The sequence below is a fragment of the Ammospiza caudacuta genome, chromosome 3 (assembly GCF_027887145.1).
Source record: "Ammospiza caudacuta isolate bAmmCau1 chromosome 3, bAmmCau1.pri, whole genome shotgun sequence".
Lineage (NCBI taxonomy): Eukaryota > Metazoa > Chordata > Aves > Passeriformes > Passerellidae > Ammospiza > Ammospiza caudacuta.
The window spans coordinates 62,704,597-62,765,544 of NC_080595.1; the positions used below are offsets into that span (position 1 = coordinate 62,704,597).

At 39.2% G+C, this 60,948-nt stretch overlaps 1 protein-coding gene across 1 annotated transcript; it reads right to left on the reverse strand.

Annotated features, from left to right (window-relative positions):
* Nucleotides 1–7,497: 7,497 nt before the first annotated feature.
* Nucleotides 7,498–60,131, reverse strand: ENPP1 (ectonucleotide pyrophosphatase/phosphodiesterase 1). The gene is made up of 25 exons (XM_058802429.1): nt 59,946–60,131; nt 44,456–44,528; nt 42,855–42,971; nt 39,856–39,981; nt 39,627–39,687; nt 34,630–34,727; nt 30,997–31,076; nt 29,573–29,692; nt 28,323–28,432; nt 27,111–27,176; nt 26,732–26,804; nt 24,964–25,072; nt 23,704–23,835; nt 22,035–22,066; nt 20,664–20,791; nt 19,830–19,899; nt 17,772–17,859; nt 16,762–16,937; nt 16,220–16,271; nt 13,682–13,836; nt 12,231–12,366; nt 11,344–11,424; nt 10,773–10,905; nt 9,995–10,151; nt 7,498–9,169 (listed from the first exon to the last, which is right to left on the reverse strand). Exons 1-25 carry the CDS (start codon nt 60,129–60,131, stop codon nt 9,002–9,004), a joined length of 2,727 nt encoding a protein of 908 aa, XP_058658412.1. The 3' UTR covers nt 7,498–9,001.
* Nucleotides 60,132–60,948: the final 817 nt, after the last annotated feature.

Consider the following 60,948-nt stretch of genomic DNA (forward strand, 5'->3'; position numbering starts at 1 on the left):
TGACAGCTACGCAGTTCTGCCCAAGCACCAAGCTGTACTTAGATATCGTTGCAGCATTGTTATCTATATTGAAAATACAGAAAATTAAACCCCCAAAGTGCATGCCACCCACCCTGAAGGAACAAATCACTACAATATGTCACAATAGATCACAATAGCTTTCACTAGCAGGTACCTGGAAAAAGACACAGAAAAAGGGGTTTATTTATTAAAGATAATATTAAAGGAGAGTATGTTTTAATTGTCTTGCTTTTTATCTTGCATGCTTCTTAAAAATAAATCAACACTCCAAGGTTCAAGTTTTAGAATGAGCAGAACTTACTTCTCCTCCTTAGGCAGATACAGATTCATATGTAGGCTTTGGGTATCTGTCAGAGAACCATAAAATTATCTTATGTAATTACATCTCCTTTTTTCCAGATGACTAATTATGTTACAACAAGCTTTTGAGTTACATTGTTGAAAGGGAAAATTTCCCTCCTGACTTTTTCAACATGCATAGACAATGAATCACATCCATTTCGTGCAGATTTGGTCTGCTAAATAGGTCTTTGACTCTGATGCTCTGGATCTAACCCAAACCTACTGTAAAAAAACTCTGTGAAAAAACACCCTACTTGAGACCCATTAATATGAAATGGATTTGGACTTACAAATGGGCCAGAGGGCTGCTGTGCCTTTTTCTCTGGATTGGGTCTGCTGCAGCTGTCAACTGCCCAACAGAATGGTGGAGCAGGGTCTGATACACGGACAGCTACACTACTGAAACTCAGAAAAGTGGTAAGAAATGCGTGTGTTTTAAGGCCCATAGTCTTCCTTCAGAAGTTAATATGTTTTCTACAACTCATTAGAATAACAACTTTAGCCAATAGTAACAGTAATGGACTGGCCATTCTTAGTCACTCAGAACCAGAGATTCACCTGAGATTTAGTTTCCTTACTCTGCTCCTTAACAGCACTCTGCACCTCATCTGCATGAGCAAAGAACTGAGGCTTTCCTCAGATCATCTTCCCCAGGTGAAAAACTTTTAACAAAACTTTTTAACTTTTTCAATGCTTTTTTCAACTAACCTGACTGTAAATGTTCAGTGAATGTCAGGCCCGGCACAGAAGATAGAAACCTTGAGGTATCAGTACCACTCAGTCAGGCAGATGTCAGAAAAATCTCTTCAGTCTCCTAGAGTCACCCCCCTCCTTAGAAAGGAGGCAGTCTTGTGGATAGCCCAATTTTGTGCTCACCATCAGCCTGCTCCTAACTGACCCATTTCTTCAGCTTCTAAATCCCCACCAAGAGTTACATCCCGTAACTACCTGTGCACAAGTGCTGCTCTCATGTTCCTGCTTTGAGAACCCAGGTTGGGCAAACATTTGCTTACACAGTTTGCTTTACACAGAAATCTTTCTGCTTCTTTTCTTATATAAAAGGTAGTGGCTCAGCCAAACAGGTCTAAGAACATATTCACATTCATTTCTCCTCTGAGCACTACATTCCCCATATATGTATTTTGCATTGTGATTCAGTCTTAACACTGATGTTCTAGTTGTTTTCAGGATGATTTTGAAATTTTTATTATACACACACTCCAACAAAATCATTATCTCCATGAAGTGTCACATCTTATACCATCAAAATATTCTATCTATTATGTGTCTGAGGAGAAGGCTAAAATCAATGCATGTCGTGTTTCTAAGGTAAGGCCTTAGGAAAGTGTTTGCCATCAACCAACTCAAAATTTCTCTTATTAACAGTGGAAATGGTTTCTTTGTCACATGTTTATCTAAGTCCTTTGGGCCAAAACAGCCTTTTGGTTATTGCTCTTTCTCTTTAAGGAAGCTGTGGGCTTGTTCTTTTTGATAGACCTATTCCCTCCAACACCCAAACATTGCCCTTTTTGGATGCCCTTTTAGCAATGGAGCACTTGCACTCTTGCTGAAATAAGTACAGCTCTGTAAATTTTGTGGATTTTGATCCTAAATTCCACATAGCTTCTTCTTGCATGTAGGGGTTCTTCTTGTAATACTTCAGTTTCAACATCATCATGTTTTTCATAACAAAATTCTTCATTTTTTGAAGGTTTATTTTGGTATGGATGATCCATTGGCAAATTATCATTGTGAAAGAGTCATTGTGGATGTTGTGGGAATTTCCATACTTTCTGTATTTAAGGAAGCTACATGTCAAGGAAGTACATAAAACCTACTGCTGAATTTGAAAAGCCATCAATATGTTCTGAGCTTGCAGCATGTGGGGGCTGGGAGTCTGAGGTCATGCTTTAGTCTTCTTGGGTTGTTTTTGTTTGGCTTATTTTCGGTTACTTGGGGGTTTTTGAAAGCTGTGGACAACCTGGTTTATAACAGGTAATCTCCAAGATGAAATCCATTTCTGCAAGACTTCACAAGAATAATTGAAATTAAGAAATTAAATGGTTGATACAGAGTCACAATACACTTCTGCTCTGTTGAAGCCAGCAGAGGGAGATGGCAACACATAATTTAAGTGATTTTAGCTCACTTGTACAAGGAAGTTCCACTGGCATGTTCCATAAACAGAATATACAGTAATTTATATGAAAATAAAAACTTCCTCCGTGATGGGAAATGATAGCATAATCTTCTTTGCAGAATTTTGATTATTTGCACCTTAGTAATTCAAGCTTCCCCATGCTCTCATCTCTAAAAATTCTACTAGTTGTGTTAGCTAATTACAAGAATGGAAAGTACCTCATAAAGAGCCTATTATTTTCAGGTGGTTTGCCTGGATTTCTATTGTCCTGGGGCCATGTTTCCTTGGAAAATTACAGTGTGTGTTAAATTAACAGATCATTTCCCAGTTATTCCAGATCAGGCCAGAAGAGGGCCAGATATCACCAGCAAATGATCTGTGCTCACTATTCATTCAAAGTATAATGTCTCTATACCTCCATAAACAATTTATTTTGAACACCAGAATCAATTCCTTACATTGTTTCCTTCTCCATGTAAAGGGAGTAAATACAGTTTTAGACCTAGTTACAGGACTGTGACAAAGAGCATAATTAATTTTAATAGTAGACTTTGCCATCTTCTGCAGCCAGCAGAAGACTTAGAAGTCAAGTCACAAGACTTAAAAATTAATTAATCGCCCTCAAGCAGCAAGCTTTCTGCCACAGAGAAATTCAAAGCTCTGGCATAGATGCAGGATGGCAAAGGTGAGGCCTCCAGCAGAGACATTTGAAGAGACATAAAGAAATTCCCTGTCAAGTTTCAGATTGAGGCTGGTGCTAAAGCATGGCTTTGCCAGAGTGCCACAAATGCAGAGAGTCATAACAACTAGATGGGAAGTTAACAAATGTGATACACATCTGCAAGAAGGGTTGGAAGGAGATCTGGGGAACTACATACTTATCAGCCTGACCTTGGTTCCAGGGAAGGTCATGGAGCAAATCATCTTGAATGCAATCACATGATATGTACAAGAAAAGCAAGGGATCATCCCAATCAGCATGGGCTTAAAAAGGCAGATCCTGCTTGACCAATCTCCTTTTATGAAAGGTGTGGATGTTGTGTACCTAGACTTTAGTAAGGTTTTGATGCCATTTCCCACAGCATTCTCACAGAAAACCTGGCTGCTCATGGCTTGGGTGAGTGGGTGCACAGTTTGCTGGGTAAAAAAGTGTGTGGATGGCTGAGTCCAGAGAGTGGTGGTGAATGGATTTACGTCCAGCTGGTGGCTAGTCATGAGTGGTGTCCCCCAAGACTCAGTACTGGGACCATTCTGTTTAACATCTTCACTGATAACTTGCATGAGGGGATCAAGTGCACCCTGTCAGTTCACAGATGACACAAAGTAAGGTGGGAATGTCAATCTGCTGTAGGGGCAGGAAGGCTCTGCAGAGGGATCTGAATGGGCTGGATTGGTGGGCCAAGGCCAATAACAATACAGTGAAGTGCTGAATCTGGCACCTGGGTCACAGCAACCCCATGTAACCCTTCAGGTTTAGGTCAGGGTGCCTGGGAAGATGCCTGATGGAAAGGACCTGGCCGTGCTGGTCAAGAGCAGCTGAACATGAGCCAGCTGTGCCCAGGTTGCCAAGAAGGCTGATGGCATCCTGGCCTCTATCAGCCATAGTGTGGCCAGAAGGATGAGGGCAGGGATCATCTCCCCTGTGCTCAGAACTGGTAAGGCCATGACTCAAATCCTCTGTTCAGTTCTGGGCCACTCACTACAAGAAAGACACTGAGATGCAAGAGCGAGTTTAGAGAAGGGCAACTAAGCTGGTGAAGGGTCTGGAACACAAGTCCTGTGAGGAGTGGCTGAGTGAGCTGGGGTTGTTTAACCTGGAGAAAAGGAGGCTCAAGGGTGACCTTATCACTCTCTACAACTACCTGAAAGGAGGGTGTGGCCAAGTGAGAGTCAACCTTTCCCCCCAGGTCACAAGTGAAAGGATGAGAGGAAAACAGCATGAAGTTGCACCAGGGGAGTTTTTGGGTATTAGAAAAATACCCAAAATATCCTCACCAAAAGGTTTGTGAAGCACTAGAGTAGGCTGCTCAGGGAAGTGGTTACTGTCCTTAGAAGGACTTAGGAGATGTGTGGATGTGGCACTTAGTGACATGGTTTCACGGTGGACTTAGCAGTGCTGGGTTAATGGCTGGACTTGATGATCTTAGAGGTCTTATCCAACCAGAATGATTCTGATTCTATGACTGTCAGCCTATGTGCCTTATGGATATGACCAAAAGGCAATTCTGCTGTCTTCTGATCAGTAGATCAGTCTGGAGTTTTGGAGTGACTCAAAACTCTTTCATCTCACTGTATTTGTTTTATTTGAGTAAATTAAAAATAGAGAGAACTAAACATGCAATAAATGGCAGCATAAGTTGGACACGTTGTGGCTAAGGAGGAATACAATAATTTGCAATCTAAAATCTGTTTCCAGGCTTCCATAATTATTCCAAGTTTGTCCATGGTCTCCATAGCAGCCTTTCCTGAGGCTCAAGCCTGGTGTGGTGAGTCACAGTGGTTCAGCAAAGGATTCAACTCCTTTCCAGGGAGTCTGAGTCACAGGATGCCAAACCTGGACTGGTTTCCTGTAATACAGAGGTTCCTGAGCTATGGCAGACACACCATGTATGGTACACAAGCCACCTCAGCATGGTGCTCCAACACCTCCCAGACATCGCTGCAAGGCATGTGAGGGTAAGTAGGAGATGTTGCTGCTGCTGGCAAACAAACACAAATATTTGGAAACTTGTGCTTTAATAAGTTGCTGGACTCTTACTGACTCTGCCCCTGAACTCCTCAGAAGAGCAAAAACAGTTTACCACAGCCCAGCAGTAAAAGTGCTGAATATAGAGCTCACCATGAGCCCTGGGCTGGTTTCCCAAGCTCATTAGTGGTGCTGCTGTGGGCACAGAGTGTTACAGCAGCTGCCCTGTGACCCTGCAGCACTAGAAGTTCCTCACGGTGCTCTTATTCCTGAGGGTCCACTCTGAAATGGTACATTGGGCAACTCCTTCTGGCACAGGTACCTCCTCAGCAACAAGCCTGAGCTTTGCAGCAGACTTTGAAAAAAGGGAGGTCAGAAATTAGATCTTCGCCTCTTAGATTAGCATCCTAACCACAGAGTCACAGATTGAGGCTTCCTTTTATATTTCCTTCTGACTTCTGATCCCCATGAATCTCATTTTCCTGGAAAAGTGGGTGCCCTCCCATGCAGCAGATGGGTAGCTCTTTCCAACTTGCTGAGTATGGTTTATAACCTTGTATTTAAAGGGATAATTTTGTACTTTGAATCTGCTCAGACTAAGGAAAGGCAGGAGCCCAGGCCACCCACTCACCGGATGACACAGGGCAGCCTCTGGCAGGTGCTTTCAGCAGACAGCTGTTATGCACTAGGCTGGACAAAGTGGTTCAGTGTATTTGGGATGCCTTGAGAAGAGATTACAAGAACAGTTCTGTCTGAAATACAGACAGTTAGATATTAGTTTATTTTCTTTAAACATAGGAGATCCTGAGGTAAAAAAAGCAAGAAACTCCAACATATTAGTCAAGCAAATTACCTCTCAGTTACTGACAGTAGCAACCAGTGATATAAGTCTGTACCACTTAAAAATCTCTCAAGGCCCAACTCTACTTGTCTCGTGACACATTTCACTTCTTGGCACATCCAGACCCATGAGCTGAAGTCTGCTCTTTCTCTGCCTTTTTCACTTGAAAGATGGCCACACTACACAGCAAAGAAGCAGTTACATTGAGTAATAATGACACCTATGTCACATGTCACCTTTCAGCTTTACCTACTGAAAATGCTTAGCGGAACGCAGTCATGGTTTAGGAATGGAATTCCCCAGTTTAGTGTTCCCCCTGAAACACTCCAAACCACATGCCAATCGCTCATTCCCCAATCCCCTCTCCCCTCATCCCTGCAGCAGGATGGAGAGGAGAATTAGATTGCAGGTTGAGATAAGAACAATTTACTGATGAGGTAAACAACGAGATAAGTAAACAAACAGCAACAACAACAATATTAGTAACAGACTGCAGAAGACAGGCAAATTATTCCACAGATGAGTGCTCCCCAGCCAGCAGGAAGGAACCCAACTTCCCTCCCAGCCCCCTGTGTATGGTGCGAGGTGCTATGGAATAACCTCACAGTCCTGGTCATGCCTCTCCTGACTACTGCAAAAATCAACCCTGTCCTGGATGGAACCAGGACAAGCTCTGACACCATACACCAGCTGAAACAGAAAACATTTTACATCCAGCCAAATGAAGCTGTCAAGCTTTTCTGAACAGAGTTTGCTGGTGACTGTAGGATGCTCCTTGGGTCCCATCAGGCTTCAAAAGGACAGTCTAGTATCTGTCATCCTGGGGTAGTACTAGCCCCAGGACACCAGGACTAGCACCAGCATTTATTCATATGCTCTGACACCACCATTACAAATGTCTTTAAAAATCAAAGAAGAAATTAAATAATCAGAAATGTTTACACTTAACATTAAATGAGAGTAACTCTCTTTGTTGTCAATTTGACTTGTCAATTTCTGGCAAAGACACATTCCAAACCCCACTTAGCTCCTGCCTTGTCTTGATGACCATAATAGCTTTCACAACTGCTCTCCATTCCAAAATCAAAGGTCAAACCAGAAGTCACATGCTTGAAGACACACTGGTTCCATTTTTATCCAGGAGCTAGGCTGGCCCTGCCTCTTAATGGAAACTGGCATCACCTTAAGATGTCAACATATCTATTTGTATTCAGGAGACACCACCAGTTGTAAAAAAAAACCCAACAACAACAAAAACACCCCAATACCTTGACCATCTTTCTTCCTACCCTCCTCTCCTAATAATAAATGTAACTAATGTTACAGATGGAGAAATGATCTTAAATTTATGGAGCAAAGAATGAAGCAACTCCCATTCCCCCTGCCCCCCCCCAAAAAAGTGAAATTTTGCTCTACAACTGCACCACTTGGTAGCATTTGGTACAGAAAGGGTCACAAGCAGCATAGTACTTCTGATGGGTTTATTGGTCACAGGCAACATTACAAAGCAGTTACACTGAATAATGCTGTCACAGTCCTATCGTAATGTGAGGTTGCTACAACACATTTAGATTTCACACAGTGAAACTACTTGAGAAAAAATAAAATTCATGCTTGTAACATAAGATCAAGAAAATACACTTGGTTAAAAGAAAAAATGGTCCCAGAACTTCAGCCTACTCAAACTGAAGTTAATGGAAAAGCTTCCTCTGATTTCAGCAGGCTCTGAATCCAGCCTTCAACATGTCCTGGCCAAGCTATAAAGTCAAATGCCTCTCTGCTCAGTTACAGGCTCTTCATTCTTCTGTCATACTTGTGCGTGATGTATTTTCTCCTTTTTAAATGAGAAGACCGTAAATGTGAAATTGGTGATGCTGAATTTTATACATAACAGAGCCAATTTTGGGTTATCCGCTTTAGAGAGTGGGAGAATTACAAAGGTGATAATATGTGTACTGGAAAAGGAGGGAGTTCCTACACGCCTGAGTGCCTGTAGCAGCTGTTTGTGTAGCCTGAAAGCTTCCAAGAAAGGCCACTACGTGCTCTTCAAAATTTGCATCTCTGACAGCATCTGCATTCAAAAATGGGATTTCAAAACCACAGCTGACAAAAACATGTACCAAACAGAGAAACACATCTTTACTTCAATAATGCAAAATTTTTCATCAAATCTAAGTTTAGCTTGAAGTAAGATAATTACTTCTGGGAGCTCAATCATATTCCTGACATACTTTCTTCTCATTTACAGGTGATTTGATGCATCCTACACCCACCTGTTCCAAGGATGCATGTACAACACGTGAACTGTGCATCTAATTCTCCGTCGGTGTTGGAGCCATCAGAGGGCAGCAACATGCCGAGGCTTTCCAGCCCACGGAACTGCTGTAGCCAGGCATCTCTTCCACGTGGGGCAAGGTTTAGTAGTGGTCCTACTGACCCCAGTATAGCTTCTTGCACCACAACGCTGCATTGTTTTATGACACCCAAAGCTCAGAGTGCAATTCACACTTCAAGAAAAACCGGAGTGAGAAGAGTGTTGTTGTTTAGATTTCAATGGTCACCAAGACTGCAGTTCTTTCCCAGAACTGTATTTGCTAATTGTCAGCATTTTGAAAGTAGAATGCTGATCATAAACTATGTTTTATAAAATTCTCCCTCTCCAGAGCATATCAAAGATAACATTTGTGTTCGTGTCTATGACTATGATGACCAAATGATGTTAGCATGATAATGGACATGGCTCCACCACATCCAAGTGGGAATGACAGGCGCTGCCATCCTGTGTCACAAGCATAGTCCATTAGGAGTCCCTGAGATACAAATATGGCACCCACTCTCCTCTCTACTGGCAATTTGGTCAAGAGTTCTCAATAAAAGTTCCAGCTTATCTTTTTAAAAAAAGGTTTCGTTAATTAAAAAAGTCTATTTACAAATTAGTTGTGACATGAATAACAACATTCCATAGGAAAAATCAGACTGTCTCAAAAGTTGGCAAATATGTTTTTAACTGTAAAATGTCAGATATTGGCTGTTTTCTGTCTTGATAGAAGCTGAGTCCAGTAATTAATTCTATATCTCTGATGCGAGCCATATGAAACTTCATTCTCTCTTCAACCCACATGGACTCAGACTTGCCATCCTATTGGGACAGAGAAGGAAAAAAAAGGGGCTGTAAAACTTTTTTTTTCTCCTGAGATAAATTTAATCTACTAAAAAAAGACATTTTGATGTTTTATAAAGGCAGAAATCAATAACTGTTGGCAAGTATCTTACAAACAAAGTGTGCAAGGATTATACATAGTTAGAAGCTTGTCTGAATTTAGTTCTTGCTGTTACCTCCTCAAGTATACAAAACCTGTAGTTGCATCAGTTGGTGATAATGGGGAATGGCAATTTATCTACCACCAGTATGATAAAAATATTCTGAGAGCTGTGTCTGACTCTAATTCCTTGCTGCAGGATTGGTCTACACACTTTCCACACTTTTTTCTGGTGTATAGGGAGTGCAGTTATGTGTGTTCTCACCACAATGCCAAGGTACCTCAAATAGAAGCAACCAGTGGTCTTCAGAGACATCTGTGTCTTCTCCTTCTGGGAATGGATTTGGCCTTAGCACTGACCTTTTGTTGTAGGTGACTCTTCTTAGAAGCTCTTAATCCTTCTCAGCTCTACACTGAATAGTTGCATTACAGAAGTCTCTGTATGTATCACATTCATGCTCTCTGCATACTCTGATCCCACTTTGCAAGCTCTATGCTTTGCTCTTTGAACAGATCTATTTTCCCCTTTGATCATATTCACAGACTTTGACATAATTCTGTTTGCAAAAATATTGTCTTCTCTCTCAAGATTGGCATGTAGACTGTACCATTTTCAAAGGCTTTAACCAGTTAATTACTGATATCCAACAAAACAAGCTCCAGCCTGACTTCAGAATTTTATGAGGGCCAAACAGACTACTTACTGCACAGCTTTCACTGTTGTCTTCTCTGTGAGGTACAATAAAAGACAAGGCATCTAGAGACCCCTCACACTCCAGAGGAGTTTCAGAAGTATTTTTACAGCTGGTCAGCACAATGAAGAAGTGAGTTGGAACTAGAACTTCTGAATTACCACGGTATCTGAAATACAAAAGATCTCTCTATAAATCCACCAAATCATACTTGCACAAAGATCAAATTACAACATTCAGCTATATTCAATTTTATCAATTCACCTACTTTGTCCATGGAAAACTTAGGTCTGGAAGGAAAATTCCAAACCACTATTTTTGAAAATCAAGTTTGGCTTGTAGACTAAATAACAAGTTTGATGAGGTATAACAAATTGATTTGCCATAAAAATGTGTAAAACTCTGGAGGTGATGAAGAGTTCAGCCCAAGTCCAGGAACCTCTCTGCCTGCTAGCTTGAGCCAATTTTGCTAACTCGTGTAACCCACAACTTGTAGTAGAACACTGCCAGCTCAGGAAGTATCAACCATGCCACCAGGGATAAGCCCTTGCCTTGTGCTCTCCTAGGGGCAACTGCATTAGTTTTCAGGATGGTAGACATCATTCCACATGCAACAGCTTCTCTTAAACTCCACCTTCAGTTTTAGGATGACACATTTTGAAGGTGCATTTTTCTCTTCAGGCTTGTTGCTTTTTTCTGAACTTTTGTGTGTCTTTCTGAAGAGGGATAATTACTCACAGACCAGTATTGGAAGAAAGAAATAAAGGATTTGAATGTGAAAAGTTCTCACCTTTTCAACTTTTCTGGGGTATCATAGAGCCCATCAGAGTCATAATCAAACACTGGACCACTGACTACATTGACACCATTCCTGGCTGCAGCATATTCAGGCAGGAGGTGTTGATGGAAGTAGTCCCACAACACTGAAACACAGTAATGGAATCAGGAAATAATCTTCACAATAGAAGCTGCTAATACAACTCTGCAGAGTATTCAGTGGAGTATAGACAGACATGATAAGCTAGGAAAACAAATTTTACAGGTGTTTGTTGTTGTTAAAGGTTGCATACAACTGGGTAGCAGCATCCACTGCACCATGTCCTGACACATCTAACCCATATAATATTTTAAATTAAGAATTGATCAGTACTCCATTAAAAAACAGGATATCCCTTATTTTCCAGGAGAAGTACCACAGTTATCCTTCTTTTTCACCAATATGTTTATTTTCTCTCAGTCAATCATCTCATGGTTCCCTCTGTCCCAGGAACCGGGGGTCATATGCATGGTTTGGAAGCCAGCACAACACCAGCAGTCTTCTATTCAACTATGGACATAAAATAGGCATACAAATAAAATACCTTTAAATGCAGGATACATTGGCACAATGTTGCTGGTGAGCAAGGCATCATAGTGAGGTTTCTTTGCATCTGTCATAAAATCTGAAACAAAAAAAAGGACAATTAATTACATGGATTTGTTACTTTAAACTTGCATTTTCATGCTTTTAGTGATCAGTGTGCATTAACATTGAGATGGAGCTGACCTAACTTCATTTTCCAAAACTGGTGTGGGTGTAAGTGCTGACTTTCAGTACCTGCCAGATTCCACCTAAAATAAATAAATTTAGTAGCAGCAGCAGTTACACTTGTCAGATATACAGTTGGCAAATTTAATGAGATTTAAAAATATCAGGACAGGCTTCTGAATTGTGGCAAGAGAAATAAAGTTCATGAATGTCAGGCCAACTTTCCCTGACTGCAGAATCTAGACTTATCCTAAATATAGGATTCTGCTGAAACTTTGCAAACTATGCTTAATGTGGATGTTTAAATAACCCGCTACTTGGTATTCAATGAGTAGAGTAAATAAAATACTTCCATATCAGGTCAGCAACAGTTCACAAACAATTTATCCATGTATACAGAGTGAATTTGCATTTTACCAGCTTGCTGGACTTCACTCATGTCTACATGTCCCTCCCAGTTTCTTCTGTGAGATGTGACTTTAGAAGCATGGTAAGTGCTTCAAAACTTCTGGGAAGTACTAAGTGACCTTGGACAACCCCACCAACTGCTGAAGCATCTAAAGTGTTTTCCTTTCTCATATGCTGAAGTAAGCTTCAACAATTCAGCAACTACTGCTTTGTATTCTGATTAGGTATCAAGAACACCTACAAAAGACTACACCTGCTACATTGCAAACCATGTACATCAGACATGTTATACAAGGAAGACAAAGTACTCACCTGGAGGAGCAAGAAATCCATAAGTTAGGCGAGGATGATTGTTGTAAAACAAACAGGTCTGGTTATGATTCTGTGAAATACGAACATCTTTATGTAAACAGTTGGAGGCAGCTCCTGTAGAAGAAATCCATTTGTCCTATTGAACAAGAAGAAAGTATCATTGTGAAAGCTTACAATAAGTATCATTGTGAAAGCTTACAACTTACAATAATTCTCTTGGTATGAGGGACTGCAGAATTCTAAATATTTGGCTGCAGCTGCCTTTAAGAGTGTGAAGGACTTAACTAAGATGCAAGAATTGTTCATCTTATGCCAGTGGAAAACAAGTCCTCCCATCACTTCATATACCTTAGAAATAAAGTGAACAGAACTGCAGCATTTTATTCAATTATTACATGTTCTAAAAGATAGAGGTCCTCATTTAAGACAACCTGATTTACTGACAGATAGACAGCCTCACATAATTGACAGACAGATGTGTGGGCCACTTGTTAAAGTAACTGGTTGCTTCATGTCACTACCCTCAAAATATTTAGGATCAAGTAAATCTTCCCAAAGTTCAGCTAAATTTAATTATAAGTCATTATCTAAAATCTATGATTCCCAGATAATCAAATTTAAAAGTATCCTCTACTATCCTAATTCCTTTTAAGCATGATCTGGCTTCTAAATTTTCTGTGAATGGGAAAGGTCAACTTGAAAAATCTTTCATTTACCAGATCAGTCCTCTACTCTGAATAGGTATATCTTAAGCATAGGGTTCAGGACCACAAAGACCAGCTTTATTTTCACTGATCTCTTTTTTTCCCCAATTAGGATTATATTCTGAGAAAAGCATCATATCAGGGCATGAACAGTTCAAGATGGTCATGAGATTACTTTTTTAAAAGGATCCTGCCACATTACAAACTGCTTTAAGACTATGAAACCCAAGTTGAAGCCAGTTTTAAGGACAGCACTGCTGCAGCACTGCTGTAGACTGCTATAGCAGACCTACGCTACCAGTGCATTCTCCTATATAGGGTTCTATACCAATGGCAATGGACTTCTCACTTCCTGATGGATCTGCTCAATCTGGGGTCAAAACTGTTTCACTCTGAGAAATGGAAGAGTCAAAGCCTATCCTTATTGGCATAGCAAACCTCACACAAATTTCTACTTTATATCTTATGTGGTTCAGCTTAGTTCCCTGGGAGATAACATCACAGACCCATTTCAGCTGCAAAAAGACCTCTAAGATAACTGAGTCCAGTCACTGACTGACCATCACCTTGTCAACTAGACTATGGCACTAAGTGCCAAACCCAGTCCCTTCCTGGACACCTCTGCAGACAGTGACTCCACCACCACGGTGACTCTTACCATAAGCAGATACAAGAAGCCTTCAGGAATACTGACACTCTAGATTTTTACTTTTCAAGGCTGCTTCTAATCTTTCTTCTTATACTTACATCTCTGCCAATAGTGTACGTGCTCCAAAGAGCCATCCTGTAGTCCCAGCTGTACCCGCTCACGTAGCGGTAATGGTAAAGGAGGCAGTAATTATGTTTTTTCTGCAGAACCCTGGGCCGTCCGTAGGGTAAATTAAGTTTCTCTGTCTTCCTAACTGCAACAAAAATAGTGCTTATTGCTTTTCAATTAACACTAGTTGTTAAATACCCTCCTCTTTTATACACCTGAGGCTGCCTTAATTTTCAATTGCCAAGCAAACAGAAGTCACAGAAATGGGACAAAAAATTTTCATTATTATATCAAAGGCATAGTTTCTATACTAGACAATAAATTAAGTGATTAAGCCAATAAAATTATTTAAACTTGTACTACAAAACATGTGCAAATGTAGCTTATGTACAAATTAAGCTTGTATTAGAACCAAAACCTTTTGCTGTTAAAAACAAAAGATAAATTCAAGTCACAAGGTTAAACTCTTTGTTGACTTTATGGTTCAATTTAAAAATGTGGAATCTGCTTCTATGTAACATTTAGATGGGAGAGAAAACAATTCTGGTGATTTGAAATTACTATTTCAGCAGAAACCACACCGTTGTATGTAAAAATGCATTTGAAAGACTAGGAAATACAGAGGTCTAAGTAAACAATAGAGTGACATATTGGATTGGATTTTCAGCTGTGCAAGAGCTCACTCCTTTGCCTTTCAAAATTCAAGTATTTTCAATCATTACATGACTAAAATTATAAAGAAGGTGTCAAAGTATATCGTCCATTAAATAGGTCCTCACCATCCACAAACAATTATGCAGTTTTAACGCAAATGCATTACATGGGGAAAGAAATTGAGCAATAATGTGCAGGGTTTTTTCCACAGTACCAAAAAATATGAAGATTATGACAGTTACTTCTCCACCCATGAGGGAAAAACAATTCATATTTTTTTCATTAAAGTAAAAATGCAGTTATAATTTTTTGTCCTTACAGACTGTCAAGTTGCGACAATCATGAGAGAACATGCAAACTGAAGTAACTAATAAATTCTATACAGTCTTAAGGCACTTCTAGGCTGTTTACTAGCATTCCTTCATCTGTGAAATGCTTTAATATCTGATTAGTTCTTAATCAATACAATTCACAAAGACATTATTACTGTTAAAACAGGGCTATACCAGGTCTCACTGATAATTCAAGACAAAATCCTACTGCTTCAAAAATGTAGGTTTAGAGCCTTAAGTTCCTATTTCTACAAAAGAGAACTGAAATATGTTATTGTGTCTGGCCTTGTCAAGTTTCTTCAAAGCCAGGTAAACAAAGTCCTCAGAGATGCCAGCAAAACCCCTGGCACACTTTGGAGAAAACACATTGTACTACTCTAACTGGATTTTATTTTGCTGCTCTCATGAGTGTTACAATACTGAAAGACTTACTTTAAAAGGGTTCTGGGACATGTGGACATGTTTTAAAATTATGACCTGTCATTAGTGGAAAAGATTCAAGAAAGCTCTATCCACTCTTTGTTTCAGGACAAACTACACAAATCAACAGAAGCCTTGAATTAGCTCTGGATAAGCAGCAAATACTGGACCCTGCCAGTAACTGGCATTTATGTCCAGTTCTTAACAATAGTGAGCTATAGTGTGGTTTTGCCAAATATAGCTTATTTGCATAAAACCTCCAAGTTTTATGAACACACAGACACACACACACACAAGGCAAGGTCTCTATCAGCGTATTTCAGGCAGCCTAATGTTCTTGATATCATCTATCAAGGCATTAGCACCTGGGACTAGGTTCCATTTTGACTTACAGTTTTCATTATTTACGTGCTGTTTTACCTGTTTCATGCTCAAAATAGTTTATTTTGTTTTATGACTCATGAGGACATCTACAGCCTTGCAAACTGCAGCTTAAACATGGCACGGCTATGTCCAATGAATGGAAATAAAGCATAAGTAAAAGAAGTAACAACTCAAGACCACATAACAAATAGGTCAAATACTCCTTATGCCTCTTTAAAAGTACGCTGCCATTACAGGTATCATGATTTGCATTGATTTGCTATCAGGTATTTCTCCATACAACACTCTTACTTCCCATTCTGTAATGCTCATTACTTCAGTACTAGAGAAGTCAAATGTAACAGATAACACATATGCCATAAAGACACACGTATAAGGATACACATTTACCTGAGAGCAAATGGTTCAGGAGGACTGTATTCAAAAACATGAGAATCATAGAATGGTATGGGCTGTAAGAGGCCAAAAAGACCATCTAGTTTCAACCACCCTGCCAAAAGCAGGGACATCTTCCACTAGACCACGTTGTTCAAAGCCCCATCCAACCTGGGCTTGAACACTTCCAGGGGTGAGGCATACACAAATTCTCCAGGCAGGACTATAGTTCCAGCAAGTATTTCAAAGAATTTTCACATAATTTACTTGAGAGTTGCTCAGAAGTTTAAAAACATAAAATGTTTGATGACTAACAAGTTTTTATTGTTGTTAGCTCTTTATATTATTATTTGAAATTCTTACCTTCTGTTTCAGTAAGATTTAAACGCTGATGAAAATCCCTTACTGGCAAGCCCTATAATTACAAAGAAAAAGCAGTGAGATTCTACAAAGCACATTATGAGTTGGTACCACCCTTAAATGTAACTTCTGCCTTGCAAGTTATACATACACAGAACACATGTGCTGGAGAGGAACTACAGGGAATTTTCAGTAATAAATCGGCTTTGCCACAAGCAAATCTACAGGCTTGAAAATCACAGTCCAAACACAATATTCACAGAACAGAAATTTCAGCATAATTAAGTGAGCCAAGCAAAAACTGAATGCTTTCCCATCAAGCTTCTGTGGGTTTTTTCCAGGCTCTTCAGAGATTCATATGACTTAACATAAGCAATCTGCAAAAAATTAATACACAAATACAGGATAGAACTCATTAACCCCAAACAAGAGTTGATTTTGAAACCAATAGTAAGGGACTGTAAAACTATCTGGAGAATGCAAAGTTTCACTCTTTAAATACAACAGACTTCTGCCTCCACAACTTTAACCATTTTAGCGCTTACCCCTGTCCTGCAGGAGCAGCCAAGGCTCACTGAAAAGGCTCTTTCTCCCACCACAGAGCATTCAGAAGGATGACTTGTTTCTTTGGGATGGTGAGGGGTGTAAACAGGATGCTTTAATAGATGGTTTAGGCGCCCATGAGTTCCATTGTTTGGGGCTGGCTTGACACCAAGCAAATCTATAAAAGAATTCAAGTGATATTAATAGGAGGAGAAAGATTGTAATACACAGCTGATTATATTACCAGTATGGATGAGTCAAAGCTTCACTGCTTACTGCTCAAAATACCCAATGAGAAAAGCAATGTAACCTCTTTAAAAGGGGCCACACAGATTCTTAGCTGGTGTTCAGTATTCTGTACTGAACACTAGTCTTCTTGTAAGGTTGAGCAGGTTGCTTGAATACAGCAACCAATCTCAAGCATTTGCAGTACTCTTAAGTATTTTCTGGATCAAACTCTTAGGTATACTTTTCTTCTCCCAGAAGCAGTATAGTTTCAAACCAGAGAGAGATGTAGGCAGGAAATAATGGAAAACAGGTGAGGACCTCAAGGGGAATAAATGAACAGAAAGTGGTAGATCTAGTGACAGACTTATGGAGAAACCATGAAATACAGAATGAAGAACGAAGACAGGAATAAGGAGTCACAGTAACATTGTGTTTGAAAGAGGAAGGAAAGGAGGTTTCCCTTCATGATGGTAGAGACATTCTGAAGTAGCCATTTTTAGTAGTGGTGAGTCAAAGCACCAGCTCTGGAAAAGCCAGAGGAATACACAGTGTGACCAGTGAAAAAAAGATAGACAAGGTAGCCAGACCAGTAGATCCTGAACTGCTGTTAGTCATTTAGAGATGGCCCTTTCTCAGAAAAACAAACAGCTGATTTGTGAAAATAGCAGCAGCTCTTAAGGATGAGTTTCTGAGGACACTTAGCAATCTGTTATTAGAAGATTTACAATGCCCAAAAGATATTATACTTTACTGAACAAAACTGACACCCATCCATTGTACTTACCACACATTAAATTATATACTTCAATGTTTTCAAATGGATCAACTTGAGTACCAAACTTGAATCCTGGTCCAAAACCAATAAAGATAGCCTAGGATTTACAGGGAAAAGTATAGTGAAATTCTGTTTAAGACAAATTGAAATGAAAATTATACTCAGAGGGCATTTTCTTCCAATAAATTAATCTTGGAATCTTAATCTTTTTACCAACACAGTATGTATCAAGTCAAAAGCATGTGTTTTTCATTTTTGAAAAAAGTAGATGTATAAGAATAAATTTTTTAAATAGTAGAAGAGTACTAGGAAACCCAATTCTGTCTCATTGTTGCCTTTAGCCATTTATGATGTCCCTTGTTCTTCTCTGCTTTTGAAGAAATTAAAAGTTATCTTCTTAAATGCTTTAAAAGAGTTAATGGAAATGTTGATCCAAAGTAACCATCACATATCACATCCTGTAAACAATTTGGAAGCTTTTAACTTCGGGGGTCTAAAAACATCTGTTGGTAGCAATGCTTTAAGTGGTTTAAGCAATGGTAGGATCGTAGGCTTCCATGCCTGGTTTGCAGCTGTTCCTTCTTGCACCACTTCCCAAGCTGTACTGGACCTGATCCAGGAATGCTGCCAGCTCAAAAACCTTTCCTTTTTTTTTGTCCTGCTGGCTCTTTTCCTTCTGGCTCAATTCCCCAACCTACTTGACACTGCAGCCACACAAATGTTACACCAGCATACTGCAGGGTTTGCAGCATGAACAAAGAGGCAAGGGCAACAAATGCTTAAGCTCAACTGCTGCCGAAAATATTGTTTTAAAACTTGTCCTCAGTTATTCAGCTTATTTTTAATGATGATAAACAGATTGTACACATCTGTGGTATCAAGATACTGAATGAGTGATGGATGTTTTACACTGGATGTTTTACACATCCCTGGATAAGATCTCCAAGCTCTTTGCGAACAATGCAATTGTCTCAGATTTCATAGCTGTGTGGCAAAAACAGAGGCTAAAACTCAACACTTAAGTCCTTTCTTTGAGATCAAAGCATAACATAGGGCATTATTTTGCAACTGTTGATACTAGAATCTGCAGGCTATTAATGTACTCAACCAGCCTAATTTGAACCAGATGAGGCAGGGACACGCTACCTCCTTTCTGTTGGTTTTGGTTACAGAGTATGAAATACTGTTATGCTGCTATAATGGTGGCCACAAAAAGGATAAATTATATCTGGTTTAGGACTTGTTAGGGGTGCTATGAACTGGCAATCCCAAGTGTGGCAAAAAAGTTTAAATAAGTCAGTCTACTGAAAAAAATTTACACAGTCAAACTACAGCAGAGAGAGATGGAGTACATATGGCATCACGCGGCTTACTGATTGCAACCCATTACTAGAAACACTATCAGCAGGTTTTCCATTGTCAAATCAGGGAAGAAATATAAAGGGTAAATTGATGGGTAGGAAAAGTAAATTGATACAAGATTAGGACTTTTTTAAAAACAGTTTCGTGCCAATATTATATAACTCTACAACACATGAAAAAAAAAAAAGGCTTTTAAGAAAGAAAATTATTGAAAACAAGTTTCATGAGAAGACTTACAAAGTCCATGTAATACACAGATTTCTCTTTTAAAAGTGTTTACACATATTCACTGTAATAGTTCCAAGTACCTCACAACAGTATGTGAATTTTAATCTTGAAAACAGCTTTTTGAAATCAAGAATATTGGCTTTCGTTTTATTGATAGCAGAAACTAAGGCAGAGGATAGGTTAAGTGACTTTCCCAAATTAGATGAAACTGAGGATCAGATTTGATGTTTCACTATGATCTCTTATCATTTCCCATTAAAGAGAAGTTCAAGAGAAGTTCTCCTTATTTTTATGGGTTATCCAGCACATGACAATATCAGTCCTATAAATGTTTTATTTCTTGAACTGCAGATAGAATAATATCACAGATCTTAAATCAAAAAAACACACCAACAAACAAACCTCAACACCCAAAAAACACAGCCTTTGGAAAGAGAGGGAACTAAAAATAAGAGCTAACAGAAGTTTAAACCTCACCTGCATATTGGGGAAGCGATTGTCTGAGCCATGGAATCCACCTTTGCAGCTTTTAATCTCAAGTGGTTTTCTATTAAAAATACACAATTTATATAACTCACAAATCACATCAGCATAAAGCACATTCAGTGATGACATATTTACTTCTCTGTTAAAAGATACTTAGAGGATTATCCATAGAGAATGAGAAGTCTTTAGTGTTTGGGAAGAGAATGCCTTTAAAATCAGAATAGTAATTTTCTCTGCAAATATTATCCCTTTGGAGTTTTCATGTGCCTTTCAAAGTCATTTAAATTCAAAGCACATGACATATGAAAAAAAATTTTCATTTCAGGCTAACAGATAAAGCCCTGAAGTATCACAGAGGTGCTCAAAATTAATACCATTACAACAGATACCACTGTTCTGGGACTTGTAAATTCTTTAATCAAAACACCTAAAGTAATGAACTACCAGGGACTCAGTAAGTTCAATGACTGACAAGACTGATTTAACCTAGAAATTATTTACATGTTCTGTCTTCATGGACTCACTTTGGAAATTCCTACAGCATGGTAAGATGTGCTCAAGTATCTGAGAGTGAGGACTTTAGTTTCTAACCTGCCACTACCTCCATACCCAGCAGGCAGAATATCAATAGCTGCCAGTTTAGAATTTAGCCTCCCCAGGCCAGCAAAACCTGCAGCAAAAAGCAGGCATGTTCCTTTGCAATGTCCTTTTGCAACAACAAACAAGAATATCACACTGTAACAGCTATCACTGAACTCTAACCACTTGGAAGAGAAAACAATAAATTATTTGTTGTACATTCAGGTACTGAGAACTGAAACTTACCGAGCAAGCTGCCACTGGGAGTCTAAATAAAAGTGCAGCGGTTCAATGCGGTCATTATAGGAATAATGGAAACGCTTGGGCAGCAGCTGCTTCATGTAAGCTTTGAAAGGCTGATTTGGTTTTATGCACTGAAATGTTTAAATTAAAACATAAGGAAATTTTGGTCAAATGCATATTTTATGTCATGCACAGTTCTTACAAAGCACATCAATTGCAAATGATCTGCAATAACTTCCACTAAGAACAATGTAACTCCATCAGGTTTGGAGTCATAAGATCTGAGACATATGAATGAATACTTAAATCACAAATACTGACTGGATTTGGATTCAATAGTTACTAAAATATATTCAATATTGCATTATTGGACAAAACGTGCTTTTTTGTCTTACAGACTACAGTTGTATAGAACCAAATTGTACTGCAGAGAATTAATAAAGTATTACACTAAGACATAAATATCACGATACTTTCACAAGTGATAAGAGATTGTCCAATGCAAAAAGTCTACAGCTTTGTAATAGAGAAGGTAACAGACATTTAGGATTTTTAGACTGATCACACAGGGACAAATGAACTTTTTATGAACCAAGATCCATTAATGATTTTAAAAAGGAAAAAAACTCAAAATCTCTACTGTAGTATTGGAAATTTTGAATACTGAAGTCATCTATACAAACAGCATTGTTCTCACCAGCAACAGTGTTTGCATAAATGAGAGGCAAACAGATTACAGTGCAGGGATGAGAACAGAAGCCAGGGACGAAGCAAAAAAGCAAATTCATTACACTGCAACTGACATCCTCCCCAAAAAATAAAATTCAATATCCTCTCTCAAAGCTGTTTATCAAAAAGGTGTGAGCAAGAAAATCCTGTGTGTGTCTTGGCAATAGAGCTGAGCTTTACACTGACGTGGCCCTCAGCTAGTATGGTCTAGATACACAAGTTCTCCAGTTGGAAGAAAAACACAATACATGTAATACAATACAGGGAAATTAACACAGAGCTTTAGTTAATGCACAACCCAATAGCTGTATGTCACCTTATTAAAATTTCACCTTCCCCTGTATGGAACTACTTTTGTTATTGTTGCTGTTTACCAAAGGTTGCACACAAAATCACTTAGGTTGGGAAAGACCTCTGACATCATCAAGTACAACTATGATTAAACATCATCCTGTCAACTAGAAAAAATTCTTCCAGATGTCCAACCTAAACCTCCCTGGTGCAGTATAAGATTATGTCCCCTCATCTTGTCAGTGAATCAAAGTACACATAGTATGTAAGTTGCCCAGCAAACAGCTAATGCTATAACATACTTGTAAATGTCAACAGAAATTAAGCTAGAGCAACAGACAAAACAACACTTACCGTGAGGTTTCTGACAATGCCTTCATAATTAACTGGAAGAATCATATGTAAGTATTAGTCACCTAAATTTAAAAAGATCAGATGTAAAATGAAAACATTCCCATCACGTAACACAAATGAAAAGTTTCAATAAATTTCTGGCCGTAAGAAATTATTTTTCCAGAGTGAAAACCATATAGAGCAAGATAATCCCTAAACTGTCAAGCTATTGCTTTTATAAAATTTCAGTTCACCCTCTCTTCCCCTTGATTACTTATTTACAGCTTTAAGTTGAAACTATATTAGTTAAACTTTAGTTAAATTTATTAGTTAGAAGTTAACTATACTTACATTTAAACTATATTAGCCACAGTTAGAAAAATAATCCAAAAAGCAAGTTTTCAGAAAAAAGGCAACTAAAGGCTGTGTTAATCAAGGTGAATTTTTCTTTGCTAATAAGCCTTTAAAGAAAAAGACACAAGTGCAGCTACCAGGACAGCAGTTTTGTTTAGCAGCTATCCTTAGAAAGAAAGCCAAGCACCAGCTGGCTAAGTTTCAGACGCTTAGGCTCAAGCCAAAAGGGACCATTACATCATGTAGTTTGACATTGTGTGTAACACAGGCCCAGCTACATTTCACAGTTACTCTGTCCTGACTCTGATATCCAACACTTGACTCAAGTACCTAAACGATTACCCTGACAATAGAACCATTCATAATTCCTGCACAGATACATGCTGTGCTACAATGACAGCTATGCTCCCTCATTGTAACAGAGCACACATCCAAAGGAGGAGATGCGCCACTTCTCCTCTTCCTAAACTTCTCCAGGGAGAATCTGACACTGCATTTGACTCCCATGTTCTCCAAGTAAAAATTTAAAACAGTTTAGAATAGCATCAAGCTATTCTAAAGTAAACAGGACAAAGTCACTGGGGTTGAGGTCTACAAGTCTTAAAAGGCACAGAGAACAATAATCTCAACATAAAAAAAACCAACCCACCACAAGAAAAATGCTATGAAACATGAAGAAAGCTCCTGCACTCAACATTAAAAAGTACTAAAAATTGCAGGGATTAAATGTTTGCCTAAAATAAGACTGCTTAACAAATCAGAGTTTAAAATTTATAAGTATTCATTGATTTTTTTTTACTCCATTTTATTATTTATGTTTACTTGCAGTTTACCCAATTACTGAGTCAGGCCATTAGGCCAAGTTTTTATAACTAGGATACATAATACTCAAAATAATATATAAATGATAGTCACAATTTAACATTTCTCTGAGACAGAAATATTGCAAATTTATGCAAAACTTAATAAATTAGGAAGTGAGGTGAGACATGAAGGAAGGATTTTTGGGCTGTCTTGTGCACGGGTGATCTTATTCGAAGGAATGCCATTCACAAGGCAGGAGGCATTTGCAGTTGGTAACTCTGAGGCAGCCCATAAAATGTTTTCGTGTATTTGAATGTGAGATTCAAATATGCTTTCAGACTTGGAGAGTCAAATGGTCTTTAAAAACACAAGTGCACACACTACTCAGTATTTCCTCTTCATCATTGTCCAGACTGTAGCTAAGTGGCATTCACACAAATTTGCTAATGGAATATGTGGATCCCAAGTTTGTATTTGAAAAGTACAGAACCATATAACCCAATAACAAAAGTTAAGTTTAGCAACTACATACAAGAGAAATACTCATCTGGAACATTATTAGGTCTAAGGCGAGCTGCAGGACCCGGTACAACTATGAAATCTTGGACATCGTCGAGATAGCTGTTCAGATATGCTGTTTTTCTGCAGCTCCCTACTTCCATCCCTGTAAAAGGAAATACATTTTCTTTTAAAATGAGAATGTCAGTGTAGAGTCACCTTGCTAAGGAGACATGTAACTTTAGCTGTAGATATCAGAAATGTAATTTCTCTGGTGTTTTTATCAGCAATCCCAAAGCATCTGACCCAAGAAGACCCTAATACACATGCACAGAAGATAAAAAAACAAGCACAGATAAAGAGTATCAGCCAATTACTCGGCTGAGAAAGATTCTCCAATTTAATAAATAGACAAACTTTCCTCTCTAAAGGGAAAAGAACTCTTATGAGCCTAAGAACAGGAGTAATGGTCAGACCAAATATTAATTCAGCCCAATATCCTACCTAATAATGTTCAGTACATATCTAAAGAAATAACCAATAGGCACAGAATTATTGACTGGTCTTTCTCCCTGTGCTCTTTATCAATTTTCAGAAAGGGGCTTGTTTATTGCATTTAAACTCCTACTTTAAATAATTCCTGGTAGGTTTACACTCCATTAATGTCATAATTTTTATAAGCCTGTACAGATATTTGCCTTGCATCATTCCCTGTGGCTAAGAGCTTTGGAAGTCAATTTTGTGCTGCATGAAAGAGTGGTTATATTTCATTTGTCAAGAAAAGAAGTAGAAAAAATGCTTAAATATGTAACATAGAAATAATTCCAGATATACAGAAAAGCTAGACAAATAAATCAGTTTCATATTCACACTCTTCTAATAACATGTAAAGGAACTGATAATAAAAAGGAAGATACAGCTTGTCTTTTCAGTTCCTCAGCAATTTGTAAACTGTTGCTGTGCAGTGTAGTTAAAAGACAGAAGAAAATTAAATCTATTTTTTTAAAGTTCACATTTTTTATTCTATTTCTTTCATCATCTGGTAATAGTGACAAAAGTAATTAGAAATAAAATATGAAATTTACTTAATTCCTTCCTATGTTCTCCACTTCTTTACCCCTTGATAAAATAGTCTCTCTTAGACTGATTAGCTGTCATATCATCTTGATAACATATTTTATACATATTACTTGCTTTGTTAACCTTGCCAGAAACATATAGATATAAATTCAGAATATTACTTTATAAAGACAGTTCTTCAAAGTTCTGATATATTTTATAAAATCAAATTTACCATGATCTGATATAAAAATAATGTTGAGGCATTTATGCAAGTTCATTTGCTTCAGACCATCCATCAGCATCCCTACTATTTTGTCCACTCTCTGTAGTGCCATAATGACCTGCAGGACAAAAATAGGAATGTAAAGTAAGTGTTAAAATTACTGTTAAATGTGTCTAAATAAAAAAGAGAGCCTGCAGACTGCATATCACCCGCACTGTTCAGAGTTACCTCTGCCTACAGAAGATTGGCTATATCTACACTACACAGCACTTAGCCCAATCTTTTTCTGCATACTGCACAATGACACAGCTACACATTTTTATGTGCTGTTTCAATTGCAGATGCTTTTAAAAAAAGGAAAACAACCCAAACAAAAGTATCAAACCTCATAGATTATAACCAGTGAAGGTGGTTTTAAAGCATGAAATTGAGGATGCTTGCTGCATTGTGCTTGGGCACAACCAAGGACAGCAGGGAATGACAAAGGATGCAGATACTGATGGGCTGGATAGAACAGAGGAAGCCAAGCCTGCAATACCCTTCCTCAAAATGCCTGTTGGGAATTGCAGCAAACTGTCCTTGAAACTGTGCTCTGAGACTAATATCCAGTCAAACTAATTTAAGGAAACTGAAAAAGTCAAACAATGAACGACCAGTCTAACACTGCTTGTGATCAGGGGTCTGGGGCCCCAGCTCACTTACAGAGGTACAGCACTGGAGCTACTTCTGAATACTTGTGAGGTTAAAAAAAAAAAGTGTTTTCCAATGAAATAATTCTGTCACCTCACTGAACTACCAGTACAAGCTGTCTTGCTTTGTATCAACAAAGAAGAGATGCTCCTGCAGAGACTATATACAAATCCTCAGGCTACTTCTCTCCAGAGCATTCCTGACATACAGAAATTTAGATCCACTTATTAAGCAAATAAAAAGATAACCAATTTAATCATGTTCCCTATACTGGAGTTCCAATTATGTCTGCTAATTCCTTACACCAACAGCAACTACTCACAGCTCAAGAGGAATTGGCAAGAGCTTTTTTACTCTTGTCACCACTGAGGCTAAATACCTACTTATGATGCCTAAAGTCCTGCAAGATGAGAGAATTTTACAAAGGTCCTGAATTTCCAAGAACTTTTTCCTTTGAATTTTTCACTTTGGTATTTTAAAATGTAAAGTTATTCAGTACTTTTTAAGACAGTAACAGTCCCAAACACTTCTTACTTGTATAATAAATCACAGATTGTGATAAGGCCAATGTTCCTTTTACCTTTCTCTTTCTGAGAAGGCATAAATTATAACTGCAGGGAAATAAAGGCAAAATCCACCTAACCTTAGCACAGAGACTGGGAGGAAATGAATGACAATTGTAACATGAATACTTCACTACCACAACTTGGACATTGTTATGCAAACCTCTGTTCTTGCTAAATCGAAATTATACAAATTTTCTGTTCCCATTCCCCTCCCCTGCCAAAAATCAACATGAACCATTAGTAAGTAGGAGCAGATAAAAGAAGATACAAGACATACCCAAACATACATTGGTAATTTAAAAGTTATTGAAATAAAGAAAATGAAAATTAGGCATACTAAATAGGCTATTATATGCTTTATGTCAGTGTTAATCATGGATGGACTGTCTATTAGCAATTTTTTTTCCTAAAAAGCATACTTTACATAATCTCAGTTAACCTAACATGAATTATGGAACTTATAGGGTCAGAGCAAAGTGTCAAGCTTAAAAAAAAAATTAAGAAACTACAAAACTACTTACTCCACTGCTTACTGGTCCAAACTTATGGCCCGAGGAATCTGGTTCTTCTAAATACAGAGTGTAAAAGTGTGGTCTATATCAAACGGTACCAAAAATGTAATATTTTACATACATGTTGAGACAATTTGAAGAGATTATATTTCAACAATGGAGATCACATATTGGAAACAATGCTGTCATTCAGAGGAAAAATACATTAAACTGAGCGATGCAACTTAATTTAAAAAGTCTCCAGTCATAGGAACAGTTTACCCTAAATAATATTTTAACATTGTTAGAATAAAGCAAAAGATATTGTTTAAAACAGAAATAGTGTTTACAAAGTAATTTATTGCAGTACCACTCGAACAGGAACCCACACTCACAAATGTATACCTACCTTTCACCTTCAGGTAGCTGCAGCCAGCGAAGGACAGTCACCACTCTTTCTTCAAAGGGGATTGAGCTGCATCAAAATAATACAATATCAACCAACCATGTGTTTCCAAGAGCTAAATCTTTTAGCCATACATTACCAAAAAATCACTGTGCCTAGGCCGAAAAAAAAATCATTACAGGCTTTTTAGCAGGATACAAATTTATCTATCCTACTTGCCTGACTCTACAGGAGTTTATGGCCTGATCTGAATCTCCCTTAAATATTGGTTAGAATAATGCTTATTCTAGTAGTGCTTATGCTCATTATACAAAGTAAATAATTGGCTTCAAGGTGCAAAGTCACGTGCAGGCTTTTATTTCTATATTATGTTTTGAAAAATTGCTAGTTTAGGAGTAGGGTTGGGTTGAATAAAAGTTTTCATACTATGTTACAAAGTAGATCTCTGCATCAATTACTGAAGTAAACCAACAATAAGCAAGTTGACCTTGAACAACATGAGGCAACCACAAAGTAAGTATTCAGTGTTTAACACAAGTTCAAGTAACAGTGCATCATCAGTTCATAGGGAAGAAAATATAGGCAGAAAATCAAGATCAAAAATTCCATCCTGTAGGAAGGGTGTAAGAGGAGAAAATGATCCTAAGATAGAAATGAGAAGTCTGATTTCTTGGGCAATATTTGAGATTATTAAATAAATGGTGAAAAACATTTTTATTAAGCAGAAAATGTTTAATTGCAGTGAAGAGCAATCACTGATTAAATATGAATGTCTTAATATTTTCAGAATCTGCAATGAAAATAATTTTAAATTGGAACAGCTTACCACAGTCAACAGTAAAACTTTAGTTTCCATAGACAATATCACATCAAAACATGATCCATTCACTCATGAGAAGTTTGGACTGAAATATTCTACATCAGCCACAAAAGGTTTGTATAAATAGAAAGAGTAAAGCACTAGAGCTTCAAAGCTGGTTATGCTTTAAAGCTGATTTTTACACATCTTACCATTGAAACATTTCTTGAGGAATGAAAAGATAATTAAAGAAAGGTTCTACATTATACTGAAACAAAGTTAATTGGATCCTAGCCTTTTTCCCCCAGTGTACAAAATTATTTAGAAAAGTAGGGGAAAAGTATGCCTGCTCTGGCATCTGTCCCGCTGCAATTGTTAAAGTCAAATATTCCTTCAAGAGAAAGGCATTTACATACCCATTGTATATTTCATACAGGTTTGGAAAGGTTCCATTCACTGCCACATCAGACCCAGGCCAGAAGAAGGTCCCTGCTCTCAGCCCTTGGTACATGGCTGTGAGCCAAATCTGCCGGAGAACATTCAGCACGTTAGTGCCCATCATTGAACCAGCTGAGGGCCTGCCAGGCCCACGGCCCCTCACCAACTCCACACCCTTCAGCGAGATCAGAACCCAATCATTCCACAGAGCTCTTCAGTCCATCCTGCCTGGCATCACTATCTGCAGCCCAGATACACCCTGTAGGCTGATTCCTTGTGGCAAACACTCGCATCCCTGCTGCTGCAATGCCACAGGGAGCCAGGACAGAGGTAGGAACCATTGGCAGAAATGCAATGGTGGAACCATGGCTGAACACCAGGAAAGGGAAACGTCTCAGGAAACAGTGACAAAAGAAGGGGTGGGAATATTCCAAGGACCTATGTCCCACACACTCTTGGCATACAGAAACAGCATTTTGGTCAGCTTTTTTGATTTTACTGCTGCTCTCAAGGTTTACAGATTTATGCCTTCTGCATCTTTCCTGCCTAACTCACTCCACTCTCAGTGGCCTGCAAGTTCTACACCTGTGTGTTCTTTCCTCAAGGAAAAAAAGAACAACCAAATAAAACAAAACAAACAAAACTAGCAACAACAACAAAAACCAAACCACAACAACAAAAAAACCCAGTCTTCCCCACACACTAAATATTTACATCTCGTCCCTTGCTATTCTTTAGGCTAGCGCTCACTCAAATTTTTCCATGCCACTTCATCTACATGGTGATCTCATCAGTTTTGCCATAGGTATATGATTGAGCTGAGATGATTTCTTTTAAAACCACATCTTTGGACTTAGAAGAAATTTAAGCAGAGCATAAACCTTTACTAGTGCTTCTTATTGCTCAATCTTATTGGTCTGTTGATTTCCTCACAGAAGTTAACTGCAAGCCCACTCATAAAAACAGATGAAAATCTGGTAGCTATATTAGCTATTTTAAACTAGCATTTTCCTTAGGGAAAATTCCATTTGAGTTCAACAAAAGCTGTTACATTTTGTTTCATTTGTTATTTTTTGGCTCTAGTACTGCAATTCCTAGTGGTGCTGAGTAACGCTTCTTGGCTGACTTAGAATTACCCTCTGTCCTCTTTCAACATCACTATGCATCCAAGGCGTATCAAGTAACATAACAGGGTGATGTAGATTCTCAGAAGGGTGGTAATACTTACAGGCTGGCCTTGGTACCACTGTGGGTTAAACTTCTCCTGACTTTTAAGGGTGAAGGATGCGTTTCTTTTGGGGTCATACATCTTGTTATCAATTATACCATGAGATTCAGGATACAGCCCCTGTAATTGAAAGTATGCCTTGTTGCAATGCTCTAAAGAAAAAGAACCTTCCAGTTACTCAGACTCAGACATATCCTTTAGACAAATATATCCATTGAATAGTCACTCTGCTGGTGACTTCTACTCCACCAGTAGCTCAGTACCCAAATTTAGCAGCATCATCTCTCATTGTGTCCAAGCCCTCCCTTCCAACTCTTACTTGCTTCTCAGTGAGATTTAAAAAATATTAGGCACTGTCCTTTGGAATCAAACTGAAAGACACTGCTTGAATTCACACATTTGTTCTATCTTTAGTACCAAAGATAAAGCAATTACCTATGCTACACCTCCATCACAAGAGCAAAAGCTCTAGTTCTAGAAAATCATTACATGAGCAGCCAAAGAAGTGCAGGCACCAGGTAGTTTTAGCAGACTTTGTGCCCTGTCTTTAATAAGACTATCTCCTTTTTACATTTATAAGGGATAAAACACCACCACCATTAGGACCTTGCTACTTTTCACAAGAATGAGGAGTGGAGATAAACCTCTGCATGTACACCTCACATGGCTGCTGGGCATGGTTAACGACTGTTAGTTGTATATTCAGTCATGGAGATTTGTGAGGATTACACAATTAAGCACCTCATTCCTGACCTGGGGCCCCTACCAAAGGTCTTGGCAAACTGGGAAGACAAGAAAATGCAGATCCTAGTATCTGATTGAATTTTAGTTGTGGCATGATGAAACTAAAAAGGATGTCCTGGATTCCAACCCTGCCTTTGTGTTGAAAACCTCCATTTTTCTTTTTCCTCCTACAAGCAAAAGGTGTCAAATTTACAAGATCAGCTTTGTGACATTTCTCTGCAGGCTTAGGTACAGTCCATCACACAGAGCCAATCTCAGCATGATGCTCAAATCTTTCCTCTCATTTCATACCCTTCTTTTCATCATGCCAGGCTGCCTTAATGAAGTGGAATAAGGTTGGCAACTTAAAGCAGTTAAGCTGCTCCCACTCCAAGAGTGGAAACTGCAATTTAGTGCAAATATTTACACAAATGAGGAGTTGTAAAGTGACGGGAACTTTTGGCTGTATGGGATTTTTCACAGCTACTCTTGGAAGGACTGGATTTACTAACATTAGATCTGGCCACTTAGCTGTAGTGTTATATAATAGCTGTTAACCTAAGTTACATAAATAGAATACATAATTTTTTCTATTCTGAAGGGAAAGCAAATTATTTTAATAACACATCAAAATATACTATTCCCTTAGAGAAAACTTGATAATTAACAGTAGTGGAAACATATTATACAAGAATTCTTACTGTGACAATGGAGTAATGGTTGGGAAAGGTTTTTGAAGGATACACTGGTCTCATACTGGAAGTGTATGTTCCACATTTCCCTAGAGGAAGTAACAAAGAAAGTTCAGCAAAATTACTGAAAAAAATAACTTGCCAGTTTCTCTCATGACAATGTGTAGCTATTTTTAAAAAAGAAAACCAAAACCATAATATATTTCCAGAAAGTTTTCACTCTTCAAAATTGTGGACTTAATACTTAAGTTTTCTTCCCATATTAATTTACAACCTGACTAAAAGCCTATTAGCACAAGCTTTATACACGTCTAATGTCTGACTGCAATGGTCACATGAGCAAAACCTATAGCCTTTGTGAAAAGCATGTACAGATAAGAATGAAAAATGAAAGAAATCACACCCTCCAAAGTTGACCTGGTATGCAATAAATGCAGTCTGCAACTTGAGACCAACCAGACACTTAACCCTGGGTGCTCCCAGAGGAGAGGTGAAGTGGTCACTGATACAGTGGTGCCTGGCTCTCTAAGGCATCTGTCAAATGATTGCTTGTTTTGTAGTCTTCCTTTCTTGTCTGTGGGGCTTTTAGAATATATTAAAAAAAGCTCTTATTCTAGGATGAATGTCAAAGTTTTCTTTATCTCAATATACAAACCATATGGCTTTAGGGAGATTAGTAAACAGTATTTGCTAGTATGAAGAGGCATTAGCAAGGCCAAAGCAATTGGGCAAGCCTTATTTAAGGGGTCTAAATTTTCATCAGCAAATGTGTGGGCCCCCATTTTCAGAAAGAAAAAAAAATGCTTTCATGACAATTTAAAAAATATCAAAACTGTTTCAACAGATGCTAAAGAACCAAAACTAATGACCCTATAAGAAGAACATCACTGCATCATCTTTACTGACTCTGGGTAACTGTAGATAATATAAATAGAATAGAAATTAAAGGCTTCATAACATAGGAAGTGTTGCATCAAGGCACTTTGAACTCATTGGATTGGGGCTTCAATTAGATTTCAGTTGCAATAGTATATTTCAGCTAATCAGGATAAAAGAAGCCAGGCCAGAAAAATATATCCTTTCAAGTCATACAGGCACCACCTCCCACACTTGTGTTCTGTAAGTAACTAATAATCACTTGCATCTTCTTTTATTACTGGAAAACACCTAGCACATTGCAACTACTTCCAAATCTGTTGTTGAGACTGTTTTCCAAAATCTTAGTTTTTTGATGTGGGTGTCTGGGGAGGTTGTTTATTTTTTTTCTTTTGTTTTGTTTTCCCTTGCTTTTTAAAGTAATAGAGAAACACTTAAAAAGTTTTGCCAAAAATCCTAGGGAGTTTTTGCTAGGACTTTCCAACAGAGATATCGTTATTCTTTTTGGCTCGTTGGCTTTGTTAAAGATGTTTTAAGACAAAAGGATCAAAATCTAAAACTTAAAATATCACAGCATAATTGTATATGAAAATGTCTTCTCTTAACACCACATGCTCACAGCAAGACTATGCCTTGCTTCACTAAAATCCCTCAGCTCCATGCTGAATTGTTCATCTTTCAAATAGAAGGGAGAGCAAACATAAAACAAAACATGGTAGAAGTGAAATTATGATAGTCTTACAGGCATCTACTCTGACAGATTTCTCCAAGGAGACACCAGAAATTGCTGTAAGCATGGCTGAATTAACAGGACCAAACAATGGCAATATTTTTATCTCCTGGAATTCTGCACTTATCATCAAATGCTTTAAAGATGAAAATACAGGCATTTAGCCTGGTCCTAATTTAACACAACCAGGCAGTTCCATAAGTTAGTGAATGTGAGTAGCTGTTCACTGCTTTGTAAATGCTGTCATTCTTAAATTCTTTTTGAAAATTTAATAGTCCTATAAATGGACAACTATGAACTCCAAAATTATTTAATATGATTTTTCAGCAATAGTCAAGCAATTTATTCACTATTGTTACCTGCCTACACAGAGGAATAGATTTCATTACCCTTTTCTGAACAGTGAAGTCCTGCAGGAGTATTTACTCACTCGTAGAGAAGTTTATTTTTACAATATGACTGCTTCCACCATTTTTGGACACATGGAACATAAAGCACATAAGAGATTTGAAGCCACAGGCCCTCAGAGTGGATGTACACCTCAGTGACACCAAGTTTCATTAATGAGAATATTTTTCTCTTACTAAAGAAAATTTGCTCTATCTGAGCATTTCACCAATTTTTTACTATGAGGGAAAAAAGAAGAAAACTGAAGATCCCATAGCACATTGTATAGCAAAGCCCTCCTAGCATATTACCAAAAAATGATCCAGAGTATTTTAGAATCATAAGCATAATGCAGAATTAATACTTGACACCAGACTGGGGCAAGTATTTTGTTGGATATAAAACATGTATTATTAGGCATTCTGGTATAAGAATCTTTTAAAAATGCACATTTTGACCATCAAAAACCTTGTAGCTGTGGAGAAGTGAAATTACTTTGATGAAGATACAAATATATTTTTATTTCTTAGTGGTCAGGATTTGTCATGGACTCAGTGCAAAGAGAAGTGCAAATTAACTATAGAAGTCAATGAGAGAAGTTCCACTGTAGTCTATCCAGACCAAAGAATGAAAAAAATTTACATGTGTAAGTGGATACCGCAGACTGGAAGTCCTACAGATGCTTTGTGACACTTCTATCTTGTATCTCAGGCAGAACTTGAATAATTTGTACTAGCCAGCCTCTCCTAGAAATGTCCCAGAAATTTTCTCCAGTTTATATTTTTTATAACTGCAGTTATATTTTTTATAACTGCATCTAATGAAAACTGTGCAAATGTCTCATTTTATTCTAGCACGGAACAAAACTAAAAAGAACCCAAAACCTCAGATACATCTGCAAATTGTTATCCTCTGGAACGCTTCAAGTTGAAACAACCACTGTGTAAAAAAGCAAGTATTTTTACTGATTTATTTTTAGTCAAACTGAAACTAGGCACCCCAGGTAGTAATTTCTGAATGTCAAGAAGATTGGCATATTTTTCAGACAAGAAATACCATCAGTTCTCTACAGACCACAGCCAAAACAGAAACAGGAAAAGTAACTAAAATTATTTAGACACCACCAAATCAAGTAAGACACTAAAAAAGTTGGGGAATATTTCTTCTGGAAATGTTTGTAAAATTAAGGTTTTCTTGGATTCATTACATTTCTACCAGCCCTTCTATATCATCTCCTCTTAGTCTATTCCTTCTCTATCCTCTTTCTCCAAATATAACCAAATGCTTTTAATTTCCCAAAGCCATTCCACCTAAATATGAGATGATATGCATTATAGAGTAAAAAGGATCTACTTCTATTTTGAATAAAATAACCTCACAGCAAAAAAACCCCACCTCCTAAATATAAAAGGGGCTATAACAACTTACAAGATTTCACTGAAAATCAAAAGGGTCCTTTCCTCAAGCTCTCTCTTTCTTGCCCTTCCACTTTCCAACACTTGAAGTTCTTTGTGCATGGGTGTTCTTTAAGGCAACAACTTCCATATTCATGGCAGAAGAGTGAGGATTTTAAAGAGTAAGGAAAGCTGCATTTGTGGTTTTTTTCAGGTAAGACATCATAATAGCTCTTAGACAAAGAAACTACTCACGTAATTTGCTAATAACAGGTAGAAGTCCACCCCAAGTCTGCAAATATTCCGCTCTGAAGCCATCCAATGAAAATAGTAACACTGGAGACTTGGTAAATCTGAACAAACAGAAATTGAATATTAAAAGACACTCTGAGAAACAGTTTCCTATCACTAACTTCAAGAAACTTTCCCCAGACAGTGGAAATGCTCATTATGGGGCTATAAGCCAGGCCAAGGAAGTCCTCCTCAGCAGAAGTTTTGCTGGCACAGTGGTGAGCAAACTGCTCCAGTCCCTCTGCTCAAAGGTTAGCAGAGCAATCTGTGCCCAAAGGGGCTGAGGTTTGTATCAGGGCATGCACAGAAAAGTCATGGCAAGGCCTGATTTCAAACACACCCTTAAGGTGAACCAGCCAAGATGCTCAGGCGATCCATCTGGCGGGTTTGGTACTCCTTATCTTGAAACCAGTCCCACTGAAGCAACACTCAGCCCTCAAACCCTGCCTCCCACCCTGAGCTAAGACCAGGGAAAGAAATAAGAGAATGCAAAGCCAAACTTTCCTTTATTCACTTTCCTCCTGACCAAGCTGTAACCTAGATGAAAAAAAAAGTATTTTGTATATATATACAGTGCACAGAACTGTAAGCAAGGGTAATGTACAGGGTATGTTAAATCAGCAACTAAAACATATACTTTTCCTCTCATCTTACAAAGATTATCCAACCAAAAAGAACTTGCTTACTGCTCCAAAAGTCCTACCAATCTCCAAACTCAAAAATGTGGCCCTGAGACTGGAAACACTGTAACAGCATTTCTGCCAGGAACTTTACAGATAAATTCAGATACTAATTTCACTGGAACCAACAAAAACAAAATCTCCCCTTCCAGTCTCCACAGGACCTATGTTTTCCAGTCTTGACTTGCTCCCAGATTCAGCCCTGTTCAAACAATTTCTCTCCAACTGTAAGTACTTAAAACATTGCATCACAGACAGGAATAGTAGCTTCTGTAACATCAGTAACTTCTTCCTTGAAGAAAACATACCCTGTGTTTGACCTATAAACATGAGGCCATATGAGACTGAAAAAAAATCACTGCTGTGCAGCAATAACTATTGAAAATATGGAATTTCATAAAACAATTTACTATTTATAATAATATAATATTAAAATATTGGTTTATTGCCAGCTCATTTTCCCTTTTTTAATTTAGTTTTTTTTAACTTTGTTATACTCTAGTTTCCAAAAATAAAACAGTGAGGATAGAAGACAAATATTATTTATAAAGTGTTGACAATTTCTTTAGTGATGTACGTCACAAAAAAAATCTGAAGAGCCATTTACAAATGAAACATTTATAAGCTGTGTGTCAGTCAAACAAATGTAACTATATTAAACTAAGGGATAGTCAGGCAACCAAAACATGTCAATCCTAAGAAAATTTTCATCAACAATTTGGACAACATTTCAGCCAAAAGGATTTATACTTAGTTCAGAATGATAAGATTTCTAAGATGTATGTATGTAGCCTGTTTTTTAATTTATTTGGCACAGGTGGGAACAAGAAATGAATAATTTTCAGGTCAAAACTAAAGCCATATGGCAGAAAAGAGTACGGAAACTTTATGCATTACCTTTGCCCATATTACAAGTATTTTTTGCACCACAAATTCTGATCTCCACAAGTTTTGCAAATACCTTCTCCATATCCCTTCTCAATAAATTGATTCACTTCAGTGCAGAGGTCTAAAAATCTTCACTGCAAAGTTCTGTGCAATAAAATGCAAACTTTGAGGCAAAGTCTGTTCAATATTACTTACCAACAAGTCTAACTTAAAAACAAAAAAAAAAACAAAAAAAAACCAAACCCAGAAAACCCCACCAAACTTAAAACAAGCACTTAGAAAGGGACTTTACGCAACTGTTTCTGGTTTGGCATTTACAAGTAAACCAACTGTTAAATACATGTTTTAGTTGTCTGCAAATCTAGCTACTGACCCCTTCTCACATGTAAAATTAAACTTGGCAAAATAGGCCATTGCCACAATGACAGCAATTGCCCATTTCACTTCTTGTACACTCTACACATGCCAAAACTCTGCCCCAGTGCTCAGGGAAGCAAAGCATGACAGACCATGTTAAACCACTGTCTCTTTGGAACAGCTCCAGTAAAATCCCCACAGAAACTGACCCAAGCTCCATTCTGAGGTATATCAGCCACTTCCACGCGTTTTTCCTGTCAGTGGCCAAGACTGCACTTGCTACTTAATGAATGGGCTGTCATGAGCAAGCAAGCCTGGGAGGCTCAAGTTTTGGTCCTGTTGGTGATTCATGCTGGCTGTGTCCAAACAGTAAGACAAGCATGTTTCACAGATCTTGGATAAATAGGTATCCCACACATTCTGACTCCAAACTGAAGGAAATGCAGTAGCAATTATCCCCTCCTATAAACTGGCTTCCATGGAAGCATTATGCTGGCAGCACAGGCTTCCTGTGGTCTAGTAGGTTACCAGTCTGGATGATCAAGAGGCCAGAACCATGGAACACATTGCCAAGTTGACCTCCCTCACTGCAGGCAGGTTAGACCATAATTAAAAGAAACAGAAAGAAAACAAAATAGGAAGGAAAAGAAAGTTCCCTTGAAAAGCTTAATGTAATACACAGAAGATTTCTCATCCCACACACATTCATACTGCCTACAAACAGCCATAAAGCACAGGAGGAAAAGCTTTCTTTTCCACTAAATGTACAGAAAGCCTCAGCAGGAGGCATAAGAGCAATCCCCAGATATAAAGAGAGATCAGCAAAGAGGAAAGTAACCAGATGCTCTCACAGCTCAATGAAGATAGGGCAAATAGTTATAGGCCTGAAGTACAGAAAAAGACATGAGGACAAAAAACCAGCAAAAAGTCGTCAGTAAAGCCATCTATGTAAGTACTAGGATAAACTGCTTAAGTAGGTTTGAATTGTCTGAGTATTATTTCACTCCCAGAATGGTGGGAATGACTAGATCACTCCTGAGGTCTTACAGCCTATTAACTTTATGATCCTATTAAACAATATAGAAACCAGTTTTGGAAAGACTTAGTTGTATACTTAATTTTAAGTTGTTGATCAGTGAAATCAGTGAGCAGTTGATCTCACTGAAATCAGTGGGGTTTCTCAAATTAAGCACCTCATTGAATGCTGTGTCATCTTTTGTCTATTCTGCACCACAGGAACAGCTAAAACCTAGCTAAAACTAAAACAGAATAAAACCAGCAATCTGAACCCACAAAACATGCTGTATTAATATACACAGAATCAGAATTGATATCCTGAAGTCTCAAAATGAGCACTGCAACTAAATTCACCTGCACTACTGCCTACCACACAGCACAGGAAGAAGTGGATTGTTTACAGAGTTGATACTTTTGGGAGAGGCTTGTGTGTTAATAGTCCAAGATGAACCTTCAGTCAACACTGTTTGATTCAACTTTGACCACACATCACCCTTTCCTGGGTTGGGTTTTATTGCAACATTTTGGGGTTTACCAGGATTAAAACAATTTTAGAGGAGTAACTATGTATCCCTTTCATGAGCTGAACAGAAAAAAACAAACAAAAAACCCTAAAAACAAGTTAACCAACAGGAGTTGCCCTACAGCATTTGCGTCAGTAACTTTGACTGTGGATCTGCACAAGACTCTTCTTTGTTTACCAACCTCTTGGGGGCAACGCTTCCTAACCCTGTTAGAGAAATCATCATTGTAGACTCAGTTCTCAGCAAGAAGTCCCAAATGGCTCCTGAACTCAGGACAAAATTCAACGACAAAAACTTCAAGAACCGTCTCTTCCTACATAGGGGATTACTGGGGACTTGGACTACAAACTGGACAGAAGCTCCAGTTTCTGTCCTGATGAAGGCTCTGACATGTCAGCAACTGTTAGTGCTCTGAATCAGAGTGAAGGGTACTCAATTGGTGTGAAATGTTTCACATGGGAATATTTTGTATTTTGGTTGACAGTATTATAAGACAAATGAATAAAAATAGCATGATTTAAATATCTTAAGTAAAAACTGTAATGACATAAGAACAAAATAAAATGGTTTTACTTTACTAGAAGTATCTCATTGCACTATAATTTCAAAATCAAAATAAAAAGATGTTTGTTTTTTGATACTACTCAGACAAGAATATAGTTGTCCCATAATAGGTCTAGTAAGTATTTACTACTGGAACATAAATCCATCTAGAATTGAAATCCCTTTTATTGACAGCTTAGATATACAATCATAGTTTATAGTCAACTTTAACTACAAACTTAGTTAGGAGATCCCACAGCAAAAACAGTTCAAGTAATACAAGCTTTTTTTTCCTGGCTGGGAGCTTTGCTGCACTATTCAAGCCTGAGTGCTGATGCCATAAACCACATGAGTCATTCCTCACACACTGCATACATAACTTGCAGGAGCAGGCCCAATGTGGAGCTGAGCCAGAGAATACAAGGGTCCCATGGCACTTTGCACCTTTTAAAGAAAGTAATTCAGACAGCTTGCAAATAGTGTTGTCCCACTCATGGTGGAGCTGGAACACAGATCTACCCCACAATATGCAGTCCTGAGGCTGGAAAATGCAAGGTATTGGAAAGGTATTTTAAAGAGACGAGGGAGACAGGAGTCTAAAATTGCTGGATGGGTCCCAAAATATTTGGAATGATGGGTATTGTAGCACATGTAGGTCAATAATATGACTGGCAACCAGGCAGAGTTGCCCAGGGCACACATATCTGTGAGAAACACCAGGATTGAGGAATAGGCATATCTTGCAAGTCAAGCAAGTGCAGAGATAGAGCAACCTGATGGGTTAGTAAGCACCACCAAATGCTGGCTGAAGAGGTGTTCATCTCTGTCTGGCAGCTGCTTTCACTGTGTGTGTAAAAGGCAAGCAGGTCCCAGGAAGGCACAGGAGGGAACACAATCTCAAAAATGAAATGCAAGCAAAGAGCAGAGGTATGCAAATATAAAATTTCCTCACCCTTTTGGACACTGAGGCTCAGTAATATTCTCACACTCTTCTTCAACCCAGCTTGCCTCTCCTTAAAACAAATGAATGCAATATATTTTTTAAGACAGTACATTCTTACTGATAGATGCAAGGTTTTTTCATGTTACCAGATGCTTTTAAAGTCATATTATGTTCTTGCTCCATTTATACAAATATAGGTACATATGAAAGAGGGTAGTAATTTGTTGATGATACTTACCTTTACAAACAGCTTGATAATTAACACAGCAATCGTTGTTTTCCACACAATCATCTGAACAGGAACAACGATATTCTAGTCGCCTCTTTTCACCACACCTGAATTTATTGCAGGTCCATATGTGGGCTAAAAAACAGGTGAGAGAGAAGGACAGAAGGACAATGATTAATACTGCTTTAAGTCCAGAACTAATAAAGTAAGTGTTAAGTTCAATCTCAAATCTCTACTCACTGAGAAACAGTCCTCAGGTGTAACAGAGATAATGAGTTATCTCATACACATGCATAGTATCGCAAACTTTAGCACTTCAGGAAGTAGGGACACCCATGAGTAAATATCCAAGAGCACAATCATCTGAATATAACTATGCAGCATATGGGTATAAATACCACATATCAGAAAGATTTCATTTTACAGATCTTCTAAAATATGGTAATTTATGTGGGTTTAATTTGTTAAGCTCACACTATAAAAAAAAGCCCCAAAACTCCACCAGATTAAAAAAAAATTAGCCTGAATTTGGAATGCCCAGAAAACACTGAGCAGCATTAATTTATTCTGACTTGCACTTGAAGTCACAGTGGATTTTACCAGTCATCATCAGGCACTCCACTCTTTCACCACCTCTTAGTAACAGGTATCACTGCCACTATTTAAGATTCTCTACATAAGCTCACAGGAAGACCTACTGACTTCAGCTCCCCTTCTGATTTTATTAGAGAACAATATTGATTTCTCTGAATGGCATATTCCAGTACACTGTATCATCTGAAGACCTGGATGTCCTGCTTGAACATGAATCAGCAGTGCCCTGGTAGCCAGGAGGGCCAAGCATGTCCTGAGGGGCATCAGGCACAGCATGGCCAGCCAGGCAAGGGAGGGGATTGTCCTGCTCTGCTCTGAGCTGGGGCAGCCTCACCTCCAGTGCTGGGGGCAGTTCTGGTGCCACAATGTAAGTGGTAAACTATGAGAAAGTGCCCAAAGGAGGGCCATGAGGATGGTGAAGGGTCTGGAGGGGAAACCTTATGAGGAGCAGCCGAGGTCACTTTGTTTGTTCAGCCTGGAGAAGAGAAGACTGAGAAAAAGCTCCATGATAGTCTTCAACATTCACAGGAGAGGGAGCAGAGGAGCAGGTATCAAGCTCTTCATTCTCATGACCAGTGAGAGGACTCAAGAAAAGAGCATGAAGTTGAGTCAGATGAGATTTAGGTTAAGTATCAGGAAAAGATTTTTCATCCAGAAGGTGGCTGGGCACTGGAAAAAGCTCCTCAGGGAAGTGGTGACAGTGCCAAGCCTCACAGAGTTCAAAAAGCATTTGGAAAGCTGTCAGGCACATGGTGTGACTCTTGGCCTGTCCTATGCAGGGTCAAGAGTTGGACTTCATGATCCTGATGGGTCCCTTCCAATTCAGCATATTCTGTGCTTCTACGATTTGTTAGAAGTCATAAACACAAATAAATCCTTTACATTCAGTGAGGATAAACACCATTGAATTTACCAGCTGAGTGAATACTTAAGTGAAGATCTTAACAGAGACATGGAAGCCAAATCTAAATGTTTGAGCAGAAGACACTCAATGATTTTCATACATGGCCAGCAATTAGAAATCCCTAAAAGCATTGTCAGGTTAATCTCACTTTCAGTAAATCCACTAATATCAAATAAATCTCTGCTTCCATGAGAGAGAAAAGAATCTATTATGGTTCTAGTTACATGATACTATTGGGAAATTAGAATTTGATTCTCCACTGATGTTAGGCCTAATTTTAAAAAACCCCCCAAAACAGCACCAATTAATTAATTCATATTCCTAGTGCTAAGACAGACTCTCCAGTTTGTTTTTAAAGAACCTTTATACTCAGGAGGAGTGATGTAAGAAAACAGAGTAAAACCTGTGTGATTATATACCTGGATATATCAACTATATATGTGTAACTTGACTTTCAGTAGCAGTCAATTGAAGCAGGGATCTGAGCTCAGTTTAATCATTTGGTTTTCAATGTTCACATTGGAATTTTAAATGTATCGGTGTGGTCTTACCCAGAAATTAATCAAATGCACATAAAGAGGAGTAAGAAGAAAAAAAGTTATCTGAAAGGAATGCTGCTTTTGAAGCATAAAGGCAAAACCAAAGTAGAGAAAATAGTCAAGGGCTGTACTTGTTGTTCTACCCACACTAACATTTTTCCCTTTAAAATTTCTCTTAGGTATTTTTCACACGTTTGTCTATTTGACCTTTGCCTTCTGGCAAATCATGGCAGCTGCTTCTCATTTCGCAATCCTTCACCAGTGCAATCTGTTTTGTCATCCTGCCTTGATTCATGCTCATGACCCTTGCTTCACATTCAGGCAGGGGAGTAGCAAGGCTGAGGGCCTGAGCAGCTGGGTAGGGAGAGATGGCAGCTTTCACAGAGCTGCTCTGTCCTTCCCCTTTTTCACTCAGGCGATGACAGACAAATGCAATATGCAGAGTGCACTTCTATTCCAGGCTTGCCCAAGAACGTAGGAGTTATCCCTGATGCCAGGGACAATGTGGGTTACTGTTGTCTCACCACCAGCAAACAAAAAGCTGGCTAAGACCTCGAGTTGCCATTGTTCCTCCTCCTTCCAAGGGGGAGGGCAGCAGCACAGTCTGTGGCAGCCTCTCTTCTCACAGGAGAGCTATGGGAAAGCCAGCCTACTGGCTTTGTCAGCTCCTAAGTAGTCCAGCTGGGTGAAATACAAGCTTTGCTTTTGTGAAACAGCAGCTGTACCAGAGCCCTGATGTTTCCACAGGAGTCCCCAGTACCACCATCATCACTGCAACTCCATCCAGGAATGCAACACAGCACAAAAAGGGGAAGATGAGTGGCATCAGAAACACTCTGCTGCTCAGTAGCCCTGTTTTGCACTCACAGCCCATCTGAAATAAGCCCTGACCACAGCAGTACTCACATATGCTGAGCTGTCCCCTGTCAAAGAGCAGGAGAGATTGCTCCCTCAGTTTCTTCCATCCTTACCTGGTTGTATACATGTTTCCTGGTAATCTAAGCAGCAGTTTCCAAGCTTGACACAATCTTTATCACAACGGCAGCTTCCAAAGGTCCTTTCAAAGCAACGACCTTTGCAGGTTTTCACTGTAATATTGGATAGTGTTAGATATCAGTGGCTGAGCCCAAATCAGTCAATATGCAAAAGAAACTAACACAGCCAGCGTGTGAAATGACACAGTTGGCGATTCCAACGTACTGGATGGCTGCAAAAACAGTGGCAGCCAAAGGAAACACTTGATCCAACCAAATGCTTATTTCCTCTTACTGAACAAAAATAATTTTTCATCATATTGAACAAAGGGTTCTGTTCTCTTTTAGCAGGGGCATGGTGTTTCAGTATTGGCAGAAACCAATGAAATAAAAGGTAGTTGTGACTGTCCTCACCCCAGAGTTACAGGAAGATGTGAGTACAGTCCCTCAGAGTATGTAGGATCTCAAGATGTAAGGATGGCTGTTCCAAAGCAGACACAAGAGATACAAAAATGAGTATACTGCTCACAGGTTTATTTTTTGTTCAATTTCAATATAAAAAAAAACATAACATTCTTCCACTAGATTGGTGTTGCTGAGAGCAGGGGGATAATCATAAAAAAAATTTAACAACCAAATCCAAACAAACAAAAAACCCCAAACCCCAACCAAACAACAACAAAACAACAAAAACAAACAAACAAAAAGAACTTAAAAAAAAACACCACCACCACCCAACTAGAAACTAGTGATGTGAACGATTAACAAAAATTAAGAATTTGGTCCCTCTGTCTAATTCTGAGCAATCACCAGAAGGGAGTGAGATGAGCCATCATTTGGCTCATCTTCTGAAGAATCTTGAGATATGTGATATTAGGAAAATGAGATACTAATGAACCAATACTGCTGAGCTGTAATAAAATGAGAAGAAACCTATATATATTGTAACAGAAATTGTATAAACTGAACTTCTGTTGAAAATCCTTTTATGTTCAGCTTTGAAATTATTCTTCATAGTTGCTCCCAAAGTGAAGCCTAACTTCTTTAAAAAAAAAAAATCTTTCGTAACTTTCTACCTGAAGAAACTTCACTACTGAAAAAACCACATATTTTTCAGAACAGAAAACAGACAGAGGAATTCCACCAGGAATGTTTTCAGGCTACAATTCTAACCACTAAAACAAATAATCTCTTTTTTTCCTCCATAATTGACTGGAAAAGATGAAGAACAAATGTTCCAGGACAACATGAAATACAAGTTGTTGTGTTTTGTTGTTTCAATTTGGTTTTTTTTAATGGTGAACTGAAAAAAGCCAGCCATTCACCACAGTGACAGCCGGGATACATGGAAGCTGCCAGATCAGACACTGAGTACCAGGATCACTTTACCTCCCAAGTGAGTACACACAATCATTGACTACACCTGAGGTTTATTTTCTGATATTTTTATTCCCCTCTTACTGATGCTGCTTCAAGCAATGCATGCAATCCTCCTCCTGCAGCAAGAAGGGTGGCATTCTGATAGTATGAAAATTAATTCACAACCAAAAAAAAGGAATTGTTGAGTAACATTACTAAATAAAAGACATAGTATTTACCATCTTTTGAACAGCTAGGCTTCAGGCCAAATATACATCCTAGGATTGTCGTTAACACGCAGACACAGAGTACCTGTGGGACAGGAAGGAAAAGAAATAATATTAAATTACCATTGAATGGTTTTGAAAGTGCTCATTTTCTCTGTAATGCTATACAATTGTACTGAAATTCATAAACATGCTGATTTGGAGGCCGATTTCACTGTTTTCACCAGCAGTTTTCACTTCCACAAGTAGTTATGTTGCTTGCAATTAACTAGCAGTGTATGAACATGCTCGTCACAACTGGGTCTATGTATATCATTTCTTCTCAAGTCCTTTAGCATAGACATATATCAATGTTTTTCTTGATTTCTTTATATCATTCTTTCATGATGATATATTTCTATTTCTTACACATTTTATAGAAAACTCCTTTACTCCACTCCTTCCTCGTATGTTGTTCTAAGAGGGTGAAGTTTTGCCATTAACCACAGACGACAAACAGAAGGCATACCCTTAAGTGATACCTATAATTTTCTTAGGCAGGAAAACCCTTTCCCACTTCCTACTATCCAGTTCATACTAGATCTGGGTCCACACCATGGTAAGCAACTGTGGGATGTCACATCAAGGCTGACCACAGTGTCTTGCACTGACCAGAAACTACGGCTGTGTTCATTATGGATTCTGGATGCACTGAAGTTATAGAACAAGCACTATATAACCCAGGTCCAGCATGTCACACCAGGACTTAATGCCTACTCAAATGCAAAAACAGATTTCTTTTAACTTCATGAAGTATTGGGTTTATTCCATAAACTCTTTGAAAAAGTATGCATACTGTAAGTGCTTAGACAGTAATTAAAGAGAAGCCAAGAATGCAGTTACAACAGCCATTCTATTTAAGTCTAGAATGTAATAAAGTACTTTGCCACAAGTCCTGAAACAGAACATGCTGCAATAATACAGGCCTTCTTATACATAAGAATTTGGGAAGCTCTGGGTAGGGAAAGATTGTACATACCACCTTTCCAGTCACTGTTTTCTGTGGAAAAATCACATTGAAGCAATACTTCAATAACTTCACATACATGGCTACACAATTCTGTCCCTTTCTTTCTCCTTTCCCATCAGCAAAATCTGCTGAGTCAGCCTTGAGTAGGATGCCTGAATCATACTGTGATGTGGCAAAAATTCCCTCCATTTTAAAATGCACCTAATTATTTCTCAAGTTTATTCCTTTTAAATACTGTAAGCACTTCAGTAACTAAAAACTATTTGTGTTGTTTTTAATAACTCTACAGTTTACTATGCAATTTTGTTCACTAAGCAGTTAATAAAGACAGCAAGAAAGCAATTTCTGGAATGCGTAGTATTGGAATTCAGCTATTACTCTGAATTTTTGAACTAAAAATTATTAAAAAATCACATTAATTAATATAAAAATATTTCATATATAACATTTATTTTAAAATTGAGCAATAGACTGGACCTGATGAAGCTGTGGCTCAGAATTCTGAACCAGGCAAGTCACTGGAATCTTATTCTACATCACATGCAGCATAGAAATAAGCATTTTTCAGTTCAATTACAGTCTTTGAATTGACAGGGGAAGAAGCAAAATAATAAAAGACTGAAGGGGAAAAGCATCATCTATTCACCTGGATATGAAAAAACTTACAGAAAGATGCATGTCTCCATTAAACCCAGCTATCAAGAATGAACACAAGTACAGAAATTTGTACTTTTCTTTTTTTGTTGTTGTTTTTGGGTCTTGGGGGTTTTTTGGTTTTTTTTTTGTTTTGTTTTGTTTTGTTTTGAAATCACAATACCAACAGGTGCAGCATCAACACTTCCTGTTACATCAGTATCAACGATGTTATTTTCAATGTAAATTATTCTGGACCTTTGAAATCCCTCATATAAAATATCACCTAGATAAGAACAGGTGTGCAGGGAGATAGGTGACACTTCAAATGCAAGATGTCAAAGCCCAGCAAAATCAGTGGAGAGGGCAAGACCTGTTACTGTCCTTTCAACATTATTATTCTGCTATTGTTATTTTTATTAAATTACAAATTGATTAATTTATTTTTTTTAAAAGCCAGGTTGAGCAAATTTTATTTCAGGGTGAAGATTTATTGCTTCTCTGCTCCCACCAGGCCCTGCTACTAAGATCAAGAAGTAGAATGTCCTGTGAGATGTGAACACAAACATGCTTTAAAACAAGCAAAACCCACTCTTTTGTGGTTAACAGCTTTATTCCCATATCTTTGTAACAGCTTTATTTCCGTATCTTTGAATAGCTGCCTAGACCTATGACCTATGGGACTTTGTCCACCTAAGGCATCCCTGTCCAGAAAACACATTGCAGTGCCACTAAATGGACTATTAATATTCCCTGATGGAGTTTCAGTGTGGGTAATGCAGGAATTTAATCATTAATGCAGGAATTTAATCATTAATACAAAAATAAAATCTACATAAAACCCACCCTAAAGCAACAGCATTATAATACTTCTCAATGTAAAACTGGTTAAACTTTGCTAAAATTCTCACAAATAATTTCTGTGATTTTTGCACCAAATGTAATAAAACCACAGTTTTGTCTTGTATTCCAGGTTGTCAGTTCTATGCTTCTATGAACATAATTCCAAGAAGCAAAAACAAAAGGATTATGTTCACTGAGGCACATGAGTACTCTTTTGTGTACAAAATACTACAAAATGCAAAACTAAATGCAATTATATATTAAGATCTTGAAACTCTTGACTCACTACATTAAATCCTTTGTTTTCTTAACCTTAGTCCCATTAGCTTAAATTTTTGTCTGAAAAATATTTTAGTGCAAAACACTAAAGCTTCCCCCTCCTTTTTGCTTTCCTCTTTCTTTCCTTCTTTAACAGTTAATAAAGATTTTTTACAAAAACAGTAAGTTTATGCATTAAACATCTGACAGTGTTCTAGGACAGCCAAATCTAACCCAGTGGAACCTCATGCAATTGCAGCTTAATGTTTAAGGCTTTGAATTGAAGCTTTATTTTCTGCCTGAATGACTTCAGTCACATGGATATTATCCACACAAATGGCAAAATGTTCTGCTGGAACAATAATGAGCAGCTAATACTGGCCAGCAGCAGCAGTCCTGACTAGGCACAGCAAGAGGTGTTACACCAGTAGTTGACCTATTGTCAGTGGAAAGGCCCAAAGATTACCAACTCTGTAGATGATGAAGAATATTCAAACTATTTTTAAAGATCCAGATACTCACTGAATCTCACTGCTGCACCCTAAAGATGAACCTGTTTACTTTGCTTCTTTCTATATTGCAACATATCTCTGCTGTCCAGAGAAGTTGTGGACGCCTTGGAGGTGTTCCAGGCCAAGTTGGACAGGGCATTGAGGAACCTAGCAGAAGGTGTCCCTGTCCATGGCAGGGGGGCTTGGAACTATATGGTGTTTAAGGTCCCTTCCAACCCAAACCATTCTGTGATTCTATAAGAAAACCTCACCACAGCAAGTAGGTTACTAATTTTACCTGACCTGCTTTACATACAGGTAGGTCAGGCTGGAGATGCTGCAGCCTGCTACATAAAGATTATAGATTTTTTTTAATCCATACAAAGACAAGTAGCTGCATGCATGCTTGTTTACTAACAAGGACCTTGTTTAGCATCCTGCAGCAAGCACCAAATTCACAGCTCTAGCTACTACCACATTGTCAACATAACACCTGCCTTGAAGGTTTAATCTGCCTTTTTAAACCATAGGAAGAAATCTTACCTGTTCTCTCTCAGCCATATTCCTCCACTCAAAAGAGAATGCAAGAATTGAGAACAAGGTGCCATTAAGAAAGAATATGGGAATCCAATATTTCATAGGAAAACAAGTAAAATTAAAGAACCTGGCCTTGTAATACACAAAAGTAGAAAAATAAAGTTTTATGATCTGTATCTATGAGGTTACTAGCACAAACTGTCAGATTCAGTTCTAATGTCGCATCTGAGCAAAGGTTTTTAAAACAACACAGTAACAACAGCAGAGAAGAAAATGTCCTTTTTTGGTTTAAAAATAATTTTTACAAAGTTTGTTTTGGAATCACAAAAACATTGTCATCTAGGGATGAATCTTTGTCCCATCACTGCTTCCTTTACGTGGGAGGAAGCAATAAAAGCTTTGCTTTGTAAACAATTATAATGGTTGGGAATAGGTGGTTGAAAGTCTGGAAAACTGCAATCCTGAGAACATTTCAAAAGCCTTTGACTTCAAAAGCCTTTCATTTTGAGCTGGGCAAATGGAAATATGATAGCATGGTTAGAGAGGAGAATAATTTCCCTCACTCATCTCTAGAGCTGCAGCTGAAGAGAATTTTTCAGCAGTAATTTTGGGGAGCTGCTGGAAGGGCTGGAGTCAGCAAAGCATGCAGGCTGCGAACACCTGATCCCAAAGAGACTCCTCAGCTGTACAAGTCTTACTGACACACAAAGAAATCTCTCACTGGCCTTAGCTACTGCCACCTTTCCTATCAAATTTTAGTCCTCCTTTACACAGTTGATACTACTGTCCCTTTCTCTTCATTCTTCTCTAGCTCTGTCCACCTCCCCAACGCCCCTCCTCATTCTGTATTCTATATTCTATATTTTCTTTGGCAAAGAATGTACTGATACTTCTTTTAAGGAATTATCATTCTGAATTACATTTATTTCTGTGTTGATCTTCCTCACTCTTTGCCTGCCACGTACCCAGTTGCTTTCTGTCTCCCTTCCTTCATCCCTGGTATTCCATGGCCAACAAAACTTGCCACTCCAAGGTTTAAGACACATCCATTAACAACTATGCAATTATCAAGGAAACCATGCAAAATAATGTTTTTCCATCCTAATCTCCACGATTGGTTCTCACAGTTGTGTCATACATATCCATGAAGGCAGGATGTCTAGACAGGGTCTGTAATGCCACTATTAAGAAAACCCATGGAATTTTCCAAAACCACTGGGATCTGCGAAAGGCATGCTGTGTTTTCATTGTTTTGTGCACCTAGAATAGATGATGACTGACCTGAACCTTAACACTAAAATATCTTCGAGAAAGAATTTCACCTGCAAAAATGTAAAGAACACAGTAACAAATAATAAATTTCAAGCAAGAACAGTGTCACCTTCTGACAGTTAAAAATGCAGACAGCATACTGTATAAAGGGAAAAAAACTACACTTCTCTACACTTGCCAGGGGCAGCGGAACACTTACTCATGCTTGTAAAAATTATTTTTAAACCAGCATAAACCCCTTGCCAACAACTCAATTTTATTCAAAAGCAGCGGTTACTTAATAAAGTTTAATAAACTGAAAGGAGGTAGATACTTCAGTCACACCAGTGCAGCTACTTAAGTAACACTTTAGTAAATCACCTAAAAAAAAAAGTAAATCAGCACTGAACCAAGTGCACCACCTCCTTCTTGCACCAGTCATCTCTTCTTTCCACATTTGTAAATATTTTTATGATCTACAAAGACTTGATTCTGTTGATCTACATTCCACTCGTAGAGGCCAGCAGGAGGAGAATTGCTGAGGCTCCCAGGTCCTGGCTGTTGTAAGATACGGGAGGTGACTAATTCTGAAGTCAGTGGATCAAAATGCTGGAGATAACACCCAAAACGTTTTGAGAGCTAGAACTATTTACCATGAAAATGCACAGGCATTATTGTTTTTCTTCCTCAAAGAGGCACATAGGACGTCTACTCTCATTCTTTCTATTGAATGTTCTCAGGACTGTTATTATGTGCTATTGCAACCAAAGGCCATTCAAAGGACAAGAGTGTTTTTAAGGTAGATTGAGCCACTGTAAGGTATTATAAAAGCCTTCACACAGCTCACCAGAGTGATAGCACTTCACTCATTAGAGAATTATCAGCAGAAGACTATCATCATACTATATAGCTCTCTAATACCTTCCGAAACTATTCCAGCATCTGCTTTTAATGAAAAGATACCAAAAGACAGAAGAGTTAGCATCTGTCAGCTAGTCAGCTGGAATTTAAAATATTTTTCTTATTTGTTGCTTGCCCAACTGTGAAGGTACATACTCTCCTGGAAGTCATTAACACTTGAGCTGTTGTTATCAAAGCTTTACCCCAGCTGTTACCTTTTTCACTGCACTTAAGATCATGGGAGAATTTAGAGAATAATTAAAGTGCAACAATATGCTAGCCAAGAAGAAGGGGAAATAAAACATCAATTGACAAAAAGCAGATAGCAGCTGACTCTACTATTTAATCAGCGAGTAGATTTTTGTAAAAACCTAAGGAAAAGAGGACTGAAAACTCATGTCATGAGAAAAAAAGTAAACATTGTACTTTCAAGTACAATTCTTTTATTCAACACAGCAGACTAAGAACACAGAACAAAGCCCACTGCATGTCATCCGCTTTAGTGGCAACCACATATGAATGCACAACTGCATAGAAAGGAAATAAACTGTCAGTAATTATACCAACTAAAATTTGTTTTACAAACAACTGGCACTTGACTCATAAATAAAAGCAAAATTGGATCTCAAAATATGGCCTTGAGCCATCTTCACGCCCTTCTATTCCAGATGTCCCTTTTCAAGAATGAAGGCAAAGCTTTTCCAGTTTAGATTACTGTCATGAGAGTTGTGACAAGAACAGAGTACAGAGGGGGCGGCTTCTACAGGGTACTGATTATACCACAAAATATACCAAGTAAACCTATATTCACATCCATTTTTCTTTGTCAGATACTGTTACAACTGCCACCATGACAGCAATATTAACTTCCCCAGGAAGACAAAATGACCTTAAAGAATAAGTGAAGAAATCCTGTAGAACACAAGATTATTAGGAGTGTGAAATAATTGCAGAACCACAAGCAGTATGAGAAGAATGTAGGGCAAATCAGGTTTCATACAATCATTTAGGCTGGAAAAGACCTTTAAGATCAAATCAAACAATTTCAGTTATTCATTATAAGCCTTTACTAAGTACACTGATATCGATCACAGACTCATCTTCAGCCCTGAATCCTTTGACCATTTTCCCAAAACAAAGACAAGGGATGATAAAGAGGGCATTATTTACCTCAGCACCTTTTGAATATAGCCCCTCAAAAAATAAAAAAAAGCAGACTATCAAATTTTGATACCTCACAACATGGAAACATATTTGAGCCAGAAGAAGGTTCTGGAACTGGCCCATTTACCAGTGTTAAACAGTGAAATGAAATATACATGGTCAGGTTGGATTATTGATCTTCTTGAAGAAGCTACAACACTTTTTTTTATTCTAGGAACAAAAGCAACCAGTGTTTAACACAAACTTGTATCCACAGACTACCACATTAGAAAGCATTTATGTATGTTGATTTGCCTATATGCCATCACACAGCAGAACCGAGACAAGGCTATGCTCACTGACTCTCTTCAGAAACGCAAATACTACATTTTTTCTTATTCCTTCCTTTTCTCCTTAGCTAACCTATTGTGTTAAACAATTAAACATTATTTCATTTGCAAAAAATCCTTACTTATGCCACTTTTCTTTATCCTCCATCACACCCCATTTACCATGAAAGCCACTGCTGCCTTATAAACTCACAGGAAAGTTTTTATACAGGTGACTTGTGCAACATCTATGCAGAAAAGTACTATTTGCTTTTCAGTGCAGAAAGTGTTTTTTGAAAAGAGGTCAGGAAGTACATCAAAACAATGTAAAAATATCATTCCAATATTGAGCATTATAAAATAGCTTCTCTTAAAACCACATCTGCTACTGTTTCATTCAAATGGGACACTGTTATGATGCAGTACATCAATAAATTCTATCATAGGTCACAGTAATACTTGCCAATATATTAATTTCTATTTTCAGCTCCAAGGTGAGAAAATCTTCCTATCTTTCATGTTTTTAAAGCCTTTATTTACTCTGCTCCTCCTTTCAGCCAGAGGGAACAATAACACAGCTTCCACTGCAAGTCAAATCAGAACAATTCACTCTGTATAATTCCAGTGATACCAGTAAAAAAACGCAAAGGAAAATTTTTGAAGAGCAGGAGTTGGAAGGAAGCCCTGCACAGTTTTTATATCTTTGGCCTTGACTGAAATCCAAGTTTTAGGGCAGTACCTAAGTTGTTCTGAATTCAAGACAAAATTATTACTACAGGAAGCCTATCCACTTAAACTGTGTTCTTTATTATTTTAGTATCTAAGAGTTTTACAGAACCATATGAAGGTGTTCAGAACACAAGCTGCCTTACTCCTCCCAGGAATTTGGCTGGCTGTGCTTGGGGCCATGTGTTCCCTGGTATTAGTTCAGTTATTGATAGTACTATTTGGGAGATCTCAATCAGTCTTGATGATAGCTCTTCAATAAAAAGCTAGAGAAAGCCTCGAAGAGTCACTCTCCTTGTTTTAGCCAGCCTTACCTCTGTGCCCTGTCTGGAATTTGGTACAGCCACACTGCAGTCAAGTCCATCCTGGCCATTTATTCCTTTGACCCAAACTCACAGGCCTGCCTTACCTTACCTTGGACCTCTCTTACCATTACAGACTCATCTGGCAATTTAGACCTGGTTGGTGTCCCCAAATCCACTGTGCTCACTTGGCTCACACACAGCGAGACTGTCCCTTTCCAATAAGGGCACTGGCTTGTTGCCACAACTGGATACAGTTTTACTTTCTCTTCCAGCATGACCTGCCTTCACCTGGTGCCTGACAGGTAGGCAAAGATTTACTGCAAACATTACTGCAAAATTAAAAAAACATGATGGAAACCCTAAGGCACAGATTACACCAGAACTCTGAATGCTGGAGCAGTGAATATGAGCACACAACACCAATCACAACCCAATTCACTCATTTTGCCTGAATGGACCAAAGGGCTGAGCCAAGGACACTGCGGCCTAATCTACACTGCCATTCTCCACTCCTATTCCTAGGCCAATGTGCCTGTTTTCAGGCATCCAGCCAGCCAGCAGCACTGACAGATGCACCGGTCACACAGCTGGGGGTGCTTCAGCCTCAACCAAGATTTGCACTCCAGCTGTAGTCCAGGCAGCCAGAAGCATCCACACACACTGCATTCCAAGGGGTGACTGAAACCTCCTGCGTGGCTTAAATCCTCCAATTCAGCTACAGAAAAGACTATTTGGTCGTTTTATTGATGCTAAAAGCCATACCTGAACTACCCAGCTGAAAGCGAGCTGAAGTTTGCTTGGCCAATCTTCAATCAAGCTTGATTGTGTATCCAAGTCCAACCCAGCTGGGCAATAAAATTTAAACTGAGTTCTGATTACAGTTTTTAACAAAGATGGTCTCTAGTCTCCCTTTGTGAAGATTTTTATAAAAGTGGAATTTGGGCAGCTGTTTTCCTCTGTTGTTGTTTTGGTTTTGCAGTTGGTGTTGGGTTTTGTTTGTCTGTGTTCACTGGTGCTTGATTTGGGTTCTTTTATTCTATACTTCAAAATCCCCAACTAAATGGAAAGACTTAATTCCTGCAGGTGTTTCTTTGGACAATAGTTTTTTACTTCACATAGCTTCTGCCTTTTAGGATAGGTTATGCCAACTAACTCTATGAAGTGTAAATAAAGCAAGAATACAAATTAAACATGGAAACTCTTCAGAGCTAAAATTTCTAATTTTTTTTTATTGTATAGAGCAAGTTTATGACTTTTGTCTTCAATACCCAGCAGGAAAATTGCCACTTGAAGGGCAATAAAGAAATTTTGGGGTTACATTTCCCTGCATATAATGAGAATTACTTGCAAAGTCTTCCCTAAAAAGTGAGTAGACTGAAGCAAAACATTCAGCTATAATGATTTTTAAATTCAAACCCCAAACTTTTTTTGCTGGATTAAATTGGGTAACAATGTCTTTATTTTTTATATGTATAGTTACAATTTTATTCTAATTAATGCATTTAAGCAATATCAACTGCAACTCAATAAAAAAATGTTTTGTCAAACACCCTGTGTTCAGACTTTAAACCAAGTCACAATTGAAGCTGGAGAGCTCTAACATTGGCAGAAGACAGCTGTAAAGCATCCTTGTTTCCCAGCATTGGAAGAGATTTTCCTACAAATTATTAAGACATTGGAGATCAGCCAAGAACTCTTTTAATAGTTCTAAATTGAAAGTGCTTCAAAGTCTATTAAAATATGGCAATCTTGTTACCATCATTCTTTACTTCACATTTCACCAAGGGATATTTAATGCCAAAAAAATTTAAGTCACCAACAGTCACTCTAATATTACTGTTGAGCTGTGTGGTGTTTCTTGGATCTCAGAAGTCCCATCTAAACTCAATCCAGCACTGCCATGGAAGCAAGTAATTTCAGCAAGGACCACCTTTCCCTACTGAAAAGTAAAGAAAAAGTTACAAGCCACATAAAGCAAAATAATACAAAAAAAGGATGAAATTGAATGGTTTGCTGAGGGCCAAAAATAGATTAAAGACTGAACATGGCACCCAGGCCTCTCCGATTCAGACAACAGCATCCTTCAATCCAGTGCTTGAGAACTGACTGATACCCACAAAAATACCCACACTGAAGTCAGCTGAAGTCAATAACCACAGTCCAAATTACAGGGTTTGGGTAATTAAATACATATTCTGCCTTTTTTATGGAAAAAAGAATATGCATACACATTAATAATTTTGTTTTAAAGTACTAATCTATACAAATGTTTGGGTACCTTCAAACATCTTTAAGAGGAAAACCATCAGCATGAAAACAACCAAACAGGAATACAATCTTCCCAATAATAGTAAAAGAAGGTTGTTCCCACATCTTCATCTATGGGGAGGAAAAAAAAACCAAATAACAAAACCAGACAAACCTACTGTTATCTCCAAAATCCTGACATAGCACACCCATCTTTCCCCGCCTGAGCCCAAAGACAGCAGCTATGAGCTATTTTCAAATGAAGTGGTGAAAACCTTTCAGGTCTCATACAGAATATCTTTACATCCAATAGATCTTTTTTCTACACTTAGACTCTTTGCTGACTGCAGCAATGGCAAATATGAACTGGCAACAGAAATTCTCCCTTGGGCAGAGATTGTCTCTATTTATGATAAATAGGGGTTTATGACTCATAAAAGCTTAATATAGCAGCCAATGGATGACTGAAACCAGATTTATAGAATAATGGAGCAGATATTCCTGAAAACTACACTAAGGTACATGGAAAATAAGAAGGCGATGGCTATTGTGGCTTCACTAAGGGCCAACTGTGTCTGACAAATTTGGTGGCCTTCTAAAATGGGATTACAGCAGTGGTGGAGGAGGGAGAACAAACCCAAATCATCTACCTGGACTTGTGCAAAGCATTTGGCATGCTCTGCATGAAATCCTGGTCTTTACACTGGAGAGACATGGATTTGACAGAGGGACATGGAACTGGCTGGATGGTCACACTCATGAACTATGCTTAGGGGCTTGATGTGCCAGTGGAAACCAGTGAGGAGTGCCTTCCTCAGGGTCAGCATAGGGACCAGCACTGCTGGGCATTTTGTCACTGACATGGGCAGCAGGATCAAGGCACCCTCAGCAAGTTTGCCAAGGGCACCAAGCTGTGTGGTGCCATCAACAGGAGGGAAGGGATTGCCGCCCAGAGGGGCCTGGGCAAGCTTGAGAGGTGGGACTGTGCAAAGGCCAAGTGTGTGCCCCTGCATTAAATCCCTGTACCAGCACAGGCAGGGCAGAGACTGGTTTGAAAGCAGCCCTGAGGAGAAAGACTTGGGGCTGTTAGTGGAGGAGAAGCCCAATGTGACCCAGCAGCCCCAGCTGGTCTGCAGATGGCACAAAGCTGAGCAGTGCAGTTGACATAACAGAAGAATGGGATGTCATCCAGAGGGACCTGGAGAAGCCTGAGAAGTGGGACCACGAGAAGCTAATGAAGTTCAACAAGTGCAAGGTGCTACACCTGGGTTAGGGCAATCCCTGAGGTGAGTGCAGACTGGGAGAAGGCCTCACTAAGAACAGCCCTACAGAGAAGGACTTGGGGGTGCTGGTAGATGAAAAGCTGGGCACAGGCTGTCAATGTGCACTCACAGCCCAGAAGGTAAACTGCATCCTGGGCTGTACCCACAGAAGTGTGACCAGCAGGTCAAGGGAGGGGATTCTGCCCCTCTACTCTGCCCTTTTGAGACCCCACCTGGAGTGCTACATCCAGCTCTGGGGCCCTCAGCATAAAAGGAATTCTTAAGACTTCTTGAAGCAAATCCAGAGGAGGGCCACAGAGAGGTAGACCACCTCTTCACAGTGAAGATAGGTGGAGAGAGTTGAGGCTATTCAACCTGAAGAAGAGAGAGCCCTGACAAGACCTTACAACACCTTCCAGTAGCTGAAGGGGCCAATGAAAAAGCTGGAGAGAGACTTGTTACAGAGCACATAGTGATTGGACAAGGGGAAATGGCCTTAAACTAAAAGAAGGTATATTTATATTAGAAATTGAGAAGAAATTATTTATTGTAAGGGTGACAAGACATTTGAAAATATTGCCCAGAGATCTGTGGATACCCCATCCCTGCAAGGGTCCAAGACCAGAATAGATGAGCTTTGAGCAACCTGGTCTAGCGTAGGTGTCCCTGCCCATTATAGAGGAGTTGAAACTGGCTGATCTTTAAGGATCTCTTCAGACCCAAACCATTTTATGATATTATAAGGCTAGAAGAGACCTGAAGAGGTCTTCAGTTCAATCTCTTGCCCAGTGTTGGAAGTTGGCTAGTTTTTAGGATGTGCCTTAAAAAAAAATAAAAAAGACTGGACAGCCTTAATGAAAAAAAAGGGGGAAAAAGCTTACAGACTATAAAAATATTAAGTGCATTCCACAGCATTGTTTTTAAACTTCCCAATTTATTATTTTTATGCAATCTGAAATGCTTGAGTTACTCTTTAGATGAGACTAACACACTTCCAAAGTCTCAGTCTGAACCTTACCTGGATTTTTTTTGTATTTTTTTTTCTACTTTGGAATCCTCAGGCTGCAAAACTCCTTAAGAATTTTTCCAACAAAAAGTGTCAGTTTAAATGAGTTTTCCAGTTCTGACAAGAAGTCTGAAGCTGTTGAAAAGAAACATTCTCCTACATTATTACTTAATTTCTCTCAATGTTTCAGCTGTTAGACTGGCATGGAAAAATTTATTTTAATGGAATGAATGAATCAGACCAAAATGCAATGCCTGAGCTCCTGGCAAGTGGGAAAACCTCAAGCATAAGCAAAGGTTATGCTGCTCTTGGGCAGCAGCATACTGCTCACTCACACAACAGCCTGGAGAGACTACAGACAGACAGACAGCTCACTGGGCTTTGAGGGACAGAAGTTTGAGCTTAGAAAACTGGCAAGACAGTAAATAGAATGGTGGCTTTAGGTGCTTAGTGAAGCACTGTGGGTTAGTAAAACCCCTCACTTGTGGCATCCTCCCTCTGCAGCAGCAGCAGCTGCTCTGTGATAGGATAAGGTTGGCTTGTGGACAAGAGCTGGGAATGTTGAGGTTGTGTTCACAAACTGCACACACATCTGCAGGCGGCAGGCACTTGTGAAGGAAGAGCAGAATGCAGTCCAGTCTCAGCTTTCCAGAAAAATAAGAAGACAGATTCAAGTATTCCTTAATCAGCAGAAATGCATTAATGAGTTTTTAGAAAATTTCAACATAAGCTCACTTGAAAGCAGTCGTTTCCGGGATTTTTTTATCTACATAAATAAAGGAGGCAATAGCACATACAGCCAGGATAAATGCAGGCAAATTAGATTTACCTACATCTGGACAGTTGAATAGTTTCACATTACTATAAAACTACAAACATCAAGCAGGTAAGTCTACTCACTTTTTTAGTATATTTGCATATCATCAATGCATCAGTTTCTGAGAAAGAACAAACTAGCATTTCCAACTCCAGTTTGCACCTTTCTGACATTTTTAGGTTAAACACATTCTTGTTTTACTCAATCCAGTATCACCTGCAATATTTAGAAAGTTTTCCAAGTTCTCACTGAATATCTTACATCATCTGTGTTTGCAGTCATCCAAAAAATAGTGTATGGCCATAAATATTTAGAATTTTTAAATTATTTTTGTATAGATGACATATTTCACTCTGACACTTTCATGAGCACAGGAGGAAATTTTTGCCAGTTCTCAATGAATGGCATTTGGGAAAAAGAACTTAATTCAGAAGAATAAATAACTGCAAACACTAACTTGTGCTCAACTCCGGTCTCTAAGTGGCTGGGCATCTCTAATAATTTTGTTGCATTAGAGCCTAAAAAGCTCAAGACAGCAATACTAGGTTCTAAGGCTGAAAAGAGCTGAGCTGTTTTCACCATCCAACTGCAGTGGCTTTTATAGCACAACCTTAATCTCCCCAGAAGACAATGAAACTAGCGAGTAACCACAACCTTTTCTTATGGGGACATTTCATCAGAAAAGTAGCCAAAAAAAGCTTTTGCATGGAAGCTACCATGGACCTTTGCATGAATTTTTTTTTCTTATAACATTCTGACAAACTTAGAAACATAATTCACCTTCTGCTATGTTAGAAAGTATGACCAACCTGTAGTCACAATGATATGGGTGGATGAATCATTTGAAAAGGTAGCCAGATTAGAAAGATATCACTAAATTTGGATAGGTACCTTGACATTTCTGCTTCAATGTATAGAGCACTATTTATGCATACATACATAGTGACATCTGCTGCAGTTCCACGACAGGTTCCTTCCAAGAACACCATAATTCTTTCACCTTGGTAATGAATTTAGCCTCATAATGATTACTCCAGGCAGTTTGGAAGGTCTTATTTTCACATCTCTATGGAGAGGATAATTATAATACAGCAGCATAGCTAAAACTGGAAAGTGACCTACCTGCTAACAATGGCTTTGGCTGCTGGGGCTTCTGAACAAGGGCCAAAAGTGCCTCACAGCAGCACTTGGAGACAAACTTTCAACCCACGGTAGCTCGAATTCAGAGAAAGGCAAGTTTTTACACTTCCTCTGTCCTTTTGGCTCTTTAACTCTTTTTAGCTTGTCCAGCCATATTTTCCTGTTTTAACTGGGTTTTGCCTTCCCTGGTGTCCCCCCTGCAGCAAACACCTAAAACCACATGATGAAAGACGAGACAACCATTGACACCACAAAAGAATTTTGAAAGATTCTACGCTGAGGGCCGTCAAAAGAGTAAATCAAGAGTTACGAATCTCTCTCCGAGGCAGGTCGCTGTCTATACGCAATGCCACGGTCCTGACTCCCGAACGGAGCCGTCCCGTAGCACTGCTGCCCCGGGCATCCCGAGGAGCCCGTGCTGCCCAAGGCAGTCACCCTCTTCCAAAACGCCGAGAGGCTTCTGAGGTCCCACCACGGGCTCGTCTCCCATCTCCCCAAGCCTGGAGACGGGCGAAACACCTGCGCCAGCCGCGCCGCTCTCCGCTCCCGCCGGCGAGGTGAGCCCCAGCTCCGCCCGCCCGGCCCCGCGGCGCCCCGGCCCTTACCAGGGAGAGCACTTTGTACGTGTTGGGATCCTTGCTCTTGCCGCCCGGAGGCTTCTCCGGCTCCTCGGCCACCTCCATGGCGGGCAGCATGGGCACGGCCGCAGTCTGCAGCCCGCCATCAGCCGCCCCTACCCCGTCCAGGTGGTCCTCATGGCCCTTGCCCGCTTGCTGCCCGTTCCCCTGCATGGTCCCGCGGCTCTGCCCGCCGCCCGCCCGGACACGGCTATTAATAGCCCGCGGCCCGGTCCCGCCCCGCCCGGAACGCGGACACCGGCGGCCCCCGCTCCCCCGCCGGCAGCGGCGTGGAGGAGGGAGCGGGATGTTCCCGTCCTTCCCTCGGGATGTTCCCGCCTCGCTCGGTCACCCCGGCTCGGCCGCCCCCCGCTTCCCGACCCCTCCCTGCAGGTAAAGGGCGGGCGCGGCCGCGCTCCCTGCGGACCGGGAGGCGGTGCGGGGCCGGAGGACACGGCGCTGCTCCGAAATAGTGTCCGGGGGAGGGCGCCGGGCCGTGTTTACGAGGGAGCGCGGAGAAAGTTTCCGCTGCCCGGTCCCCGGCGGGGGCGGTGGCGCGGCTTTCCCGAAGCCGCCCGGCGGCGGTGGCACAGGTGTGCGCGGGGGCGGGGGTCCCGCTCCCGGTGCCGCTCCCGGTGCCGCCAGAAGCAAGCACCTAGCTCCCAGTGCGCGTTTGCACCCAGAGCGCCGCCGGCTGCTGGTCGCCTTCGCAAGGTGCTTCCCTCCGTCCCTGCCTGCCGTTGTTCGCCCCTTCCCGAGGAGGTTTTCCCCTGCCGTCCGTCAGTGCCTGCGGGATGCCCACAGAAACCCCCGCAACGCGGGGCATCGGGCCAGCCGAGAGCCCGCACACCGGGGGCGCAGCGCAGCCGGAGGTGTCATCACCCGCCCGGGGGACACTGCGACTCCTTTGGGGTGATTTGGTCTGTTCAGCCGGGAGAAGAGGGGACTGAGGGGAGACAGCATCCCAGTTTACAACTTCCTTGTGAGGGGA

What these genes read in the sequence shown, in the direction of transcription:
- ENPP1 (XM_058802429.1), bottom strand. Translation starts at nt 60,131, where the DNA reads ATGCAGGGGAACGGGCAGCAAGCGGGCAAGGGCCATGAGGACCACCTG. An exon ending in GCCTAGCTGTTCAAAAGATG is followed by an intron (nt 42,972 to 44,455) that starts GTAAATACTATG and finishes CCAATATTACAG; the next exon opens with TGAAAACCTGCAAAGGTCGT. An exon ending in TTGGACCAGTAAGCAGTGGA is followed by an intron (nt 25,073 to 26,731) that starts GTAAGTAGTTTT and finishes TTTGTCCTGCAG; the next exon opens with GTCATTATGGCACTACAGAG.